General features: G+C 42.6%; 4 protein-coding genes across 9 annotated transcripts in view; 2 read left to right on the top strand and 2 right to left on the bottom strand.

Annotated features, from left to right (window-relative positions):
* LOC123992684 (Down syndrome cell adhesion molecule homolog) overlaps positions 1–6,979 on the bottom strand; it is a 141,961-nt gene extending 134,982 nt beyond the window's left edge. Inside the window, exon 1 of the mRNA XM_046294087.1 lies at positions 6,191–6,979. Coding sequence (XP_046150043.1) covers positions 6,191–6,233 — 43 coding nt within the window. The 5' untranslated portion in view covers positions 6,234–6,979. The remainder of the gene's footprint in view (positions 1–6,190) is intronic.
* Positions 6,980–28,673: 21,694 nt separating this feature from the next.
* LOC123992685 (beta-secretase 2-like) lies at positions 28,674–38,643 on the top strand. Of its 2 annotated transcripts, XM_046294091.1 has the most exons (10): positions 28,674–28,996; positions 29,177–29,310; positions 33,870–33,958; positions 34,215–34,428; positions 35,030–35,161; positions 35,703–35,837; positions 36,215–36,316; positions 36,594–36,743; positions 36,883–37,051; positions 37,169–38,643. In XM_046294091.1, the coding sequence occupies exons 1-10, from the start codon at positions 28,936–28,938 to the stop codon at positions 37,411–37,413; spliced, it is 1,431 nt and encodes a 476-aa protein (XP_046150047.1). In that variant the 5' UTR covers positions 28,674–28,935; the 3' UTR covers positions 37,414–38,643. The 2 variants fall into 2 exon arrangements, with proteins under 2 accessions (XP_046150047.1, XP_046150046.1); XM_046294090.1 differs by having other exon boundaries at positions 28,676–29,310.
* Positions 38,644–39,649: 1,006 nt separating this feature from the next.
* On the bottom strand, positions 39,650–52,176 carry LOC123992687 (serine-protein kinase ATM-like). Of its 4 annotated transcripts, XR_006831294.1 has the most exons (11): positions 51,094–52,176; positions 47,634–47,754; positions 47,266–47,479; positions 46,573–47,046; positions 46,059–46,251; positions 45,794–45,895; positions 44,356–44,473; positions 43,727–44,265; positions 40,650–40,756; positions 40,410–40,539; positions 39,650–40,232 (listed from the first exon to the last, which is right to left on the bottom strand). XR_006831294.1 is itself a non-coding variant. In XM_046294095.1 (3 exons), exons 1-3 carry the CDS (start codon positions 40,700–40,702, stop codon positions 40,146–40,148), a joined length of 270 nt encoding a protein of 89 aa, XP_046150051.1. In that variant the 5' UTR covers positions 40,703–41,174; the 3' UTR covers positions 39,650–40,145. The 4 variants fall into 4 exon arrangements, 2 of the variants coding, with proteins under 2 accessions (XP_046150051.1, XP_046150050.1); XR_006831293.1 differs by lacking the exon at positions 51,094–52,176 and having other exon boundaries at positions 47,634–47,900; XM_046294095.1 differs by lacking the exons at positions 43,727–44,265; positions 44,356–44,473; positions 45,794–45,895; ... (3 more) ...; positions 47,634–47,754; positions 51,094–52,176 and having other exon boundaries at positions 40,650–41,174.
* LOC123992686 (protein NPAT-like) lies at positions 47,974–60,172 on the top strand. 2 transcript variants are annotated; one of them, XM_046294092.1, is made up of 17 exons: positions 47,974–48,172; positions 48,393–48,511; positions 48,640–48,700; positions 48,806–48,884; positions 48,994–49,034; positions 50,173–50,379; positions 50,552–50,627; positions 53,421–53,541; positions 53,634–53,725; positions 53,857–53,938; positions 54,061–54,157; positions 54,310–54,429; positions 54,516–55,826; positions 57,557–57,669; positions 57,808–57,898; positions 57,992–59,286; positions 59,477–60,172. In XM_046294092.1, exons 1-17 carry the CDS (start codon positions 48,136–48,138, stop codon positions 59,555–59,557), a joined length of 4,023 nt encoding a protein of 1,340 aa, XP_046150048.1. In that variant the 5' UTR covers positions 47,974–48,135; the 3' UTR covers positions 59,558–60,172. The 2 variants fall into 2 exon arrangements, with proteins under 2 accessions (XP_046150048.1, XP_046150049.1); XM_046294093.1 differs by having other exon boundaries at positions 53,433–53,541.
* Positions 60,173–71,524: the final 11,352 nt, after the last annotated feature.

Genomic DNA, 71,524 nt, shown 5'->3' on the forward strand with positions numbered 1-71,524 from the left:
ACATTACATCATACTTGGGCTCTAAACACAAACACACACACACAGTAGTCCTAATCCAACATACAGTATGTGCAGTAGACATAGGTAGAAAGTTAGTGCATGTATTTATGATGTGGGTAATCTCTAAAAACTGCATTAGCCATTTTTCTCAGTGCTCAGCCTTTTAAAATAACATGACATAAAATAACACGACATAAAATAGCACGACATAAAATAACATGACCTGTCTATGCCAGACGCACCCCCTCTCTACATGGTTGATCAAACATATAAATCTGTGTGCATTCCCCCCCCCCCCCGTCGATGCTAAACGGTATAGTTAACATTTTAATGTGAAAGCCATTTACATGGTGATAATGCAATTATATTGTTCTGATTCAGCAGAATCCTTAAGGATAAACAGTCTGATTTGTAATTAGATTTTACATTCAGTGAAACATACCACCACCACTGTGAGTCTCCCATGCCCCATTACTAATTAGACTACAACACGGCTGCTGAACATCTTTAGTAGGCATCTTCATTATGGAGTCAGTATGTGTGAACTGGGAGATCCATTATTACACATCAGGGTCTCCATTATCAGACATTACCATTAGCAACCGTTCCTCAGGAATGACAACAACAATGCTACCACACATACTTTTCCACAAGCAAACACCCTCGAAAAGGGGAACTACTGTAGGGAATAATTGACCTTAAACAAGTGATGAAATCATGTTTGAACTGAACTCACATTTACTTCTCAGATAGGTACTGTATCTATCAATACATACATTGAGGGCCTCCCAAGTTGTGCAGCGGCCTAAGGCACTGCAACGCCGTCATTCAGGATTCACTACAGACCCGGGTTCATTCCCAGGCTGTGTCACAACCGGCCGTGATCGGGAGTACCATGGCGCAGCGCACAACTGACCCAGCCTCGTTTCGGGTTAGGGGAGAGTTTGGCTTTACTTGGCTTTACTTGGCGCAACGCGCTCTTACGACTCCTTGTGGTGGGCCAGGCACCTACAGACTGACTTCGGCCGTCAGTTGAATGGTGTTTCCTCCGACACATTGGTGCGGCTGACTTTCGGGTTCAGCGGGCAGGTGTTAAGAAGCGCGTTTTGGCGGATCATGTTTCGGAGGACACATGACTCGACCTTCGACCTCTCCGAGCCCGTTGGGGAGTTGGAGCGATGAGACAAGATCGTAATTGGATATCATGAAATTGGGGTGGAAAGAGGGGGTAAAAAGCAACAAAAAATTATAATAATAATAACACACAGTGAGACTATATATTTTATTGCCTTACTATACACGTTTTCATAGCTAGGTCACATGTGCTGCTCTGATACCTAGTTGACGAAGGTCAGAAAGTAACTTTGTGGACCTGAATGACAAAACATTTAGGGTTTAGATGTGCTCAAAGGTAAACATTTTTGCATTTATTTTTTGCAAATATTGTAAACTCAGATTTTAAAAATGTTCACACATTTTGAAGCTTAGACTCTATTTTACATCATCTGAACTGTTTGTGTTGTACCCACCATCAGTTGAGACGTAGCATACTCTTGACGGTGAGTGTCATGTTTTGGCTGATAACATTTATTTCAAGAAATGTTTTAATAGTTTGATAACACTGTTTGTAATCTTTTAAATGATATAAAACCCAATCGTTTATTTTTTCCAGTGACGAAGACATGGATGTCTCATGGTAGGGTGGGGTATGAAAAACAGGTCAACTTTGAACACATCTATCTACTAAATGTTCTCTCATTCAGGTCTAGTCCACTAAGTCCTCCTCAATTGCCTGCATGAGGCCACTGCTACCAAAAGACAGTAAGTCTTAAAGATCTTTAAATAGATATGGAGGATTCAAAGGCATACGTCTTACAAGAGGAGCACCTCACTATACAGGAACAGATGGATCTGTAATCAGTGCGCTGCCTTAATTGCCCCCAGTAGATTAACTCCACTGAAACACAGGTTCCTCCTCTCTGCCAAGTTTAGTCAAATCAAGCTGCCCCCAGTCTCCATTGTATTTCCCTTCTCAGGTTCCTAATGTGTTGTCATGCTAACTTGGCAGACTAAGTGATGTTGGCAGGGAGGGGGGTTGCTGAGAAGTATTTTTATCTGTAATAAATCCCTTTTGTGGGGATAAACTAATTCTGATTTGCTGGGCCTGGCTCCCCAGTGGATGGGCTTGGGTGCCAAGTGGGTGGGCCTATGCCCTCCCAGGCCCACCCATGACTGCACCCCTGCCCAGTCGTGAAATCCATAGATTAGGGCCCAATTTATTTATTTAAATTGACTGATTTCCTTATATGAACTATAACTCAGTAAAATTGTTGAAACTGTTGAGTTAAACAAATATATATATATATTACCTTTATTTAACTAGGCAAGTCAGTTAAGAAAAAATTCTTATTTTCAATGACGGCCTAGGAACAGTGGGTTAACTGCCTGTTCAGGGGCAGAACAACAGATTTGTACCTTGTCAGCTCGGGGGTTTGACTTTGCAACCTTCCGGTTACTAGTCCAACGCTCTAACCACTAACCACTAGGCTACCCTGTTTGTTTAGTTTATATATAGAGTCATCTCTCGACAACGTGAAAGACGGGCAAGTTGATTGAGATAGAAATGTGTACATGAGAAGTGTGCGTGACCTATTGACCTTAAGGTAAATGTTAATTTATTGAAGACAAAATAGATGTAGGCCATCTCAAATGGCCTTGCTCAGGTCTGTCTCTCAATCACTGTGCTGGAATCTGCAGGTTGCACCTCAGTCACTCTGTCGAGTCATGCCATTGTTATGAACGTTCTCAAGCCGCCCTCTGCCATAGTGGTGCCCAAGAAGTTGTGATAAGCCCAGTCATTGTGAATGGAGGCCAATGACTCTTTTGTCTAAATTACAGTATAGTGGGCTGGTAATACATTGACATTGCACATATTTAGTAGGAAACAACTTTGCCATGATATACAGTATATGTTGTAAAATGTACTTTCGATAGATGGCAATGTTGTCATTAGCTAGCAAAGTTTGTCAAAAATAGCTAGCAATGCTAACGTTAGCTAGCTAAAATCTGGTGGTCTCCCCCAATCCTAGCTAGCTAACATCTAAAGTCAATCTGACAAAGGTTTTTCCTATTAATTATTTGCCTCCTTTTGACATTTCATTGTATTTGCAAGCCACTGTAATGCACTTTTGATGAAATCTTTATCAGCACTTATTGACAATGCATTGAGTAGAACGCTCAGTCCTAAAACGAATGTTCAAAACAATAGTAAGACAAACGTGCACCCCATGAATAAGGGCCCTATGTGAGCTGCCTCGCCTCATCATTTTTACAAACAGAATTGGAGCTTGGATTGGTTTTGCTTTAAGGCATCTTTCAGAGAGCAAAAATAAACATGTTTCCTTAGTCATTTAAAGATAGCTATATCCTACTGTATCTCTTAATTACAATTCAATTTGAATAAAAATGATCAAAGGTCACCCACAGTACACAAAATAAATACATATTTTAAGTTACGTATTATTAATTCATGTTTTATAAATGCTTTAATGGTTCAAAATAAAATCATAATATCTTTGGAAGATATGGATAAATGGAGTTAATAGGCCAGAATTAAAATTATAAGAATGTTTAAAAATATCATACCTGTAGTATTTTGTATTCGGGGGTTAATTACAACAGAGAAAACTAATCTACTGACCCAGTTTTCTCAAAAATTAGATATTTTAGCTGTATCTTGTATTGTGCATTTCATGTATAATATCCTCAATTATCATTATACCAGAATATGCACAATAAGGGCTCAGGAAGTGGCTGGGCCCTTACCAAGCACTTCCAGGTCACCACTCAGTATAGCCTTATTGTGCCAAACTCACACTTTCCTGACACCCATAATGGAGGTTTCCATAGAGAAAGGCCAGTGAGCATGTGATAGACCTATAGAATTAGGAATTAGAATACAAATTGAGTATTTAGAACAGTAATTTAATAGGATCTATAGATAAACCTAACTCTAAAAAGGAAACATTTTCTAGAATCCAATTTCTCTGTGTAACTACAAGGTCTTTCATTCTACCATCGTCAGCTCAGCTCAGTCAATACAGACCTCATCATTATCATGATAATCACCATCTTCAGAAAACCAAACACAGAAAACATAATGAAATACAGTGCAGCGAAATAAAGTATGATCACAGCTCCAACTGCATTCTATGCCCACTGTCAACAAAGGCATAACATGTAGGACAATAGAACAACACAGAAGGATGAAGCCATTCCCAAATAATACAATATACATTTTGCATGTACCGTTTATTCTATTCTTATATTAGGTTGCCAATATGAAGGCTTCTTAGACTATACAGTATATGGATCCAGGCTGGCCAGACAGTTGATATAATGTCACAGCACAATTATAATAATTAACAACGAATGCTTATTGTTCTTTTATGAGTTTCCACAGAAGCCAGTGTGAGTGAGGGAGATAAGATTTTATGTGGAGTAGAGATGGAATAGCCTAACATAGATGGCAATAAGCAGCTGACTGAGAATTGCATTACAAGGAAAAGGGGATGATAGTCAAATATGTATCATTTTAGTTTTGGGATTTGGGGGGGGGGGGGTGGAGTGAAACAAGGAACTAGAAATTAACCATTGATTTTCTTGCCAAGTGGGTTGGGTTCAACTTGTCATATCTGCGTTGGTATAAAATGAACGTCCCTCGATGTGCTACAATGGGTTAATCCCAAACCTCCAATGCCCCCTTTTTGCCTGATGCAGTAAATTCAGCGACCCTCTACGACATAACCACATCCAGAGGTTCTACCCTGTTAACTTACAATATCTGCAACACCCCCATCTTGACAGCTTTTACATTTTGTAAGAAGATATATTTTCTACCCCTTTCCGTACACACCCAGCCTTGTCATAACTCCCTTCCTGGGGAAGAGATTATATCCAATAAATAATGGTTTATTTGATCCTGTGTAAGTAATAAATTGTATCAATTTACACTTCTCCCCGATCAGCTTCACATTGCAAATTCACAGATTTATGAAAGCACACACACACTACACAAATATACACACACACACCTTTTAACTGAATGCATTAAGAAATTGTCTTTCTGTCATCTCTTGGTCTTTTTCAATCTTTGGAGATTGCAAATCAATATGAATTGATCACATGAAAGGAGACAGAATAATTATGTGTGTAATATTCTATAATATCATTGTTATTTATTTCTGTTACATTATATATGGCCTGCAAGCTCTTTCAAATCTATTTACCAGCATTATCTCAATAAGAAATAAAACACGTGTTTGCAGTGTCTACAGGGGTCCCTTTTCTGGTAAGCCATTTTTCAACATTATCAGGTCCTGGTGGCTTACATTTTTTCTCTCTCATTGATACACCATTATTGTTAATTTACATGTCTTCACCCCTGTGCAACGGCTAGAAATGTATTGCATTGTTTAATGAAAACTTGCATGCATGTATTCAAAATCAATGTAGTATTTTAATCTAATATCATAAATCTCTAAGGATAGACTTAAATGAATCAATTTAATTCACATAAAATGATAGGCTATATTATCAGCTTTTACATGTCCATAATATCCTTTCGAATCTGAATACCCGACATTGAATTTTAAAATGTACAACTCTAAATAAATACATTGGATGGGGGAGGGGAAGGGGGTTAAACCAAATGTCCAGTATATAAAATACGTCACTCATTATTGAGGCCCATGCTACTTCGGACTGAAATCATAGCCTACCGGTATATACATCCAGACATGAAAATATGGGTTACATTCGATGTAGTAAATGTAACTTACAACAATTAAGGTTTAAACCTTAAGGTCACGTCTACTTTATCAAACCTCTCTTGAACAAACATCAATTTATTTCCTCAGCAAGCAATTAAATAATGAAAGCATCATAAGAAATCCCCTAACTGCCTAAAAACATAATATATGTGATTCTATCAAATACTAACCAATGATGTGCTTTATAGGTAAAACAGATTAAAGCACATTTCACTCTGGTTCCCTCTCTCCCTAGCACTGTTGGCAACCATACAATGTTATTATGTGTAACACAGGTGACCTCTAACCCCCTAATCTACTTTGCTTTACTCACTGAATTACTGACATAACTAACATTCAAATGTGAAAATTAAACTTACCATTTAAGATGCTCTGGAAAAAGATAACTGCAAATATCCACATGCCCCGCTCCGTTCAAATCCCCCAAAGCTATGTTTTCTCGTCTTCCTCCGCACTCTTTGCCCGCTGCTTTCCTATAATTATGTTCTGTGGCAGGTGTAATGTTAAACATTTGCTACTAGCTTCTAGTAACCAGTCCAAATCTCTGCTGATCTGAATGTTTTCACCGTCTCCTCCTTGTTTCTCTATAACTCCCTCCCTGGTACTCTCGTAGCCTACTCTTCCTCTCCCCTTTCCGACCCCTCTTTACGCTTGGAGGATATAGTATGTGTATCTCTGATTGTCTTGGTTAAAGCTGTGATCCGACTCTGCGCAGCTCTACTCTGGTCCTCGGTGCCTTGCTACTTCCCCTGCTCTTCAAAGGGATGCTCGAGGGGGATACAGTGCTCGCCTGCAGTCCAGGTGTGATGCTGAGTCAGGGTAGTGGCACGCGGGCAACGATATGTCCTCAAAAAATTGTCTGGGTGTTAAAACCGGGACACCTAAACAATAACAATGTGGAATCCAAAAAACGCATCTTAAATCGAAAACTGAAAAATAGAAGCAGGTTGGGAAACAAAACGTGACAAATAAAATAACTTAACATAAAGAGTAAATGGTCAGTTCAATAAGAATGAAAACCCAATCCGGATGAGCTGAAGTCAGACCATCTTCACCACTGCTCTCCGTCCAGCAAGAGGCAAGCACGCGCATCTTCCCACTGCCCTTTTAATCGCGTTGGTCCATGCGGTAACCCTCGCTGCCTCATAACCCTCTCCCCTGCCTCTGCAGCCACTTTAATTCCTCATTGCCTTAAAGGAGCAGAGGCGCCAGCCAGTCCTCCTAGGCGCTAGGTGAGAGCATGTACAGCAGGGAGGGAACATTTGCAGTTAAAGAAGGCGCACCTGAAGAGCCGGTTAACAAGGAGAACATTTTACGCACGGTGTTATACAGGCACACAAAGTGCGTGCGTAAGTAAATAAGTGGTACTTTTATTAAAGGCACAATAGGAACATGACGATACACGTATTTTTTTATACAGGAGAGGGACAGTGGACTATGCCTTCAAAATGTTATTGATGCAAAGAGCCGTTGAGTTTTTTTAATAATATATTTTGTCGGAAATCATTTTATAAATTGATTTGAAATTAATCATACACTCAAATCTACCATTAGGTCGGTGAAATGCATGTAAAATATGTAATGATATCTTATTGAAACACATTTTTAAAAGTAATTTGTTCTTTATTTTTTACTATATTTCGGGTTGGCATTACATTTTGGCATTGTGTTGAAATAGAATTGAATACTAAATGATGTTCTAACATCAGCAAGTATAATGCTATTGTTTTGATTGTGAATTCTAGCTGGATTTGGTGCATTTAACATTGATCTGCCTCTGGTCCTTTCCCTGCCCAGCCTCTGCCCAGGAGCAGATCCTGTCTGATAAGCTTCTAAAATCATCAGACCTGCACAAGAGGCCATTCACTGCAAACAGAGGACCTGTCTGTCAGCATCCTCTGTCTGCAGTCACACATCCAGGACTGGCCCCTATCCCTCTCCAGGCATATAGACTGCTAAATTAAATGCATGTACCACTGTCCTTGAGCTGTTTTGTGCATCATAGTTCGGTATTATGTTCTGTTTCATGTGGACCCCAGGAAGAGTAGATGCTGCTTTTGCAACAGCTAATGGGGATCCTAATAAAATTCTAACTACTGAAAAATAACCATGAGGAGGATACGTTATGGTGAGGAGGCTATGTTATTAGTTGCTGAATAATTTACTTGAAATCAGCTATTTTAAAAGGATGAGTGTTTGTCAGATTTTCTGTTGGTTGTTTTTATCTCTGTCTCTCAACTTGGTGAGGAGGACGTTGCTGTAGGAGGACGTGTCCTCTTCCTGGTTCTCAGCACGTTCTCTCTCGCCGTCTCTCTCTCTCAACACACTGTTCCAGCATCTCTCGTCAACAACATTCCTTTTGTTCGGTAAAAGCTACTTACACTGGACAGTTCTCCAGACGCAAGAAGAGATTTATTCAAATTGAAATGGTCTAGCGTTCATTTAATTTGGTATACTATTTATACTACATATACAAAAGTATATGGACACCCGTTCAAATTAGTGGATTCAGCTATTTCGCCAACACCCGTTGCTGACGGGTGTATAAAATCGAGCACACAGCCATGCAGTCTCCATAGTGAAACAATGGCAGTAGAATGGCCTTACTGAAGAGCTCAGAGACTTTGGACGTGGCAACGTCATAGGATGCAGTTTGGCGAATTCAAGGAGAACGCTACCTGCTCCAACACATAGTGCCAACTGTAAAGTTTGGTGAAGGAGGGATAATGGTCTGGGGTGGTTTTTCATGGTTCGGGCTACAGTAGGCCCTTTGGTTCCAGTGAAGGGAAATCTTAACGCTACAGCATACAATGACATTCTAGACCAGGGCTGCCAAAACCTCCTCCTGAAGATCTACCGTCCTGTGGGTTTTCAGTCCAACCCTGATTTAACACACCTGATTCTACTAATTAGCTGCTCAACAAGGCCTTAACTAGCTGAATCAGATAAGCTAAATTAGGGTTGGACTGAAAACCTACAGGACAGTAAATCTCCAGGCAGAGGGTTGGGCAGCCCTGTTTTAGACGATTCTGTGCTACTAACTTTTTGGCAACAGTTTAGGGAAGGCCCTTTCCTGTTTCAACATGACATTGGCCCTGTTCACAAAGAAAAGTCCATACAGAAATGGTTTGTCAAGATCGGTGTGGAAGAACTTGCCTGGCCTGCACAAAGCCCTGGCCTCAACCCCATCGAACACCTTTGGGATAAATTGGAATACCGACTGTGAGCCAGACCTAATCGGCCAACATCAGTGCCCGACCTCACTAATGCTCTTGTGGCTGAATGGAAGCAAGTCCCCGCAACAATGTTCCAATGTTCTATCTAGTGGAAGGCCTTCTCAGAAGAGTTGAGGTTGTTATAGCAGCAAAGGGGGGACCAACTCCAAATGAATGCCCATGATTTTTGAATGAGATGTTCGACAAGCAGGTGGCCACATACTTTTGGTCATGTAGTGTATTTTTATCATGAGCACTCCACTAAAGTGAGGTGGAATTATGGTGCGTTATAAATAAAGCATCCAGCGGCCAACAACTAAAAACAGACTTTATTTTGAACCTGTTAATGATATTGGTTATTAAGCTAGCAATAGTTGTTTTTTTCTGCTACATAGTTCAGACTGGGGAGGGACAGAGCAGAGGAGGGGTCTGATCGCATGGAAATATTATGGTGCGTTGGACATAACAGTACCTTCAGAAAGTATTCATACCCCTTGACGTATTCCACATTTTGTTGTATTACAGCCTGAATTCAAAATAGATTTTTGTTATCACACAATAACCGATAATAATTTATTGAAAATGAAATACAGAAATCTCTCATTTACATAAGTATTCACACTCCTTTGCTATGACACTCCAAATGGAGCTCATGTACATCCAATTTCCTTTGATCATCATTGAGATGTCACTACAATGATGATCCACTCTGGCTCCCGAGTGGCGCAGTGGTCTAAAACACTGCATCTCAGTGCAAGAGGCGTCACTACAGTACCTCGCATCCAGGCTGCATCACATCCGGCCATGATTGGGAGTCCCATAAGACGGTGCACAATTGGCCCAGTGTTGTCCGGGTTTGGCCGGGTTAGGTCGTCATTGTAAATAAGACTTTGTACTTAACTGACTTGCCTAGTTAAATAAATGTTAATTAACTAAAAGAAAACTTGATTTGAGTACCCTTGTAGCCAATTCAAATGTTTGGACATGGTTTAGAAAGAAACACACTGGTCTATACAAGGTCCCACAGAGCAGAAACTATACCCTGAAGTCCAAGGCACTGTCCTTAGATATCTGAGATAGAATTGTGATGAGGCATAAATCTGGAGAAGAGTTTAAAAAAATGTCTAGTGTTGAAAGTTTCCATTGTGAAATTGAACAAATATGGAGCTTCCCACTCAGTATGTTGTCTGATGAGGCCAAACAATGAAATGGAGCCAAATACTGGAAAATCCTTGATGAGAACCTGCTTCAGAGTGCAAAGATTTACGTTCCAACAGGACAATGACCCCAAGCATACAGTTAAAGCAACGATGGAATGGCTTCAGAACAAGAATGTGAGTCCTTAAGTGGCCCAGCCAAAGTCCAGACTTGAATCCCATTGAAAATCTCCCATTGCCTCCCGGGTGGCGCAGTGATCTAAGGCACTGCATCGCAGTGCTAGCTGCAAGTATAAACACCATTGCCTTTAAACAATTTAAAGGCAATGCTACCAAACAGTAATTGAGTGTATGTAAATGTCTGACCCACTGGGATTGTGATGAAAGAACATGACATTTCACATTCTTAAAATAAAGTGGTGATCCTAACTGACCAAAGACAGGGAATTTTTACTAGGATTAAATGTAAGGAATTGTGAAAAACTGAGTTCAAATGTATTTGGCTAAGGTGTATGTAACCTTCTGACTTCAACTGTAAATGAGATATTTCTGTATTACATTTTTTTAAATGTTTCCACTTAGTTGTTAGGGATTATTGTGTGTAGATGGGTGAGAGAAAAAATATATATTTAATCCATTTAGAATTCAGATTTACACAAAATGTGCAATAAATTAAGGGGTATGAATACACAGTAAGCCATTCAGCTCCATGCTAACTAAAAGACTAAACAAGAAACAAAACGTTTTGTTTTTAATTTGAGCATGTTAATGATATCTGTAATCAAGCCAATTATAGAGGTCCTTATAAGAAAACTGGGGATGCTTTATCGTTTGGACATGAAATACTGCAGTTGAATGTGCCCCTTTGATAGTGTAGGGATTATTTAGTTAAAGTTACATCTCAAACATAATGTGTCCCCACAAGTGAGATATTTGTGTAATACTTATGTTATCACATAAATAATAAGGGTGTAATAACAATGCATCATTGTTCTCCTGTCACCGACAGGATTCATTTCCTGTAACGGTTTTCAAGGTGTAAATGTAACGAAAACCGAAACAGCCTAAACTGGTAGAAATAACTAACACAGAGACAGGAACAAGGACACTAAGGACAATCACCCACAAAACAACCAAAGAATATGGCTGCCTAAATATGGTTCCCAATCAGAGACAACGATAAACACCTGACTCTGATTGAGAACCATTCCAGACAGCCATAGACTCTGCTAGATCACCTCACTAGCTACAATCCCACTATATACCAAAACCCCAAGACAAAACACACCACAATACAAAAACCCCATGCCACACCCTGGCCTGACCCAATACATAAAGATAAACACAAAATACATCGACCAGGGCGTGACATTTCCAGGTCAACCTCTATGAAGGCACCAATCTTCCATCTGTCAGAAGTATGTCTCCTTTCAACCACCTTCTCTTGGCAGGAACAGGAAGGGAAGTGGCCAGAAATATCATGTAAGCCCTTTCTACAGAACAACATTTCCTTGTGAATCTCACAAATTACACATTCTCTAATCTTTGTGGTCTAAGGTAACTTCGAGTGAGTTTCTCATAGTTCTTTATAGCCACCATTTAGCAAAGTAGCCACCAAATAGCGAAGTCCAGTGATGACATCTGCACTCCTTGTTTTTGATATTCACGTTGTGTAAAAGGTAAACACGGGAGAATAAATAGCTATGAATAAAATCATGTAAAATAGTTATCCAAGGTTAAGGATCTCTTTCCGAGGAAGTACAGTAGGTGACCTTCCACAATATTTTCATATCATCATTATGTTCCTCCTTCACGCTTGGTTTCTGTGTGTTTGGTGGCAAATATAAATATACCAGATAGCATCAATGGAGATCTAATAGCCTTCAGTGATCTGCCTATAACGCTGGTAGGCCTAAATAATAAAGGTACTTCCACATTTTTGTATCCAGGAGGTTTATGTTGATGGACATCTAAAATAAAATATAAATGATACAATACCAGTGCCATGAAATAGATTTTCAGCCATGACTGATGTATACAGATGTAGGATCTTAATTTACGATGCAGTAAATGTAAAACTTACAGTGTATTTGAGATTTAAAAAGGCTTCTGACTTGATTTTCTCCTACAACAATTCATTATAATCCACTGAAAATGTCACATTTCCCGTTGCTGCAGGATTATTTTCCAGCTGTAGTAAACTGTCTCAAATTCAAATTCAACACCTGTAGGCAGCAAGAGGAAAAGTGCCCTTTTACATTATGGACTTCAAGAATAATTACAAACAGTGCATTCGGAAAGTATTCAGACCCCTTGACTCTTTCCACATTTTGTGACATTACGTCCTTATTCTAAAATTGATCAAATCGTTTTTTTTTACCCTTATCAATATACATACAATACACCATAATGACAAAGCAAAAACAGGTTTTTATACATTTTTGCTAATTTTCTTAAAAATAAAAACTGAAATATCACATTCACAGAAATATTCAGACCCTTTACTCAGTACTTTGTTGAAGAACCTTTGGCAGCAATTACAGACTCGAGTCGTCTTGGGTATGATTCTACAAGCTTTTCACACCTGTATTGGGGAGTTTCTCCCATTCTTTTCTGCAGATCCTCTCAAGCTCTGTCAGATTGAATGGGGAGCATCACTGCACAGCTATTTTCAGATCTCTCCAGAGACGCTCGATTGGGTTCAAGTCCAGGCTCTTGCTGGGCCACTTAAGTCTACCCTGCCGCCCCAGGGTAGCCTAGGGTAGCCTTTGCCTCAATCCTGACTAGTCTACCAGTCCCTGCCGCTGAAAAACATCCCCACAGCATGACGCTGCCACCACCATGCTTCACCGTAGGGATGGTGCCAGGTTTCCTCCAGACGTGACGCATGGCATTCAGGCCAAATAGTTCAATCTTGGTTTCATCAGACAAGAGAATCTCCAGTTCTCTAGTTTTTGTTTTCTAAGCCTGCCTGCCGCTCTGTCCCTAATTGACTCTGCCTTGGAATTACGAACCTCTGCCTGCCCTCGACCTGACCTTTGTGTCACGCCTTGGTCATAGTATTTTGTGTTTTCGTTATATATTTGGTCAGGCCAGGGTGTGACATGGGTTTAAAATGTTGTGTTTCGTATTGGGGTTTTGTAGGCATTGGGATTGCGGCTGAGTAGGGGTGTAGCATAGGTTTGGCTGCCTGAGGCGGTTCTCAATCAGAGTCAGGTGATTCTCGTTGTCTTTGATTGGGAACCATATTTAGGTAGCCGGGGTTTCACTGTGTATTTCGTGGGTGATGGTTCCTGTCTCTGTGTAGTTCTTCACCAGACAGGCTGTATAGATTTTCACGTTCCGTTTGTTGTTTTGTAAAATGTATAAGTTATTTCATGTATCGCTTTTCTTCATTAAAGAACATGAGTAACCACCACGCTGCATTTTGGTCCGACTCTCCTTCCACAGACGAACGCCGTTACAGAATCACCCAACTCACCCGGACCGAGTGGCGTGGTAACAGGCAGCGACAGCAGGAGCAGCGAAGGGAGGACGTTATGGACAGCAGAAGTATGGAGTATACGACGTGGGAGGAAATAGACAGGTGGGCGGTCGACCCAGAGAGAGTGCCGGAGCCCGCCTGGGATTCGCTGGAGCTGTGCGAAGAGGGTTATAGGAGAATGGAGTTGGAGAGACAATCACGACGGCACAGAAGAAAGCCCGTGAGTCAGCCCCAAAAATGTATTGGGGGGGGGGGGGCTCAGGGAGAGAGTGGCAGAGTCAGGAGATAGACCTGAGCCAACTCTCCTTGTTAATCGTGAGGAGCCAAGGAGGAGACCAGAACCATAGCCAGTGTTAGAGGTGAGCGAAGCAGAGACTGTGAAGGAGTTAATGGGGAAAGTGGAGTGGAGAGTAATGAGGGAGTTCCTAGCTTGGTGCTTTAGGTACAAGATTCGTCCGACGGAGCGTGTCAGGGATTTGATGCCACCTGGGTCAGCGCTCCATACTCGTCCTGAGGTGCGTGTTAGTCGGCTGGTGAAAAATGTGCCAGCCTCACGCACTAGGCCTCCTGTGTACCTACCTAGCTTTGCACGTCCTGTGCCAGTCCTGCTTTCAGGCTCTCCAGTACACCTTCACGGTCCAGTCCATCCTGTGCCACCTTCACATACCAGTCCTCCGGTGGCAGCTCCCCGCATCAGGCTTCCTGTGCGTGTCCTCGATCCAGTACCACCAGTTCCAGCACCACGCAGGCCTTCAGTGCGCCTCGCCTGTTCAGCGCAGCCAGTGCTTTCCCCCTCTCCTGCGCTGCCGGAGTCTCCCGCCTGTTCAGCGCAGTCAGCGTTTTCCTCCTCTCCTTTTTTTGGTCGGAGTCTCCCGCCTGTTCAGCGCTTCCAGAGCCTTCTTCCTCTACAGCGCTGCCGGAGCCTCCTGCCTGTTCAGCGTAGCCAGAGCTGCCAGTCTACATGGAGCAGCCAGAGCTGCCAGTCTACATGGAGCAGCCAGAGCAGCTAGATCCGCCAGTCAGCCATGATCTTCCAGATCTGCCAGTCAACCAGACTCTTCCAGATCCGCCAGCCAGCCAGGATCTGCCGGAGCCAACTACCTGCCTGAGCTTCATCTCAGTACTGTGCTTCCCCTCAGTCCCGGGCTTCCCCTCAGTCCCGGGCTTCCCCTCAGTCCCGGGCTGCCCCTCAGTCCCGAGCTGCCCCTCAGTCCCGAGCTTCCCCTCAGTCCCGAGCTGCCCCTCAGTCACGAGCTGCCCCTCAGTTCAGTGGGGTTCTGGGTGAGGACTATTAGGCCATGGTCGGCGGCGAGGGTGGATAATCCCAGGACGCGAAGGGGAGGAACTATGACATTAATGGAGTGGGGTCCACGTCCCGAGCAGAAGCCGCCACCATGGACAGACGGCCACCCGGACCCTCCCTATGGTTGTGAGGTGCGTCCGGGAGTCCGCACCTTAGGGGGGGGGGGGGTTCTGTCACGCCTTGGTCATAGTATTTTGTGTTTTCGATATATACTTGGTCAGGCCAGGGTGTGACATGGGTTTAAAATGTTGTGTTTCGTATTGGGGTTTTGTAGGCATTGGGATTGCGGCTGAGTAGGGGTGTAGCATAGGTTTGGCTGCCTGAGGCGGTTCTCAATCAGAGTCAGGTGATTCTCGTTGTCTCTGATTGGGAACCATATTTAGGTAGACAGGGTTTCACTGTGTATTTCGTGGGTGATTGTTCCTGTCTCTGTGTAGTTCTTCACCAGACAGGCTGTATAGGTTTTCACGTTCCGTTTGTTGTTTTGTAATATTTATAAGTTATTTCATGTATCGCTTTTCTTCATTAAAGAACATGAGTAACCACCATGCTGCATTTTGGTCCGACTCTCCTTCCACAGACGAACGCCGTTACACTTTGCCTTTAGGTACTTTTTGGCAAACTTCTACTACTCAGTCTGGCCACTCTACCATAAAATTCTTCCATTTAAGAATGATGGAGCCACTGTGTTCTTGGGGATCTTCAATGCTGCAGATATTTTTTTGTACCCTTCTGCAGATCTGTGCCTCAACACAAACCTGTCTTAGAGCTCTGCGGACAATTCCTTCAACCTCATGGCTTGGTTTTGCTCTGACATGTACTGTCAACTGTGGGACTTTATAGAGACATGTGTCTGCCTTTCCAAATCATGTCCAATAAATTGATTTTACCACAGATGGTCTCCAATCAAGTTGTAGAAACATCGCAAGGATGATCAATGGAAACCGGATGCACCTGAGCTCAATTTCGAGTCTCATAGCAAAGGGTCTGAATACTTATGTAAATAAGATATTACAGTTATTATTTTTCATGAATTTGCTAAAATTTCAAAAAAACTTATTTTAACTTTGTCATTATGGGGTATTGTGTGGTTGTGCGATTTTTTACATTTATTTAATCAATTTTAGGATAAGGCTAACGTAACAAAATGGGGAAAAAGTCAAGGGTTCTGTGTCACACCCAGATCTGTTTCACCTTTCTTGTGCTTGTTTCCACCCACCACCAGTTGTCTACCATTTTCCCCCATTATCCCCTGTGTACTTATACCTGTGTTTTCTGTTTGTCTGTTGCCAGTTTGTCTTGTTTTGTCAGTTTTACCAGGGTGCTTCCCGTTTTTCCAGTTCTCTAGTTCTTGTTTTCTAAGCCTGCCTGCCGTTCTGTCCCTAATTGACTCTTCCTTGGATTACGAACCTCTGCCTGCCCTCGACCTGACCTTTGCCTGCCCCTTTGTTAATAATAAATATTGTCAGAAACAAACTATCCGCCTCCTGTTTCTGCATCTGGTTCATATCCTGAGTCGTGATAGGTCTGAATACTTTCCGAAGGTACTGTACATCTCCATTGTATTTTAAAATATCACACTCAATGGAGGAATTTTGTAAGTAAGTGATATACTGTACGTATATATCAAATGTTACTGAAACCCTAAATTCTTTATGGAGAGCAGGTGCTTTCATTTATCACTTCAATGCTGTGATAGATGTAAAATCTCTGTGGTTTACTTACATTGTGAAACACAATACCATCATTCACACTCCCAGAGCAAGATCCTTGGACCACTGACTGTTCACAATGTACTAGATGTTAATGAAGAAAGGCTAGGCATAGATGGTTAGTTTTCAGCAAAGCAGTAGCCACTCCAATGCAGGTTTATCAGTGTAAATGTATTTCAGATATACTGTATACACACATAATGGAAGGACTTCTGTCACGCCTTGGTCTTAGTATTTTGTGTTTTCTTTAATTATTTGTTCAGGCCAGGGTGTGACATGGGTTTATTTTGTTGTGTTTCGTATTGGGGTTTTGTAGGCATTGGGATTGCGGCTGAGTAGGGGTGTAGCATAGGTTTGGCTGCCTGAGGCGGTTCTCACTCAGTCAGGTGATTCTCGTTGTCTCTGATTGGGAACCATATTTAGGTAGCCAGGGTTTCACTGTGTATTTCGTGGGTGATTGTTCCTGTCTCTGTGTTAGTGTTCACCAGATAGGCTGTAGGTTTTGATGTTCCGTTTGTTGTTTTGTATTTATTTAGTTATTTAATGTATCGTCAAAGTTTCATTAAAGAACATGAGTAACCACCACGCTGCATTTTGGTCCAACTCTCCTTCAACAGACGAACGCCGTTACAACTTCTTACATCACATTTTGAATATGGCATGGGGTTAGGTGGAGGTGGGGTGTAATTTAACCTCCCATCAAGTTGTTCAAATACTGGAAAAGACATCTGATAATGAGGCCAATGGGCTACTGCATGCAGGCTTGACCTTGTCGTGTGGTCGTGGCAGACAACAACAGAACTAAAAAGAAATATCTCTATATTGAAGGACTCTCCATAAACACACACTCACCAGAAATACACACATTGCTTTCACAAAATGGGTTGAATATTTGTGTTGCTGATGTTTCTTCTATGTCATCATATCCAATACAAACTGTGGTCATGCAACAGTACTTTATACTAAAACACTGTTGTAGTATTTTAAGTTACTTCAAAATGTTCCTATTTTTGGTTAAAATACATAATGGTGAAGGCCTATTTCTTTATTTTTATTCCTGTCTGCACTTTTTCCATCCAAAACAATGAGAGAGATCTAATGAACTGTCTGCCCATCCACTTCACCCTCTCTCCCATCATCATTCCCCTGGCCTTTCCATGGCACTTGTGCTGCAGATGGTGGGTTAGGTGTAATTGCCAGGACAGCATTCTTGTTTTGACAACTTCTCTGAAGCCGGGTGTCTCTTATAACAAAATACAGACTTACCTATCATCAGAAAAATGTCAGGCGGCCCTTTTCCAAGTCACCCAAAGGAGGATCAGGTTCCCTCTCACTATGCAACCCATTAGCTCAGAATAGAACTGTCCACAGCACCAGTAAATGATCCCCTTTGTTGACTAAAACAATGATGCTGATAAGTGACAAACTGTGCGTGTGGCTCCAAATATAACAGTGTGTAGAGTTAAGTTGGCTGAGGGAGAATGTTGTGAAAGACAACACATGATGATGTTCTGTTATCAACCATATCACTCTCAGAGGAGATAAACACTTGAATCATTCAATATCAACACAATCTACATGAGGACCGCCAAGTGAGGAGAGAGCTTTTGAGTCTGAGTGCTCAAGATATAAAAATGAGCAGTGATGTTCTTTGGTCAAGAGAAAAATAACATGTCAACCATTGCAAGCAGTATTGCAGGATCAATATAAAAGTATTTTGTGTAAACAAATCAAAAATATAGAACATAGAAATATGATCCCCACTGGTGGCTTAATACTGATTATGTATTATGTTTACAAACACATGCATTCCATTGTCTTTCTCCCTCTATGACTTGTCACCCATTCCCCTTCATCCATAGAGAGCAGTTATCCACCCCCCTACCTCTACTCCCCGAGCAATCCACTACCACTTCACAACACCAACGCCCCACCCTACTACCGCAACTACTGACGGCCTTCCATTGGCTAGCCCCAAGGCACGGAGCAGCATATCTGTAGCCAATCTTGACGTGCTAAACTAGGACGCTGAGGGGGCTAGAGGGGGCTAAAGTGAGAGGAGAGAGGGAGGAAAGGAACGAGGGAGGAAAGGATAGAGAGGACGAAAGGGGGCTGTTTGGTGATTTGGTGCTTATAGCTGCATTCCCCTTGCCTCCCTCTCTCCCATTCCTCACTGGAAAAGTGAAAGATCAATAAATCATCATTATGCATTTCATCTCCTAAATGAACAACCCTTTTCAACCCATCATGATCATCAGATCATTTCACCACAATGTTATTATAGTGTTATAACAATGGTGTAATAGCATTTTGATATTCTCTTATCAATAATGTGTTTGCCTTTAATCACTCAAAGTCTAAACTAGTCTCTCGGTCTTGACACAGACCATGCACGGAGCAGTGAGCTGCATGATTGTTAACAAACGCAGAAGCATGACGGCAATAAGAATGTGTAATTTGACTTCTCAGCTTCACAACTCAATCCAACACAGGGTTGCAGTGTTGCCTAGTAACGATGGCACACAACTGATCTTATCTATGTGGTCATAAAAATGTATGAAGACCCTCTTTCCTCCCCACCTCTATGTTTATTTATCTCCTCCTCTCAGAGCACAATCACCAGCACACAGCCAGGGGGCAAGCACACTCTGCACTCTCTTACCCCGGCTAAGGCAGCAGCCGGGTGGGTGTTTCTGCCTGGAAGCGCCCTTCTTTCATTATAGAAGGATATCTGAACCAGAAAACAGCCACACAACACATACAGCACTGGTGGGCGGGAGATAGTGGAGATGCAGATTGCATGCCATGAAATGAATAGATAGCAGTAGCACAGAGGGACAGAGCGAACAACAACAGACATTTAACGATGAATTAACCAAACTGAACCAATTTGCTGTGGAACATAGACCTACAGATAGTCAACAAATCTGGTAAGTGTATCTGATCTCTCACTCTCTTGGTAATAAAACTCAGTATCATGCCTCTGATTGTCTACTGCACGTGATCTTGGAGATATGAACTCATCCTGGGAGCTCTTTGGAGTTACTCTTTCTTCCCCAGGGGCTCCATACTGTACTTTAAGCACCATGCCATGAAAACTACTCTGCTCTGCCACCAACCACCAGTCTCCCTTCCTGCTGCTACCATAGGAACATCTGTGTTGTAATGCTGTGAGCATCTGGCGGGCACCATGCTAACACAGATGGTGTGTGTGTGTGTGTGTGTGTGTGTGTGTGTGTGTGTGTGTGTGTGTGTGTGTGTGTGTGTGTGTGTGTGTGTGTGTGTGTGTGTGTGTGTGTGTGTGTGTGTGTGTGTGTGTGTGTGTGTGTGTGTGTGTGTGTGTGTGTGTGTGTGTGTGTGTGTGTGTGTGTGTGTGTGTGTGTGTGTGTGTGTGTGTGTGTGTGATAATGCAAACGGTGGGTAAGGGTAGTGTCTGCCGTGGGGGCTAAGAGCAGGAGGTGGCATGGATCCTGACTCCTACAGGGACTGCTTTGCTGCTATATCCTACTATGTGTCATATGTATCCACAGTAATCCCCATTTTAAGGGTCAATGAGTGACTTTGAGTATAAATCTTTCTGTAGGGCAATGATGGTCAAATCTCTTTGCAGGTATGAGGCAGTGTGGTGCCAGGACAAGAACCTCTCCCTCAATGTGAGCAAGACTAAGGAGCTGATCGTGGACTAGGTGGAAAAGGTGAGCCAAACAGGCCCCCATTGACATCGACGGGGCTGTAGTGGAGCGGGTTGAGAGTTTCAGTTCCTTGGTGTCCACATCACCAACAAACTATCATGGTCCAAACACACCAAGACAGTCATGAAGTGGGCACGACAAAACATTTTCCCCCTCAGGAGACTGAAAATAATTTGGCTTTTTTTTAAACCTTTATTTAACTAGGCAAGTCAGTTAAGAACAAATACTTACTTTCAATGGCGGCCTAGTGGGTTAACTGCCTTGTTCAGGTGCAGAACGACTGATTTTTACCTCGTCACAGCCTGGTATGGCAACTGCTTGGCAACTGACCGTAAGGCGCTACAGAGGGTAGTGTGTATGGCCCAGTACATCACTGGCGCCAAGCTTCCTGCCATCCGTGACCTATATAATAGACGGTGTCAGAGGAAAGCCCATAAAATCGTCTGTTTTCTCTGCTCCCGCACGGCAAGCGGTACCGGAGTGCCAAGTCTAGGACCAAAAGGCTCCTTAACGGCTTCTACCCCCAAGCCACAAGACTGCTAAACAATTAATTAAATGGCCACTACCCCCTCCATTTGTTTTCTACACTGCTGCTACTCTCTGTTTATTATCTATGCATAGTCACTTCACCCCTATCTACATGTATAAATTACCTCAACTAACCTTTATCCCCACACACTGACTCGGTACCCCTTGTATATAGCCCTTGTATATAGCCTTGTTATTGTTATTTTATTGTGTTACTTTTTATTATTTTTTAACTTTAGTTTATATGCTAAATATTTTAACTCTTCTTGAACTGCACTGTTGGTTAAGGGCTTGTAAGTAAGCATTTCACGGTAAGGTCTACACTTGTTGTATTCGGCGCATGTGACAAATAAAGTTTGATTTGATTTGACCACAGACTTTCTGATCTCCACAAAACTCTGAAGCAGAGTAGCCAGGCTAAGAATCTCTATACAAACAATGCTATTGCCTGCCCAATGAAAAGACCCAGGCAAGCAGGGTGATGGTAGAAAATGAGATTTTCAGCAGAAACATGTGGCCAGGTCATTACGCTCCATCCCCTTTAATCCCAGCTTGTCCAGCTCTTTCCTGGCTGTAATTACACAGTATCCAATGTCACATGGAAATGCCAACAGATGCACAGCGTCTAAGACGAGCATTATGTACTTAGAGATGTCCCAGTCATTATGCCTGTTGTACAAGGCATGCTGATTACACCATTGTTGTGCTCTGGCTAAGGCAATAGGGCAAGGTGGATGGACGGAAGGACAGGAATGCATAACAGGTGGACAATTATGTGAAGACATTTCAGAGGATGCGCTGCCTCCATAATGTCAACTGTGGTCATAATGAGAGTGAAAAACGCCAACAATGTCTAGTTACTTCACAGATCTCCTCATTGCAGTCTGAGCATGCAATGCTCACAACTGCTACAGCTAATACTGTATTATACAATCACGATGTGTGCAATCAAAATATATAGTCTGAGCCAAAAAAGTTCTCATCATATGTTTACATTGTACCAGAATTGTAATGTGTTAGGCTGTGAAATCTCATCTCATCTAGACGTATATGTATATATAAACTCTAGAAGTTGACATGTATGAAGGGGGTAACTTGAAGGAAGAGTTGTTTTTCTTTCTCCGTGTGGTCATCTCTCTGGTCTCTCATCAGATGTAGTGATCAGAGCTCTGTGAGGATTAGGAACCAATGTTCATCTGAAGAAGCTTTGCACAGCACTGTGAGGCTGTTTACTAATCTGACTAATTTGCTCACCAGTATGTCACAGTGCCTCCAGCTCACATGGGAGAAAGGTAATAGCCAGGAGTGCCCTCTTCTGGTCATTGGTGGAGCAGCATTAAGGGATTTGATTAACACCCTGGGCAAACCGGGTTTTGACTAGGTGAGATACAGCTTTTGTCAGATTTTACTTTTCGTAGCAGGTTAGGAAAACCTAAGCAGGAGATTACGAGAATTACAAAGCAGGTTAGGTTAATTATGTTACGGTTGCAGTAATAAGTAGGATTCTGTGTTTTCACATGCAAAAGTGATTGGTTTTGATAAAAACGCTTTCTGTCTTCCCAATGAAAACTAGTTTGAGAATTTGAACATATATTTTAAGGAAAAGAGATGCACCATACTGCATTGATGACAATATGACAGAGCGATGCAGATTCCGTAAATCATTCCGTTTTAGCAGAGCTCACCTCACTCACCGGCTTCTGGGGCAGCTTAATCGAATCCCCTCAATGTGTGCAAGGAAGAGTTTAAAGATATCTTTGTTCTGATTGGCCCATTGAGGCCCTGCACAAAGACACGCACAGTCAAAATGATGAATGACCATAAAGCTGCTATGAGTTTATGATAATAATGTCTTTACATGAAGTTAAGAAGGATAGAATGCACACCAAGGAAACATAATACCAATATTCCAGCTGAGCCAGAGAAAATTCAATTCAGTTCAATTCTTTCCCCCCAAAAAACAGTAAATCCACAATAACTGGAATTATAATAAAATAGGAAATATTGTATCAATCTAATACAGTACAGTACACTCACCACTCCTTTGTGATGATAGGAAGTCCTTGAGAGACATGTGAGAGAAGTCCAGTAATTCCCTATTTCTTGGCAAATTATTAAACCATTTTTTACAGCACAATTACTGAACTATTTTGTTTCGAAACAAACATTGTATTCATTGTTCTCATACCACAGCCATTTTGCTTTGTTATCCCTACTCACATGACGCCATAAAGTGGCAGGTATAATTTTGGTCAATCAACAGAAGTTCAAACTAAATCATGGCATGGAGCATGGTATACACATGTATACATTTCATTTTTTTAAACCTAGGAACACATGCCTAACCTTTCTTTCTGTTTAATTTCATTCCACATTTAATGTGGAGATGTTAAAACTCTGATGAATTGTTGACTTGCAGACTGCCTGGAATACATTTCTTGACTTAAAAGGCAGAGGCCAAAGGAAAGCATTGATGCTAACATTACGTACAGTTTAAATACAGGAACATCAGGTGTTATATAAATGGTGATATCCATAGTAGGTACCATTTCATTGTGTCATGTGAGGCCATACAGTGCATGCAGCTGTGTTGCTTTGGAGCAGCTTGGTAAATGCTTTTCCCTGGCGATTAAAACTCTATCAGCTCCGCTGTAGGCTGTGGAACTTCACTGAGGACATGTGACACTGGAACTGCCTTAGCCCAAGTGGAACTCATTGGGGTTGTGGAGAGAGACAGTGCCTGTCTCTGTGCTGATTTTAGAGAATAAAGTGTGGTGATGTGGTGTGTCATATTGATCCTTCTGACCCATAGGGTCTCTCTCACTCCACTTGTGGTGACAGAGACGGACTGGACAGTTTGCAGGTCATCCACACCATATTGGTCAAGTGAGTGAAACAGGGCCTAAAGGGAATCCACCTTAATGGCACTTGATGACACTGGAGCAGGTAGTTGGGTCATTTTTATGCAATCATATGGATCAGCAGTTGTTGCCTGAGGTAGGACGAGGAGGGCAAGGGTCAAATCAGAACACGATGCAAATAGGACAATAACACCTCTCTGTGCACATGGGTCATTGTGTGGGTCATTCTGTTTCACCATTGAAGAATACAAAATAATTTCCATGTTATTCTTCCATTTACAATATAAGCTCATGTATGCCTATTTATTTTGTATCTTAAAAAAAGTCCTAAATTAAAAAATATTTCCTCTAGCTAAAGACTAGCCATACAGCACACAAATCACTTTTAAAGGTCCAATGCTGCCAATTTATCTCAATATAAATAATTTCCTGGTAACAATTAAGTACCTCACTGTGATTGTTTTTAATTAAAATGGTACTGTAAAACATTTAAAAATGTTAACCCTCACAAGGCTGCTGGCCCAGACAGCATCCCTAGCTGAGTCCTCAGAGCATGAGCAGACCAGCTGGCTGGTGTGTTTACTGCCATGTTTAATCGCTCCCTATCCCAGTCTGTTGTCCCCATATGCTTCAAGATGGCTACCGTTTCTCCTGTACCCAAGAAGCACTCATTTCTGTCATCATGAAGTGCTTTGAGAGGCTAGTCAAGGATCATATCACCGCCACCTTACCGGCCACCCTAGACCCACTTCGGTTTGCATAACGCCGCAACAGGTCCACAGATGAAGCAATCGCCATCACATTGCACGCTGCCCTATCCCATCTGGACAAAAATAATACCTACAGTGCCTTGCAAATGTATTCATCCCCCTTGGCGTTTTTCCTATTTTGTTGCATTACAACCTGTAATATAAATTGATTTTTATTTGGATTTCATGTAATGGACATACACAAAATAGTACAAATTGGTGAAGTGAAACGAAAAAAAAATGTACTCGGAAAAGTGGTGCGTGCATGTATATTCACCCCCTTTGCTATGAAGCCCCTTAAATAAGATCTGGTGCAACTAATTACCTTCAGAAGTCACACGATTCGTTAAATAAAGTCCACCTGTGTGCAATCTAAGTGTCCCATGATCGGTCACATGATGTCAGTATATATACACCTGTTCTGAAAGGCCCCAGAGTCTGCAACACCACTAAGCAAAGGGGTACCACAAAGCAAGTGGCACCATGAAGACCAAGGAGCTCTCCAAACAGGTCAGGGAGACAGTTGTGGAGATGTACAGATCAGGGTTGGGTTATAAAAAAATATTCAAAACTTTGAACATCCCACGGAGCACCATTAAATCCACTATTAAAAACAACAAACCTGCCAAGAGAGGGCCTCCCACCAAAACCGGCAAGGAGTGAATTAATCAGAGACGCAACAAAGAGACCAATTATAACCCCAAAGGAGCTGCAAGGCTCCACAGTGGAGATTGGACTTTCTGTCCATAAGACCACTTTAAGCCGTGCACTCCACAGAGCTGGGCTTTACAGAAGAGTGGCCAGGAAAAAGAAAAAAATAAGCAAACACGTTTGGTGTTCACCAAAAGGCATGTGGGAGACTCCTCAAATATTTGGAAGAAGGTACTCTGGTTAGATGAGACTAAAATTGAGCTTTTTGGCCATCAAGGTAAATGCTATGTCTGGTGCAAACCCAACACCTCTCATCACCCCGAGAATAACATCCCCACAGTGAAGCATTGTGGTGGCAACATCATGCTGTGGGGATGTTTTTCATCGGCAGCGACTGAGAAACTGGTCAGAATTGAAGTAATGATGGATGGCGCTAAATACAGGGAAATACTTGAGGGAAACGTGTTTCAGTCTTCCAGAGATTCACCTTCGAGCAGGACAATGGGGCGGCAGACAGCCTAGTGGTTAGAGCATTGGGCCAGTAACCGAAAGGTTGCTAGAGTGAATCCCCGAGCTGACAAGGTAAAGATCTGTTGTTCTGCCCCTGAACAAGGCAGTGAACCCACTGTTCCTAGGCTGTCATTGTAAATAAGAATTTGTTCTTAACTGACTTGCCTAGTTATATAATAAATTATTTAAAAAATGACCCTAAGCATACTACTAAAGCAACACTCGAGTGGTTTTAGGAGAAACATTTAAATGTCTTGGAATGGCCTCGTCAAAGCCCAGACCTCAATCCAATCGAGAATCTGTGGTACGATTTAAAGATTGATGTACACCAGTGGAACCCATCCAACTTGAACGAGCTGGAGCAGTTTTGCCTTGAAGAATGGGCAAAAAATCCCAGTGGCTAGATGTGCCAAACTTAAAGAGACATACCCCAAGAGACTTGCAGCTGTAATTGCTGCAAAAGGTGATTCTGTAATGAAAAAGTATTGACTTTGGGGGGTGAATAGTTATGCATGCTCAAGTTTTTTAAATCTTATTTATTGTTCATTCCACAATTTAAAAAATATATTTTGCATCTTCAAAGTGGTAGGCATGTTGTGTAAATCAAAATGATACTACAACCCCCCCAAAATTCCAAATTGTAAGGTAACAAAATAGGAAAAATGCCAAGGGGGTGAATACTTTCGCAAGCCACTGTATGTAAGAATGCTGTTCATTGACTACAGCTCAGCATTCAACACCATAATACTCTCCAAGCTCATCATCAAGCTGGAGGCCCTGGGTCTCAACTCCTCCCTGTGCAACTGGGTCCTGGACTTTCTGACGGGCCACCCCCAGGTGGTGAAGGTAGGAAATAACATCTCCACTTCGCTGGCCCTCAACACTGGGGTCCCACAACGGTGTGGGCTCAGCCCTCTCCTGTACTCCCTGTTCACCCACGACTGCGCCATGCACGCCTCCAACTCAATCATCAAGTTTGCAGACGACACAACAGTAGTGGGCTTGATCACCAACAAAGACGAGACAGCCTACAGGGAGGAGGTGAGGGCACTGGTGTGGTGTCAGGAAAACAACCTCTCACTCAACGTCAACAAAACAAAGGAGATGATCGTGGACTTCTGGAAACAGCAGAGGGAGCACACCCTTATCCACATCGAAGGGATAGCAGTGGAGAAGGTGTAAAGTTGCAAGTTCCTGGACGTACACATCACAGACAAACTGAAATGTGTGGACAGTCTGGTGAAGAAGGTGCAACAGCGCCTCTTTAACCTCACGAGGCTGAAGAAATGTTGGCTTGTCACCCAAACCCTGACAAACTTTTACAGATGCACAATCGAGAGCATCCTGTCGGGCTGTATCACAGCCTGGTACGGCAACTGCTCCGCCCACAACCGTAAGGCTCTCCAGAGGGTAGTGAGGTCTGCACAATGCATCACCGGGGACAAACTACCTGCCCTCCATGACACCTACAGCACCCGATGTCACAGGAAGGCCAAAAAGATCATCAAGGACAACAACCACCCGAGCCACTGCCTGTTCACACGGCTGTCATCCAGAAGCGAGGTCAGTACAGATGCATCAAAGCTGGGAACGAGAGATTAAGAAACAGCTTCTATCTCAAGGCCATCAGACTGCTAAACAGCAATCATTACCTCAGAGAGGCTGCTGCCTACATTGAGACCCAATCACTGGACAATTTAGTAAATGGATCACTAGTCACTTTAAACAATGCCACTCTAAATAATGCCACCTTAATAATGTCTACATATCTTACATTACTCATATCACATGTACATACTGTATTGAGACGCACTCACTGGGCACTTTAATAAATGGATCACTAGTCACTTTAAACAATGCCACTCTAAATAAGGCCACTTTAATAATATCTACATATCTTACATTACTCATATCACATGAATACTGTATTTTATACCATCTACTGAACCTTGCCTATGCCGCTTGGCCATCGTTCATCCATATACTTACAGGTACATATTCTCATTCACCCCTTTAGACTTGTGTGTATTAGGAAGTTGTTGGGGAATTATTAGATTACTTGTTAGATGTGTGTATTCGGTAGTGGTTGGGAATTGTTAGATTACTTATTAGATATTACTGCACTGTTGGAACTAGAAGAACAAGCATTTCGCTACACTTGCATTAACATCTGCTAACCATGTGTATGACCAATACAATTTGATTTGATTTGTTAAAAAATAACAAACAAAAAATAGTTTCTTAGCAAATTGCAATTTCTCAAGGAAGAATTTTGCGACAACTATCTGGGAGTTTCCCAGCAGCCGGATGTTCCAGTTTTCAGGGGTTAATGGAAAGAGAGCCTGTAATCTGACTTCCACTTTTGGACATTAATAACAAGGTGACACTATCTTAACTTCTCCTCCACATTGACTAGATTGGTTGAACAGTGCAGAAGAGACCCTCCCCTGGACAGTTTTTCTTCTTCTCCTCAAGACCAGTATGTAGGGGATCTAGTTTTAGGCAATTATTTTATGCCTACTATGTTAAGTTAGTGTGGGAGTGATCTGAGTAGGGAGGGGGAAACTGAATAATAGCTGTTATTGGCAGAGTTTGTGAATTGTCTTTGTTTATTGGTCTATTAACTAATTTACTGTGTGGTGATATCACTCCATCCCACCAAAACAGGCAGAAATTTCAGCCGGTCTTTTCAAACAGCTCTTACACTAAAACAGCATTATCATCATGTTCACAATTTTACAGTATTATTCCAAATTCATAGTGTGGAAGTATATACAAAACACAGGGAAATCACGTTGACAATGATAGAGGCCTCTAGTGTCCAAAAGTACATTTTATCATGGGCGGCGCCATTGAGGGCTTCCACCATGTTAAAGTAGTCCGAGTAGTCAACTGGGTGGGTATTGCTATGGGTTGTAGCCGCATTGACGCTGCCCATTCTGTCACATACGCTAAAAACGACACAGATATAAGTCCTCTAACTATCTCTATGGTGCGCCCATAGGCGCCCTCCAAGCAAATCTTACATGACCAAAAAAATAAAAGTGGTGGCACTTCGTCACATCCGTGATATGGAATTCAGGAAGTCATCCATCCAAAATAATAAATAAGGCAAATAACTTTTGGAGAGAGTAGTAAACTTCTGAAAGCGTCTGAATGTGAAAGCCGAGGTCGGTTCTTATGTTTCTTCAGCGTCGTCGTCTGAACATCACGTTCAACATGATTACCTCACTAGAGGTCTAATGATGGCCAAGCTGAAAACTAAGGAGCAAACTTTGAACAAGGAGCTGGACATTTTCCGAGGTTTGACTTGAATAATATTTGCCATGGCTTACCATAACGGTTCGATCCCCATTAGAGCATTATTTATCATGCTCTGTTTTGGAATGGCAAAATCTCTCTATACCATTCCACTTAAAATATTTACAGGTAAGTTTAACTCTTCTTTGGATTTGGATTTAACTCCTCTGAAACTAATACAAGCCTCAGGAAATGGACTGTCCCTGGCATCTGATCCAGCTGGAATAGTGAACTTTTTGGACATGGTCAATAACTTACAAGGCGATTCTGGCAGAGGTTACTACATGGAGATGACACTGGGTACCCCTGGTCAAAAGGTAAAACAAATATGACCTATTGTTTTAAAGTTTTCAATGTGGAATACATTTCTTGACCTCTTTAGTCCAAATGTAATCGAATGAAGTAGACATTTATTTATATATATATATATATATGTGTATATATGTATATGTGTATATATGTATGTGTGTGTGTGTGTGTGTATGCAAAACAGCTGCTTTTTTCATAACAGATTGAACAGGTGAAAGCTATGATGCCTTATTGATGTCACTTTTTAAAAATCCACTTCCATCAGTGTAGATGAAGAGGAGATAGGTTAAAGAATCATTTTTAAGCCTTGAGACAATTCAAGCATGGATTGTGTATGTGTGCCATTCAGAGGATGAATGGGCAAGACAAAAGATTTAAGTGCTTTTGAACGGGGAATGGTAGTAGGTGCCATGCGCACTTTTTGTGTCAAGAACTGCAACGCTGCTGGGTTTTTCATGCTCAACAGTTTGCCGTGTGTATCAAGAATGGTCCACCACCCAAAGGATATCCAGCCAACATGATACAACTGTAGGAAGCATTGGAGTCAACATAGGCCAGCATCCCTGTGGAATGCTTTTAACACCTTGTGGAGGTGTTGTGGAGGCTGTTCAGAGGGCAAAAGGGGGGATGCAACTCAATATTAGGAAGGTGCTTGACTTGGACTGAACTAGGTTCCACTACTCATTTTGGGTGCTGGTATTGTTTATATTTAGGTGCAGGACCTCCACAATACTTTTGAGCTAATATTCTATAAGAGGAATAGGAGCTCAAGCAGTAGAAAATTTGAGGTGCCAGTACTCTGCCTCTCTGAGCTCCAGTCAAGCACTGGAAGGTGTTCCTAATGTTTGGTATTCTCAGTGTACATATATATATATATATATATATATTAGTGTGTGTGTTGTTAATACACTGTAATAGAGCCTACAAATTCAACTACATAATGCAATACATGTTCACATTTAGGCCATGATATTTAGTAGGCTAACTTATGACCAAGCCTGTCTGTCTGCAAATAGTTTTTCTAGCCAGCATGTGATCTGGAGAGAGGGTGTAGGGAGGCTGTTAGCCCCTGGGGCACGGGCGGACGGGCAGGAGGGGGTGACTGCGAGAGTGAGACTGCAGCCAGCTCTGAGCCTAGGGCCTAGTTCTGCCATGTAAGCCCCCACGCACATGAGCTCACATGATGCTGCTAGACCCGAGCCTCTGCTTGGGCTCCACTGGCCAGGCAGCTGACCAGGATTATGAGGCACAAAGGCTCAGGGAGAAAGCTGAAATCTGCTCAAACTCTACCAATGGATCTGGAGGAATGTGGCCCACAGTTTCTGTTCTTTTGTTCTAGGTTTTATATAAATATCTCCCTCTCCATCACCATCTATTTCCCCCTGTCCTCATTTATGCCTGGTTTTGCCATTTGGCCCTAATTGCATGCAGTTTTAGGTACCCACACTTCTCAGTCTTTGGAATGTTTACAATATGTTAGTATGTTATTGATAAAGCCAGTGTGTTCTTAGCTGGAACACTTTTTATTGTTGGACCAAGAGTTGGGTGTTAGCAAGATACCATGGCTATGGCACAGCCAGACTCTGGTTCCCACAATCTTATCAAGCATATTTCTGCCTTGACATTTCCTTGTGCTTATTAGTGGAATAATCACACTGAAGGAATCTGACCTCACTAAAATGAACCTGGCTAAGTAACACTTCTGACTATAATCAGATGAGAGGTTGGGAGGGGAGAGAAGAGGTAGGGAGAGGAGAGGGGGGGGGGAGAGAACAAGGGGAGGGGGGCACAATAACACCAATCCTCAAACAGTTATATCTATGATATAATTAAAGGCCTGGTGTTAAACAAGGCGTTATTCAGATGAACCACTAATTGCCACATCTGTTAGCCCCGTCGCAGCTAAGCCGAGGTGTCGGCTGGAGTGCCTCACATCTGCTAATTGGTACAAACAGGTAACAGATGCACATCCCCGCCACAGAGCCTCTGCTAATTAGCCAGGCAAGGCTCAACCACAGGCGACCAAGCCGCCATGCTGGCACAGGGATGGGGAAGAGCAAGGATTTGCCTGGTGGTTCCGCCCAACCAAGCTAGGGGAGTACGGAAGAGGATTGAGAGGGTAGGAGGTACAAGGAAATGCCCCTAGTTTTCCCCAACAGGCTGCGTCAGGATGGTCTTTCTGGTTTGGGCCCAGCGTGAGTGGCGTGCTGCCATCTGTGTGGTGGCAGTAGGGTTTCAGATGGCAAAGCCATAGTGGTGGGACTTCGGCCAGTCCAACTAATAGGGACGCAACAGAGCTTTGAGGAAGTACAGTGCCTTCAGAAAGTATTCATATCCCTTGACTTTTTACACATTTTGTTGTAACAACCTGAATATAAAATTGATTGAATTGAGATTTTGTATCACTGGCCTACACACAATACCCCATAATGTCAAAGTGGAATTATGTTTTTAGAAATGTTTACTAATTCATTTAAAATGAAAAGCTTAAATGTCTTGAGTCAATAAGCATTCAACCCCTTTTGTTATGGCAAGCCTAAATAAGTTCAGGAGTAAAAATGTGCTTAAGTTGCATGGACTCTGTGTGCAATAATAGTGTTTAACATGATTTTTGAATTACTACCTCATCTCTGTACCCCACACGTACAGATAATTTTAAGGTCCCTCAGTCGAGCAGTGAATTTCAGACACAAAGATCAGGGAGGTTTTCCAAAGCCTCGCAAAGAAGAGCACATATTGGTAGATTGTTTTTTAAAACCTGACATTATATATCCCTTTGAGCATGGTGAAGTTATTAATTACACTTTTGATGGTGTATCAATACAGCCAGTCACTACAAAGATACAGGCATCCTTCCTAAATCAGTTGCCGGAGAGGAAGGAAACCGCTCAGGGATTTCACAGTGAGGCCAATGGTGACCTTTAAAACTGTTAGAGTTTGTAATGGCTGTGATAGGAGAGAACTGAAGATGGATCAACAACATTGGATTTACTCCACAATACTAACCTAAATGACAGAGTGGAAAGGAAGCCTGTACAGAATATGCATCCTGTTTACAATAAGGCACTAACGTAAAACTGCCAAAAATGTGGCAAAGAAATTAACTTTATATCCTGAAATCAGAGTGTTTGGTGCAAATTCAACACATCACTGAGTACCACTCTTCATATTTCTAAGCATGGTGGTTGCTGCATCATGTTATGGGTAGGCTTTTCCTCGCAAGGACTAGGGAGTTTATTATTATTTTTATACATAAAAAGAAATGGAATGGAGCTAAGCACAGGCAGAATCCTAGAGGAGAACCTGGTTCAGTCTGCTTTCCTGAGAGACAAATTCACCTTTCAGCAGGACAATAACATAAAATATAAGTCATGCCATTGCCAAATATACAATGGAGTTAAGTCACCTAGTTACAGTTTTGACAGAGCTTGAAGAATTTAAAAAACAATGTGCAAATATTGTACAATCCAGGTGTCCAAAGCTCTTAGAGACTTACCCAGAAATGCTCGCAGCTGTAATCGCTACCAAATGGTGGCAATATATTGACTCAGGGGTGTGAATACTTATGTAAATTAATCATTTGTATTTAATTTTCAATACATTTGCAAAAAAGTCTAAATATGTTTTCACTTTGTCATTATTGGGTGTTGTGTGTAGATCCTGCTAGGGTTTTTGTATAGCCTATATTGTGAGGGATAGCTAAGCCTATTTACTCAGTTTTGTCGGTCATCAATGGTTCCTGCTCAACTGGGTTTGTTTTCTTCTCAGAACCGGGTCGACAACAAGAATGCAGAATACTCGAGCAGCCTATTTATTGAGAGCAGAATGCTACATTTGTTTTGTCTGGGTGTCAAGTAAGGTCTTCACTGTAAAATTTCTGAATGAGTTACTTCTTATTCTTAGCTTTGACGAAGCCCATGCTTTAGTTGGATGGAAACAAATATCCCGAAAATCACATTTTCCTCAGGCTGCTTTAGGGAAGACGCAGGAAGTGTAATGTCACACCAGCAGACCGCTTTCCTGTGTGTTCCCTTTATGTTGCCTCTCCTCCATCAATCCAAAGTGCTTTAAAGGCTAGTTAAGCAGCCTAGCACATTTAAATGGTAAATAAACTCCTTTGTTGCGAGCGGAGCACAGCCTCTTTAATGATGAGGAATGTTCAGTAATGACCCTTCTGCGCGTCACCGATGTGACAGAAGTTGGTTCTCATTAGTTCCCCTAGTTTAATTTATGCCTGAGACGACAAGATCTCAACTGCTGCTTTGCTAGCTCATGTTCCGCTCCTGCTCGCACACCGCTGACAAATACCAGGATGGAGAGAGTTTTAGACTATGGAGCAATGGGCGGGAGTAACGTGGGCATGTTTTTTCAAAAGATACCAGACCAGAGAGCTTTTTTTTCCAAATCATCAGACGTCAGAAGCATAGTAAATAACCTGCCCTGTTCAAATCACGATCGCTGACTGAGTCAGTTTGTGTGTTTATGGTGTCTTAAAGAGGGGTGCGAAGGAGTAACGCAGATGGTTGAATGACTGATAAAGTACTCACTACTCTTTTTGTTTTTCCAGCTGAATATCCTGGTTGATACGGGAAGCAGTAACTTTGCAGTGGCTGCAGCAGCACATCCCTTTATCACACACTTCTTCAACACAGCACTGTGAGTCAGGCTCGCATATTTGCTCCGTGGAAACTCTTTCTATTGGGTCAATGAGAAGGCTATGCATTACATTTGGTGGCCTCATAATATTAGAAAATGCCTTAATTAAATAATCAGTGTTTCACATCAATCTCATAAAACATGATCAGATTGTAGTATAAATTATGTTTGTTTATAATTGTCTCAGGCATTCATTTGATAAGATTTCCTTTGTCTAAGAGTGCTGCTTAATCTCCCCGACTGTCCCTGTGTTCAGCTCCAGTACGTACAAGTCCACTGGCAGGGGCGTGGCCGTCAAGTACACCCAGGGCAACTGGGAGGGCGAGCTGGGCACCGACCGCGTCCTCATACCCAGCATCGCTGGCACCCTCACCATCAACATCGCCACCATCTTTTCCTCCGACGGATTCTTCCTCCCAGGAGTCAACTGGCAGGGCATCCTGGGTCTGGCCTACCCCCTGCTGGCTCGGGTAAATGGGGAGGGGGGGGTGGGGTCCTCATGCTCTCTGAGACTCTGGATATGAAGGATATCGCCATGTCTGTTTGATTTGGCACAGTGGTGTCCGTAAGTGTGGTGGGGCGTGAAAAGCTGCTGAATGTTATCAAAGATCAAATTAACTCAACCGGAGAAGGTTCACACACATGATACTGTTCAGAATGGAACTGTGATCTCATCATCACACAGAACCATGGGGCGTAATGTTGGTTAGGCTATTCTGAGCTTACACAATGTATGCCTTATGCAGATTTTGAGGTCAACTATTTAAAATCATTGACATACAGTGACCAGTCTGTACTGTGGATCTCAGCTTTGTTCAGGTTTAGATGATTTTCAAAATGTTTGTCATGCATCACATGCATATATCTGGCCCTTGACTTCAAATGGTGTATATATCAAGGTATAGAGGGGGGGGGATCCTGTTTAGTCAGGGTGATAACTGATAAGACTTTCTCCTGTCATTCTCTGTGCTTACAGCTTCACTATTGACCAATAGGACAGCCAATACGTTACACTATTTTACACTAAGTTAATGACCAGAGCGTTTTGTGTTTATGTCTCCTGTTTCCCAGCCTGACTCCTCGGTGGAGCCTTTCTTTAACTCCGTGGTACGACAGACAGACATCCCAGATGTGTTCTCCCTACAGATGTGCGGAGCTGGGTTGTCAGCCAGCACCACTGCCGACCCCACGGGGGGAAGTCTTGTGAGTAGTCAGGAGGAGAAAGCTAAAGGTTATGAATGGGAGGAGTGAATGGTGGGGTGGGGTGGGGTGGGGGGGGGACTTCCTTACAAAGGCTGGTTGTTGTACTGTCAAAGAAGATGATTATTGAGGCTGTTCATCTCACACACGCTAGGCAATTGCTTGGCATAATATTTCTCCCGATGAACATTTCAAGGGTGGATTAGACTGAGCGGCATGGTGCTTCTTAGAAGCATGATAGCTAGCAAGTCTCTGCGCCTCTCAATGCGTTGCCCCATTGGACACCCAATCTAGTTAGCGAGTGGCTAATTAAGCTAAGATAGCCCCTTGCCGAGTGCAGGTCTGTTGGTGTTTTAAGAGCAGTCGCGGTTGAGCCGACCACGTGAGTGAGCGCAGCAGATGGGAGAGATAGTGGGGTGTAATCAGTGTCTGCAATGCCATGCCAAACATTGCTAAGGCATGCCATTGTAGTTTTATTACAGTATTCAGGCTATCATTGTATTCATTAATTTGTCAAGTGAATGAAAACCCTGTTTTGTTTCAGGTCATGGGAGGTGTTGAACCAACATTGTATTTGGGGTCCATGTGGTACACCCCAATAAAGGAAGAGTGGTACTATCAGGTGGAAGTATTGAAGCTGGAGGTTGGGGATCAGAATCTAAACCTGGACTGCAAAGAGGTATGAGACAAACTGTCCACTGTTGTTTTCTGAATTGCCCTTTCCTGGTCTAAATGGTTTGCAAAGTATTTCAAATCTGCACAACGCATCAGGTTTGAGGAACAAAGCCTAACCGTGGCCATAAGACTAAGGTTGTTTCTAGTGAGCATTCTTTCTGGATGAGCCTGTAGTGCAGGTCTGGAAACAGGATATAAAGCAACAGTTAATAAAGCATGCCTGAGCTGAGACACAAGAATGTGGTAAACCTGTTTCTGAATCCTTCCAGGAACCAATGTGGACATTTCAGCTTTTTGTTTGATCAAGGTCTTCTGAAATGAAATATGCAACTTTCTTTGTACATCTTCCTCTCTCTCTTTCATTCTCTCTTCTTCTCTCAGTACAACAAGGATAAAGCCATAGTGGACAGTGGAACCACTCTTCTGCGGCTGCCTGTGAATGTGTTCAGTGCTGTGGTTGAGGCCATCTCAAGAACATCTCTGGTATGTCAGCCGCTGTGCCCATGATCAAATGACAAAGAACTTCTAGGATAACCTGGTTGTCTGAGGACACTTCAGTAACTGTGTAGACTGAGGACACTGCAACTTATTTCCTTTCTATACCATGGCTTATATTTGTCCACCCCTATATGGCAACTTTGTTCTGGTCTACGGATCTGAGAGAAAATGAGTGGTTATCTATGTAAAGTACACCTTTTTTTTACAACTCAAGAGTAAATTTATTGGAGTCTTAATCCATCGCTGTCTTTCTATGGTCCAGATCCAGGACTTCACCTCAGGGTTCTGGGGTGGCACTAAACTGGCCTGCTGGTTGAAGGGGGAGACACCGTGGAGGTTCTTCCCCAAACTGTCCATCTACCTGAGAGGCACCAACACTAGCCAGTCCTTCAAAATCTCCATCCTCCCTCAGGTGACACAACAAACGTCCCCCATGTTGCCTCTGTGTTTGTTGTTTGCTTACTCTAACCAACATCAGCCATCTTGTTATGAGCTTTAGATCTGTTTGCCGACAGCTCTTTTATTGACATTAGTGTGGCTGCTCCCTACAGCTGTATATCCAGCCAATCACAGATGTGGACGGTACGCTGGACTGCTTCCGCTTCGGCATCTCGTCGTCAGCCAACGGCCTGGTGATAGGAGCAACCGTCATGGAGGGCTTCTACGTCGTTTTCGACCGGGCAGAGAAGAGAGTGGGCTTCGCTGTCAGCAGATGTGCAGGTGAGTGCTGGAGACATTATTATTGGGTCTCTAGATGCACCTGGTCAAGTGCTCTTTGTATACCCTTCTTACATTCCACAGTACCTTAGCTATTATAACCCTGGTTCCTCTCTCCAGTGAACGGTGGGATAGCCGTGTCAGAGATCTCTGGGCCCTTCTCATCTGCAGACGTGGCATCTGACTGTGCTGCTGGAGGGCTGCTGAAGGAGCCCCTTCTCTGGGTCATCTCCTACGCCCTGGTGGCCGTCTGTGTCGTGGTGCTCCTCGTCCTGCTCCTCCTCCTCGTCCTGCCCTGTCGTCACCGAGACCGGTCCGGCGAGATCACTGATGAGTCCTCGCTGGTCCGCCACCGCATCAAATGACTGAGGCGGGCCTCTGGTAGGATGACGATGGCCACCGGGAGTTCCAATTCTACTGAGGCAGGGAGAGGGGAGGGGTTGGGGCTGCAGTGACCAATAGGACTGTTCTCTGGACACAACATGGAGACTGCAGTTTGACCAGAGAATGCTTTTCTTAGTTTAGATGTTACCAGTTTTTTGCACTCCAGTTTCACAGCAACCTCTGATTTAATTTAGACACATTATTAGACTGGTTGGGTAGCAGAAAGAAATGCTATCTATGCCAGCCCAGTCTCTTCTTGCACATATTTCCTGCTGATTCCCCACTGCCTACAACATGGTAGTGAAGTGCACTGCTCTCACCTGAGACAACGTCCTAAGAACTCTTAAACAGCAATGTTTCTTTTTACTTCTTAGAAGCCTCAACTCAAAATAGCATATTGTAAATTACTCAAGTTTGTTGAATGTTCCCCATAGGTATCATTACCATTCTTTCATTACAATTTTCTTCTTTGCTGTGTGATGAAAGTTTTGTAGGAAATGTCCTTTGTCAAGCTGTTTTATTAAGAGTTGGAGTTGACTAAATGTTTTTATTCAAAGTACAACCAGGAGGTCAGACAATAGAAGATGATACACATCTCTTGTCGTTTACAATGCTATCAAGTCACAGCCATCTCATATGGGAACTAGCATGGGTTTGCGACATTCTGTTTAACTGTAAAGTTATCAAACGTGTCAAATTATGAATATCACTCCATCTGTATGAGTGAGAATGAAGCAATCCGTGTTAATAGGATTTTGTAATGACATTGTGTAGTTGATATTTAAGTCAAAATGAATGATTGTATAATATTTCAAAACCTCACCATTAGTAGACATACAGAAACCTGATTTGTAAGGCCACATTTATATTGGAGTATTTCTATGTTAAATAATATTTTCTACAGTTTGTTACATGATTTCAATAGGGGAGATGCATTGGCCAAAAAAAAGTATTGTACTGTATTTTCAAAAAGTTAAATATTTTTTTGCAAAGGTGTTTGATACAAAATCAGGTGCATTTTTAATTTAAACTCACAATTGTTTAAATGTATCAGTGCCAAAATTGTGATTGTATATAATTAAATTGATCAGATTAAAGTAAAGGCTCTCATTACAGCGTGATAAAACGCCCGGCCTGTATTCCAACCTGGATAAAAACAATTCACCATTCACTTGAATATTATGAATAAAGAGTTACACTAGTAGAGAGCACCATGGTGCAGGTTCTGTTTCTCTGTAATCTTGCATTCAAGAGCAACTACCAAGACCACTCTTCAAGCATAGGGGAGACAGTACAGTATGCAGAAGACAGTGAGGAACTTACTGGATTAGTTGTAATTTTGTCTTAAGGAAACCTTATTATAGACAATTATATGACATACCTTTTACAATTCTTCGAAGTCAATGAAACAAAACAATTCATTCATTCTTAATATCCACGGTGTAGGAAATAAGACACAGAAAACATTAAAAACTGCATAGGCACATTCTATAGGTAAGAAAATATAAATAAAAACACTTACTTGCAAGTCCTCCTGTTGAGGTGAGTCCATTCATTCAACACTACACTGAACAAACAGGTGTCAGGTCTGTATGACTGGTGGTCCTACTGGCCACTCGTGTGGAACCGTCCATATTTAAATACCACAGATTGACTCAAGGGAGTAGGCTCTCAATTTGTCTCTCGTACAACAGCCAATTATCTTTAACATCAGCTATTTATTATCCTATGATACAATGAACCTATACTAGAATCAAATAGATTATATATCAGACATTTGATAAATTCTGAGTAACACAAAACTACTCATATAAACATTGCATTAGAAACCTAATAATTGATTACAGTCCAGTTGAGAGAATGCTAAGACCGTGCAAAGCTATAAAGGCAAAGGGTGGCTACTTTGAAGAATCTCAAATATATTTTGATTTAACACTTTTGGTTGCTATATTATTCCATATGTGTTATTTCATAGTTTTGATGTCTTCACTATTATTCTACAATGTAGAAAATAGTAAAAATAAAGAGAACCCTTGAATGAGTAGGCGTGTCCAAACATTTGACTGGTACTGTACATCAGAGGAAAAGCGAAATGTCTAAGAAAATATTTGTTGTAGGTATAATGATTGTGTTGTGGAGAGCAGAGTAGGGGTGGCAAGTATACCATGTGACATGGTGTATACATTACACTGCAAATTCTATGCAAAATGGCTGCAAAACATCCTATTGCATAACAAAAATCCAATTATGTCAAGTGATTGATTAGTGAGGGAACCACAGATGATCAAACCCATTCTCTACCTTGATCTCCATCATAGGAATGACGACATCATATAGGTTCTTTATCGGCATGATGGGCAGGTCAAAGGGGAGGGCTTATACAGAGGAACACAAGGGACGGTAACTTCATACACCAGTAAAAGCCCAAAAGTCATTTGGAAAGTGGTTGTGTTTTATTTGATTTAACTCTTATTTTACCAGATAAGTTGACTGAGAACACATCATTTACAGCAACGACCTGGGGAATAGTTAAATAGGAAAGGAGTGGGGATGAATGAGCCAATTGGAAGCAGGGGATGATTAGGTGGCCATGAGGGTATGAGAACCAGATTGGGAATTTAGCCAGGTCACCAGGGTTAACACCCATACTCTTACATTCCATGGGATCTTTTAGTGACCACAGAGAGTCAGGAAAACCAGCACACTACACAGGCTAATGTCTCCAATCACTGCCCTCGTAGGCATTGATCGTCTCAGCTGCCTTCTGACACACCGCCAGCAGGATCCTCTGGATGGAGATCTAGAATCACAACACAAGCTGATCACAGAATCTGGATTCCTTTCCAGATTAAATGGTTTTTTAAAAACTGGGCCCAGGAAACCACTCAATTTTGTAAAGCCAAATTCTGTTCCATTGTGTTATAATAACATTCTACAGCAATTGCAACACAATTATGAGACAAGGACAGCATTTTACCAGTGTCCTGGATAAAATGGCCACCAGGGACGACTGGTGACTGGCACTGTGACATTTGCTGAAGTAGTCCAGTGTGGCGTTGATAACATTGGAGCTGAAAGAGGGTGGGATTGGGGCTGGGTCCAGTTCCCTAGAGAGAACATGGAACATATCATCACAGACAATGAAAGGTTGTGAATGCAAGTAAGTGTGGTTGTGGAGTGGGAAGGAGTGATGTGTAATGAACATTATCCTATGCACCTCCTCAGGTCCCCTCTGCCCTTCTCAGTAGCAGCCCCATCATACAGGGTCATCAACAGCTCCACCACAATGTCCGCCAGGTTACTGTGAATCAGGCAGTAGATTTGCTGTGGAAAGTCCAACAGTGATACAGAAAGTTAGGTCTGTCCGAGAGACAGACATGAAGACTGCTTTTACAGCTTCTACTGCAGGTTCACTTGGCTGCTGCTGCTGGTTGTAGTTAGCGCACCCTGAAAGGGTTGGTAGACATGGCACCACGGTTGGGCCAATTCCATTTCCATTCAGCCAATTCAGGGGATGAAGTGAAAAGGACTGGATCCCAATCCTAGTTTATACAGTGCATTCGGAAACTATTCAGACCCCATTACTTTTTCCACATTTAGTTACGTTATGGCCTTATCTTAAAACGTATTAGTGTTTTCATCTCATCAATCTACACACAATACCCCGTAATGACAAAGCAACATTTTTGCAAATGTATAAAAAATCTAAAACTAAAATGTGACATTTACATAAGCATTCAGAACCTTTACTCAGTACTTTGTTGAAGCACCTTTGGCAGCAATTACAGCCTCGAGTCTTCTTGGGTATGACGCTAAAATCTTGGCACACCTGTATTTGGGCGACAGGTAGCCTAGTGGTTCGAGCGTTGGTGACCGAAAGGTTGCAAGATTGAATCCCCACCCTTCTTTTTCAAGACCTCTGCAATCCGCCCTGGCATGCTTTCAATTAACTTCTGGGCCACATCCTGACTGATGGCAGCCCATTCTTGCATAATCAATGCTTGGAGTGTCAGAATGTGTGGGTTTTTTGTTTGTCCACCCGCCTTTTGTGGATTGACCACAAATTCTCAGTGGGATTAAGGTCTGGGGAGTTTCCTGGCCATGGACCCAAAATATCGATGTTTTGTTCCCCGAGCCACTTAGTTATCACTTTTGCCTTATGGCAAGGTGCTCCATCCTGCTGGAAAAGGCATTGTTCGTCACCAAACTGTTCCTGGATGGTTGGGAGAAGTTGCTCTCGGAGAATGTGTTGGTACCATTCTTTATTCATGGCTGTGTTCTTAGGCAGAATTGTGAGTAAGCCCACTCTCTTGGCTGAGAAGCAACTCCACACATGAATGGTCTCTGGGTGCTTTACTGTTGGCATGACACAGGACTGATGGTAACGCTCACCTTGTCTTCTCCAGACAAGCTTTTGTCCAGATGCCTAAAACAATTGGAAAGGGGATTCATCAGAGAAAATGACCTTACCCCCGTCCTCAGCAGCCCAATCCCTGTACCCTTTGCAGAATATCAGTCTGTCCCTGATGTTTTTCCTTTAGAGAAGTGGCTTCTTTGCTGCCCTTCTTGACACCAGGCCATCCTCCAAAAGTCTTCGCCTCACTGTGCGTGCAGATGCACTCACACCTACCTGCTACCATTCCTGAGCAAGTGCTGTACTGGTGGTGCCACCGATCCCTCAGCTGAATCAACTTTAGGAGACGGTCCTGGCGCATGCTGGACTTTCTTGGGCGCCCTGAAGCCTTTTTCACAACAATTGAAACACTCTCCTTGAAGTTCTTGATGATCCGATAAATGGTTGATTTAGGTGCAATCTTACTGGCAGCAATATCCTTGCCTGTGAAGCCCTTTTTGTGCAAAGCAATGATGACGGCACGTGTTTCCTTGTAGGTAACTATGGTTGACAGAGGATGAACAATGATTCCAAGCATCACCCTCTTTTTGAAGCTTCCAATCTGTTATTTGAACTCAATCAGCATGACAGAGTGATCTCCAGCCTTGTCCTCGTCAACACTCACAGCTTTGTCCTCGTCAACACTCGTCAACACACCTGTGTTAACAAGAAAATCATTGACAGGATGTCAGCTGGTGCTTTTGTGGCAGGGCTGAAATGCAGTGGAAATGTTTTTTGGGGATTCAGTTCATTTGCATTGCAAAGAGGGACTTTGCAATTAATTGCAATTCATATGATCACTCTTCATAACATTCTGGAGTATATACAAATTGCCATCATACAAACTGAGGCAGCAGACTTTGTGAAACTTTATATTTGCGTCATTCTCAAAACTTTTGGCCACAACTGTACGCTGCTCAGATAGCTGATGTTTAAAGTTAGTGAGGGAAATATAAGTCTCCAGCTTCAGCGATTTTTGCAATTCGTTCCAGTCATTGGCAGCAGAGAACTGGAAGGAAAGGCCGGCCAAATGAAGTGTTGGCTTTGGGGATGACCAGTGAGATATACCTGCTGGAGTGCATGCTACGGGTGGGTGTTGTTATTGTGACCAGTGAGCTGAGATAAGGCAGAGCTTTACCTAGCATAGACTTGTAGATGACCTGGAGCCAGTGGGTCTGGCGACAAATATGTAGCGAGGGCCAGCTGACTAGAGCATACAGGTTGCAGTGGTGGGTGGTATAAGGGGCTTTGGTGACAAAACGAATGGCACTGTGATAGACTGCATCCAGTTTGCTGAGTAGAGTATTGGAAGCTATTTTGTAAATGACATCGCCAAAGTCGAGGATCGGTAGGATAGTCAGTTTTACAAGGGTATGTTTGGCGGTGTGAGGGAAGGAGGCTTTGTTGCGAAATAGGAAGCCGATTCTAGATTTAATTTTGGATTGGAGATATGAGTCTGGAAGGATAGTTTACAGTCTAGCCAGACACCTAGGTATTTGTAGTTGTCCACATATTCTAAATCAGAACCGTGATGCTAGTCAGGCGAGCGGGTGCGGGCAGCGAATGTTTAAAAAGCATGCATTTGGTTTTACTAGCGTTTAAGAGCAGTTGGAGGCCACGGAAGGAGAGTTGGGATGGTGCCAGGTTTCCTCCAGACGTGACAGTTGCCATTCAGCCAGAGTTCAATCTTGGTTTCATCAGACCATAGAATTTTGTTTCTCATGGTCTGAGAGTCCTTTAGGTATCTTTTCGCAAACTCCAAGTGGGCTGTCATGTGCCTTGTACTGAGGTGTGGCTTCCGTCACTCCAATTCTGTCAGATCAGTAAATTCACTAAAAGTAATTTTATGGTCATACAACTTATGGGCTAAAGTATAATGTAAACTAAGCATGTGCAACTACCTGTAGAAGAGAGTGGGGTGATTGAGCAGAGTGTAGGAGAAGGACTCCAGGGTATAGCCAGGCTAGCCCAGCCCCTCTGCCACCAGGTAATCCAGGTGAGAGCTAACAAACCCCTCCACACTTCTGTAGCCCAGAACTCTGGACTCACTGCCCAGGATCTACATGGGGTGAGGGACAAACCAGGTTAACATTCAGTCTGTCAATATCATAGCATACTGATAGTAGTCAGACAGCGATACTGTATGTAGTGACGGTGGAAAGGCTGAGTTATCCACCTACACTATGAAGTGCTTTCAGTTTAAGAAACATTAATACAATACATAATTTATGAGACTGTAAATACGTGTAGCCAAATGATTTGCCCTTAGCTATTTGATGAGTGGCTCCTCTATGTTGTTCTCCTTGTAGGACTGGAAGAGGGCGAAGAGGGACTGTTTCTCACAGACGGGGCTGCAGCACAGCACCACCGACACATTCTTCAGCAGCGTGGCCTTGCGGTTAAATGTCTCGTCATTCAGGTATTCAGGAGAGCTGCTCTTCTGTGACACACACCAGGGAGAGCAGAGGAATAGTGAGATGGACTGGCCATAAAAATGTCTGTCAGAGTAACATGTGAAAGACAGGTTTACCTGGAGCCTCATCCCTTCTTAGGCTTTCAGGTAGACGTTCTCAAAGGCTGTCTGCTGGCATTTCAGAGGAAGCATCTTTCTCTTCTCCAAGCTGTCCGGTGTCATCTCCAAGAACAGCCTATGGATGGAAGAGAGCATGCATGGTAGACATGTTAAACATGTAAATATTAACTTTTTAACTTCATAGACATTAGCCTCTGTGATGGCATTAAGGCTGGTGAGAGTGTTCCATTGGTGTAATAGCTGAGGACACCATCACTCCCTTCACTTTCACCATGGAGTCAAAGGGCATCTCGTTGAAACTGAACTGCAGATACATGCTCTCAATCTCATTCAGGCTATCTTCCGCTTTCACTTGAGTTTGGTCTTGAGTCACAGCACTTTAAGCAGAGGGAAAGATTGGAGGCAGCATGAAATCTATGGAGTGGCCCAGTGGGCTAAGACACTGCTGCTCAGTGAAAAATGCTTCACAGCAGTACCTGGTTTGAATCCTGGCAGCGTCACATCCGGCCGTGATTGGGAGTCCCAAAGGGCGGCGCAAAATTGGCCCAACGTCATCCGGGTTTGGCCGGGGTAGGCCATCATTGTAAATAAGAATTTGTTCTTAACTGACTTGCCAAGTAAAATACTGACTTGCCCAAAAAAAATTTTGACACTAGCCAGGTTTTCATCAAAACTTTTTATGCGAGTAAAGTACATAACAGAAAGTGTAAAGACTGGCCTGATAGAAATAGCAAATTTGTCAGTAAAAACTTTCCAAATGTTGACAAAAACTAAAAAAATATTCTGAACAAGGTGGGATGTTTTTGTGTCAGTAAAATTAATTATGCGAGAAATGGCAGTGGAAACACCTTTATGCGCCAGTATTGATATAATAACCATCATATCGTAGTAAACTTGGAGTCATGTGAGTAAATGTTGTGTGGTCCTCCCACTACAACTCAGGAAAGCATGCATTATTAGGCCACATATTAAATAAATGAATGGTGAGTTTATTTCTCCTTTCGAATAAATATCAAGGGTCATATTCTGGTGACATGATGATCGACGCTTGGCTGCCGTTTGACAAATAAAAAGAATCTTGCTCTTATCCATAATAATGTCATCATGTAAGTAGCCTAGCAACACTGTATCTGCGAGTAGTTCGCTGGGCACATTCGCAAAACCATCAGTAGTTGAAAATTGAACTTGTATTTTTTATTCAGTATGTGGGAATTTAACCGCAAAAGTTATTTTTATATGCAATTCGTCATCACGCACAGCCTTTTATCCGCAACAAGTCAATTTGATGGAAACATCTCTGGTGGGAAAATGTGAATATTGTTTTTATGCAGATTTGAGAATATTCACATTAAAATATGTCACCAAATTAATGGAAACCTAGCTACTGATAACAATATGGTTAAATTGATCTGTTTTAGGATCCCATTTCCCTCACCTCTCAAGTTCCTTTGCTCCGAGGAGAAACATAATGCCAGCTCGGGTGTCTTTGAGGGTCAAAGGCACAAGGATTCTGCGAATTAGGTTGTGAGGAAAATCCCTGGGCAAAGAGGAATAAGACACAAACTTGTATTAGGGATGTGTTAAAACAATTACAGACATAAAACATTGTACCAAGGCAAAATAATCCCAATTAGACAACACTAGCAGAGCGGTTAAGCGTGAATAAAAATGAGATATGAGCCCAGTGATAAACTGCCCACTGCAGATGATGGGGTGTGATCTTGATCTCTCCTCTGCCTCTTCACTCTGTTCGTTCATCAGCAGCCAGCTCATGATGTTCTCCTTGATGCTGGGGGGCCCGACCCCCTCCACGGCCCTGCATGGTCCCACCCAGTGCCCAAGCTTAGGAACAGGACCTTGAGAAGGATCTGGGCCAAACACAGATCAGCAGCACTGCACACAGACAGACAGACATTGAAATGGTCATTCAGAGTTAAAAACACAACGCACTGTAGTTTGCAAAGAGTAAATTAGTAAATCAAATGTTGAGGAAGTGACTTTATATGACAGCAGAGGAACCAGCTCCTAGCCAGGCACGATGGAGGGGTACTTAGAGGTCAACACTAATGTCATCTGTAGCTTATATAGAAGCATTGTATTGTTGAGTAGGGGAACACAGAGGATATGGAGATATGAAGAGTTTGACTGCACTAAATATAAGTATATTTGGCAAGTTTATGAGCACTGAACCTTGGTGTGATAGTCTTTTCTCACCATGGTATGATGGTGTGGCTGCAGGTGGTCTCGGAAAACCTCCCAGGCCAGCTCGATGTGTCTGCACTTGCTGGGCGTGCCCTGGGGACTCTGGGTGGCTCTGAGGTGGGCCTGAGTCACATCCAGAATCTGAAGGTTACAATCTTCGCTATAGAGCTAAGAAACAGTCAAACACCCAAAACATGAAGATGAGACCAACAATACCAAAACCATCTTAAAGACAGGTGAACTATGTCAGCACAGCTCAGGTTTTAGCCTGGAAATGGTAAATGAAGTCAAGATGTGAAAATTAAGGATCTTAGATTTATCATCTGATGTCTCCAGTTAGCTCAATAAGGTTCTCCTTCACAGCAATGTGGCGCAACCCTGTGGCATATTTCTCCTGGCTCCCAAACTGGCTGATCTCAGTCACCAGGGCATCATAGAGGTTATAGAGTAGACTCTGCCATTTGGCCCAGTCCTCAGCATAGGCTCCTGGAACAGTGAGGGGTGGCATGGGCAAGAAAATATGTCAGATGGGCTGTATCAATCATGATCTAAAATGGCAAACTACTTCATCAAGGGTTTCAGTGATGAAAACACTTCACACCTGTCTGTTGTTCTACACTGTTTTTATTGTTTAACATCTAAACAGATTCGTAAGACAATGGTGTTTTTTCAGTCTTCAGACTATTCACAACATTCCAGCCATACCTGTGTCTTGTGTATTTGACCCTTGAGATGATGTACACAGAGCTGCAGGTTGAATAACTCTACTATCTCCTCTTTGAGAGTGCTGCTGGGCCTCATCTGTCTCCATACATAGAGCATAGAGGGCAGGAGCTCCTCACCCAGCCGACACACCCTCATACGGCAGTTCATGGCAGCAGACCAAGTGCTCCACAACCGACAAATGTGTCTCTCCTGCCTGGAGAGAGAACAGATCACACACAGTGTAATGGATTAAGTCTCTTGATGGCAGGTCTCACTGTTGACCAGAGGAGGCTGGTGGGAGGAGCGATAGGATGATGGGCTCATTGTAATGGCTGGAATGGAATAAACTGTGTAGGAAGACATACTACCTGAGGCCTGCATCCCAGGTGAGCTGCTTGGAGCCTTTAGATGCTCTGGTTCCAGAATGTGATGCAGCTCCTCCACTGTGTCAGGAGACCGGAGGAGTTGTCTGAAGCTATAAACCTCTTTCTGTATACAAGAACATAATGTTTTGTGCACAGATGCAAAAGCCACCACCAGTAATAACAATCATCAAAACAAACTTCAATGACAAAACGGGTATCAGCTTCTATATGTAACATCGTGGAAGTAACTTGAAATGAGCTAAAAACTGAAAGTGGACACTCCCCATTGAAACACAATTTCCCATAATGCACATCTTCCAAATATGATGGAAATTCCGGGTTACGTGTGCTCGAGTTCCCCGCCTTTTCACGAATCGTAGGATGTTGCACCCTGGATGTTTTGACCAAATGTAGCGTTACTTGCTTTATTCGTGATTAATGTATTTTTACTTGATTTTACATATAATGTAACTTGTAATTGTTGCAATAATTTGACATTGCAGCCATGTTGCTTCCGTCTGACATAGCGCGGCTCGTTTTAGGTAAGTCTGAACTGGGTCCTGTTTGTATTGCTTGCTAACCTAAAGCTACCTAGCTATGTGGAAGTGGCAGTAAGCTAGCTAACGTTAGAATACTATCTGCAATATCCTGCTGGTGATATTGCGTCCAGGGTTGCACTGTAGCAAGCCAACTCGCTGTCCTCTTACTGTGGAAAGCTACGCCTCCAATTCTGCTACTCTTGTACACTGTTTTCTTTTACAGGATACATGCAACAAGAGGGACTGTGTTCTACAAGCCAGGCATTCATTCGTGAAAGCCCCAATTTGAAGGAGTACGCAGAACACAGCTCAGATGATGCAACTATTCCTGCTTGTGTGTTTGTAAGTTTCTTTCATACTGTATATAGCTGTGCTCAACTCTTCACTGTAATGACTATATAGTTAGTGAGTTCGTTAGTGGATTAACGTTACTTAGCTAGGTAGCTAATTCATGTGTACTCCCATTGCAGTCCCTCTTTGGGAAAAACCTGACAACTATTTTGAATGAGTATGTTGCTGTCAAAGCTAAAGGTAAGCATAACCTCTGACCACTACCACTTTCAGTAAATGAGTACAAGGACTTTCACGTTTGTATTTTATTCTTGGTTGTCACACTTCCCTGCTATTTCTCCTTAGAGACGATTGAAGAGACTCAGATACCTGTCATGATGACATCATTGTGGAAAAAGCTTGATTTCACACTCAATCAAATAAAGTAAGGACCTATTTTTATCTATAAAACGGCAAAGAAAAACTTGCCAACAGATTGCTGTTTGATGGTGTCACTTTCTGACATTTTCAATTCTACGTATTTCTTTCATTAGGTCTATGCAAAACTCCCCAGCTATTATCCAGAATCAAAGACGTAAGTGCTTTATTAAATATTCTTGCACATTAAATGGTTATGGTTTTAGTACTACCTGTGAACTTGGATTTCATTGCCTCTTTTTTGTAATGTTGTGGCTCAAGCTGTCAGGCAGAGTGTTGAACTCCATGGCAGTATGACAGGGGTCCCTAATTACATTCAGCCATGGGCAGTTTTTTTCCCCCTTGGGCTGGAATATAGTAATAAATCATTTAGTGGCTGTGGTTCTGAATTTTCTGGATTCAGACTTGCTGTTGCAAGAGACATCTGTGCATGCAGGATCTACTAGCCTATCTCCTTTTAGAGACATCTGTGCATGCAGGATCTACTAGCCTATCTCCTTTTAGAGACATCTGTGCATGCAGGATCTACTAGCCTATCTCCTTTTAGAGACATTTAGAGACATCTTTTGACATCTGCATGCAGGATCTACTAGCCTATCTCCTTTTAGAGACATCTGTGCATGCAGGATCTACTAGCCTATCTCCTTTTAGAGACATCTGTGCATGCAGGATCTACTAGCCTATCTCCTTTTAGAGACATCTGTGCATGCAGGATCTACTAGCCTATCTCCTTTAGAGACATTTTAGAGACCTCTGTGCATGCAGGATCTACTAGCCTATCTCCTTTTAGAGACCTCTGTGCATGCAGGATCTACTAGCCTATCTCCTTTTAGAGACATCTGTGCATGCAGGATCTACTAGCCTATCTCCTTTCAGTTGCTGCTCAGTCGCTTGTGACGCTGCCACTTGTTCACAAATCAGCAGTCAATAGTAATTTAATGTAATTCTTTCATCGTCATTGCAAACATTGTCTAAACATTAGGCAGACTGCTGGCTGGCTATATGGCAGCATAACTATAAAGATTACATCAAACAAAACACGTTGTTTTGAACACTGCAAATTGAATGCAAGAATCCCAAACAGAGTATTTGATAAAAACATAATCATTTTAAACCTTCATTACATTGGTATACAATCATATATTCCTCTCTGTTTATGAGTAGGAATACTAATTTCCAGGTAATTTTACAATATTTTATGTCAAAGCGATTTGACATAAAATAAATTCACCCACGGGCTGTCTATTGGGGAAACCTGCTGTATGATGTGATTCATAAACCTATTTCCTCTGCAGTCCGCACACGTAATGGGATCGTGAACATGAGGGGGCGGCAGAGAGCCTTGTCATCAACGCAGTCCCCCAGCTCTGGGTTTCTGTCATCGTCGGCCCAGGGCATCGCCACCCCAGTCTGCTACAGCTCCCAGCAGAACAGACCCTCCCCCATCTGCGGCACACAGCCCCAGATCCAAGATGGAGGACGTCTGCTTATTAATGTGAACCGTAAGTAAACTCATCCATGAGCAGCAGTGCACTGGGGAAGGTTGTTACAGTAGGTGTCTATCACATCTCATTTTAACTGGCAATTGCTGTCATCATTATGAACATTAATACCAACTTATAGGAAAGAATGTCAAAGCTTCATTGAATAATTGACACTTGCTTTTTATTACAGGGGAGTCACCTTTGCAAATAACGGTTCCAGACAACCGGTTAACCACAGGACCATTATCCCCAGGGCGTCGGAAATGGTAAGATAGTCATTCTCATCTATTTGTTTACTTCTTTGTAAGTTCTTCTTACCCATGTGTAGATTGTAGCGATGTACCAATTCAACTGTGTGCATTTTTCCCAATTTTAAAATGTTTAAAGATACACGTGCATCGGACGGTGGACCCCAAACTGACCCAAATGTAGCATGCATTAGTCAGAAAACCAATTAAATTGGCGCTTCACTAATATGTTTTGCTCATATTAAGTTATTTTTCTACCTCATCTTTGGTGATAACTGCTTCAGTATCGAACTGCATGTGCCTTCAGAAAGTAAGTTGACTTATTCCACATTTTGTAGTTACAAATGGAATTCAAATGGAAATTGATTTTTTTTCTCACCCATCTACAGGCAACACACCATAATGACCAAGTGGAGAGAATAAACATTTTTTTTTTTTTTTTTAACTATTTTATGAAAATGAAATACGAAAATATATAATTTACCTGAGTATTCACACTCTTGAGTCAATAGTTTGTAGAAGCACCTTTGGTGGCAATTACAACTTTGAGTCGTCTTGGGCAGGTCTGTATCAGCTTTTCCCATCTGGATTTGGGGATTTTTCTCCCATTCTTCCTTGTAAATTTTCTCAAGCTGGGGAGCGGTGGTGAACAGCAATCTTCAAGTTCAAGTCCACAGGTTTTCAATGCAATTCATGTCTGGGCTTTGGCTGGGCCACTCAAGGACTTAAACATTCTTGTTCTGTAGCCATTCCAGTGTTGCTTTGGCTGTATGCATGATGTCATTGTCCTGTTGGAATGTAAATCTTCGCCCCGTCTGTCGTTTGCACTTTGAAGCTGGTTCTCATCAAGGATTTTCATGTATTTGGCTCCATTCATTGTTCCCTCTATCCTTACCAGTCTTCCAGTCCCTGTTGCTGAAAAGCATCCCCATAGCATACTGGTAGGGACGGTGTTAGACGGGTGATGAGCTGTGCCTGGTTTTCTCCAGACATATCGCTTTGCGTTCAGGCCAAAGAGTTTAAGTTTTGTCTCATCAGACCACAATCTTTTGCCTTATGCTCTGAGTCTTTCATGTGCCTTTTTGCAAACTCTGGGCGTGCTGTCATGTGCCTTTTTCTCAGGAGTGGCTTTGGTCTAGCCACTCCCATAAAGCACAGATTGGTGAAGTGCTGTAGAGAGTGTTTCTGGCAGGTTCTCCCTTCTCATCCAAAGAACCGTCAGAGTTGGGTTCTTGTTCACCTCCCTGACCAAGGTCTTTCTTGCCCGCTTGCTTAATTGGTCAGATGGCCAGCTCTAAACAGTCTGGGGTAGTTCCATTTTCCAATAATGTGCTCTTGGAAACTTGCAACTCTCTATAAATGGTTTCATACCCTTCCCATCAAAATAATATCTCAGATCTACAGACAGTTCCTTGAACTTCATGTTATAGTTGCTGTTTTGACATGCACTGTCAACTGTGGGACCTCATATATACAGGTGTGTTTTTATAAATCATGTCCAAATAATTGAATTGGCCACAAGTGGACTTGGATGCACCTCTAAGCTCAATTTGGAGTGTCATAGCAAAGGGGTATGAATACCTATATTTCTGTATATCATTTTCAATAAATTTGCAAAAATTTCTAAAAACATGTTTTCACTTTGTCTTTATGGGGTATTATGTGTAGATGGGTGAGAGAGAATCTATTTAATCCATTCTGAATTCAGGTTGTAAAATGTGGAATAAGTGGAATAAGTCAAGGTTATGAATACTTGGCCTCCCGGGTGGCGCAGTGGTTAAGGGTGCTGTACTGCAGCGCCAGCTGTGCCATCAGAGTCCCTGGGTCGCGCCCAGGCTCTGTCGTAACCGGCCGCGACCGGGAGGTCCGTGGGGCGACGCACAATTGGCCTAGCGTCGTCCGGGTTAGGGAGGGCTTGGTCGGTAGGGATGTCCTTGTCTCATCGTGCACCAGCGACTCCTGTGGCGGGCCGGGCGCAGTGAGCGCTAACCAAGGTTTCCAGGTGCACGGTGTACCCTCCGACACATTGGTGCGGCTGGCTTCTGGGTTGGATGCACGCTGTGTTAAGAAGCAGTACGGCTGGTTGGGTTTTGTATCGGAGGACGCATGACTTTAAACCTTCGTCTCTCCCGAGCCCGTATGGGAGTTGTAGCGATGAGACAAGATAGTAGCTACTACAACAATTGGATACCACGAAATTGGGGAGAAAAGGGGTAAAATTCACACACACAAAAAAAAAAAATGACGAATACTTTCTGAAGGTACTGTAACTATTGACAGTAAATGATCTACAATTAATTTTTGCATGCCGAACAACACCAGGCAATATCAGTAGCCCAGTCGAACTGCGCGCTGATCAACGCGAGGTAGGCGGCCTGTTCTTGAACTTCCATATCTGTGTGGCACCTTCAGCATTAAAATACTACAATGGCTTGCGTGATATTAGGCTTCATTAGTTGTGGCAACCTATGTCATTTGCTAAGTTATTGTTATCTATGCGCTGTTGAAAATTCTGTTTTAGTAAGCTACTGGTACGCAACTCTTATCTGGCTGTATCTGCTGAATGGGGCTTACAATAGATTTTATTTTGAGATGGGAGTAAAATCTAAAGTTGTGCTATATAATCGTTGGCTGTGTCATAGCTAATTTTGCTATGTCCAAACCGAATCGCACTGACTCGTTTCAAACTAAAACGTATCGTTCTTGTAACATATTGGAGCCCATGTATCTAGATGCGTATCGAATTGTCTTGAAATGGAAAGATGCATATCCTTAGTAGATTGAGTTATGATAAAAGAGTAATCTTCCCAGTGACTCCCCCAGGAGGAGAGGTGGGGGCTCCAGTGGATCCGGTGGGACTGGAAGAGCCAACATGGCCAGTAGCCTGACATCAGAGCCCCAGAGTGAAGAGGCAGTCACAGAGAATTTCCCTGTGAGTACAAAACAAAGTTAATACTCTGCATTTGAAACACTGCTAAACCCAGTTGACTGATGTGAATTTATCATTAAATTGTGTTTTTGCAGCAAATGTTGATACAAAATGCAAGAGAGAGGATTCTAAATGACAAGTCCTTACAAGAGAAGCTTGCTGAAAACATCAACAAAATTCTAGCAAGGTAATAATAAAAGTAGATATTCTTGAGTAACATTTGAACAGTACCGACTTCATTACGTATTACATTTGGCTGTTGGGTAGAGTAGATATTATTTCTTACCTGTGCATGTGTTTCTTACTCTCTACTTGTAGTGATGTCAGTCCTCAGGCTTTAAAGGCATCATGCAGCACCATGGAGCCTGACCAGTCAATAGATGAAATTCTGGGCCTGCAGGTAATGTCATGTTCTGACAGACTTGCTATAACCCCATTTCTCCATTCGAACTCGCAGAACATTGTCCGTCTTTAGTGCATAGTGTGGATTTGTGCTTTCTACTGACGTTTTACTCTGTGCAGGGGGAGATTCATATGTCTAATGATGTTATACAAGACATCTTGGAGCAGACAGAGTCCGACCCAGCCTTCCAGGCTCTTTTTGACCTCTTTGATTACGGTAAACATTTTAATCTTTGCTGATGATTTAATCTAGATCATGTGCAGGATTTTGTTGCTCCTGACAATGCATGAAGTGGGTCTGGTGATTGTTTGACTAAGCTTTTATAAAATGTAATTATTCCACTAAATCTCTTGATTCTTTGCATTAAGGCAAAAGCAAAACCAGTGAGGATACTGAACAAGGAGCTGGGAACGTGAGCAATACCACCACAGAGAATGGTGAGACTGAGACTAGATGTATTGACGGCTCTCCTGAGACTGGAGACCCAGGTATGGACAAAATCCTCATGACCTTTTAAATAATGCCTGTTGGAATCATATACTAAACATTATTGATGCTTCAATGCTTTTTTTAGGCACTGGGCCTGAAAACTTGACATGTGGACAAGAAAATAGAGTAACAAAGTCCAGTCAAGAGCCCAAGAGTAAGAAAACAAGGAAATCTGCACCTCCTGTTTCAAGCACTTCAAAGGCAACTCCTGGACCCAGTAGCAGAGGGTTGAGAAATGGAGCTATCTCAACAACTCCTGGACTCAGTAGCAGAGGGTTGAGAAATGGAGCTAGCTTAACAACTCCTGGATCCAGTAGCAAAGGGGTGAAAAGTGGAGATATTGCAACTCGACCCTCAGCACGTATTGATCAACTTACCGCCGCTGCTTCTTCTGCCGCAAAGGACTCTGATAGGGTTGACTCAGGCTCCATCTTTAATCCGGATGTATCAGGCGTGGATATAGACGAACCTCTCAATACCCCCCTTGACAGTATAGCTCCGCCAGATGTCTTTGAGCCAGTCAGACAGGAGAGTAGAACAATTCCTCCAGCGTCGGCATGCAACACACCTTCATCTGAAACCAGGACGGTCTCTGCTGTGAAAAACATATTAGGCAATGAGAACACAGTGGGGGCTGATGGTAGACAAGTGATGGATAACCAAGCTTCACTTCTTAACTCCTCACCTGCCCTGTCCAATTCCATGCCAATGCTGGATCAGTCAAACAAGGCTCCCATACAGGCCTCTAACCTGCCTCATAGGAATATTACCCCTCCCAGCAGTGTAGGAATTTCACAACCTCTACCACAGACCATACACTCTATGGCTGTCCCCTCAGTTACAACTCCTGCTGCCCCAACCTTCAACCCAAACCCCAACCCTACAGGCAAGGAAGTAGACCCCAGTAAGATTGTTGCCCTGAAAATCATAATCAGCGATGAGCAGGAGGAGCCCTCCAGTGACTCTGCCCTGAACCAGGCTGTGTCCAGCATCACTGGGGATAGGATCCCAACCATCTTCCTCTCCTCTCCCACCAAGTCACCTGCTAAGGCCCCGGCCCTCTGTGGAGCCCCAATGGCTCAGGAGGAGACTGTGCAGGCGGTGAGCAGTTTACAGAGGACAGAAGTCCTCCTGCCAGCAGAGACCAATCCTCTTAGTGGGAAAGCAGGGGATGTGGCAGCATTGGCAGGGACGTCATCTGCGTTGACACAGCCTGGCTACTACATTCAGCTGCCCTTTGATTCAGCCACATCCACCAACAGCTACATCTTAGTGACAGACACAACAGCTACAGACCCCCAGTCCAACAAGGTGATATTACCCAGTGGCGCCCCACAGGTACAGACTGTACCCCCTACCTCATATACTCTGGCCACTCCACCCTGCTATTCCCCTGGTAAGACTGCATATAAATACTTAAAGATGCACTATTCAAAATCACTCACCATTTTCTGGTTGCTAAAATTCTAATAGTTCACCTAATTTCAGTTTGAAATATATTTTCCTTAACCAAAAATATTGTGTATTCAGCTTTTTGAAGCTGGTGTACAAAACCGAAAATAAAAGATGCTAAAATGAAACTTTGTCTCTTTTGAACGTCAGCCATTTGACCTTCGGTTGATCCGCATGGCAGAGTCGACTCTTTTCCGGCTTACAGACTGGTCGTCAGTTGCCGAGTCATCTAAGAACAGGAAGCATAGAAATGGTGCACTTAAACAGATATACTGCTTGTTAGACTTGCTTTCAATAAGTGACAGATCTATAACACACACTTTTATTTGAATTTGGTTGGGCCGCCTAAAAAGTTACATATTGTGTGACAAATTAATGCGAAGAGTCACATTTTGTATTACGACGCATACCTTTTCTGGCCATTTACCATCCTAAAAATTAGAAATAAGCTAAGGCTTTGATTTCTGGTTAAACAGATAGAAAAGGAGTCTTAGAAAACAAACTAGAATAGGTCTTAAGGTATTAGAAATACATCAAAACAAGACTTATTTCAACACTTTTGTATGTCGTTTTGGAGAAATTGTTCTGCCTTCTGTAAGTTTAAGAAACATTGCAATGTGCCTCTTGAGGGAAGATAATGAACATTCAGAAGTAACAAGAAAAGGCAGACCTTCTGTAGCTCAGTTGGTAGAGCATGGCGCTTGTAACGCCAGGGTAGTGGGTTCGATCCCCGGGACCACCCATACGTAGAATGTATGCACACATGACTGTAAGTCGCTTTGGATAAAAGCGTCTGCTAAATGGCATATATTATGAATTAGTTAGGGTGCTTTTACTGTTAAACGTTTTTGTTAAGTGATTAAAATGTGAATTTCTGAAATATCGTCAATGGAATTTCTATTATTCAATTGGCTACAATGAGAAATCATAGTAGCCACAAACCACACTTTGGTTCACAAGATTGAACAGCACAGTTCAGTAGAGAATAGTATATAGTTCAGTAATGTAGAATTCAGTACAATTAGGAAAAGTAGAATACAGTACAGCACACTAGAGTTGAGTACACTAATATGCAGTACTTTGATGTCCAAACTTGTGAAACAGACGTTTATGATTGGTTCAAATTTGGTCCGGTCCTGACCAACCAAATTTGGTCTTGTTTGGGGGCAGAGCTCATTAAAATTATAGCCAGTTTGTAGAATAATACCCAAGTATGCAATGTGTAACTATTTAGGATACACCACCAGGAATAGAATGATATTCATATCCATAATTATGCATTTCTGTGTAGTACAGATCAGGGATCCATTATGAAATTCCGTTACCTCAATTCCGTTACAGTGTGTAAATCCACTTCACTTACTGCAGTTCAATAACCAAAAGAGAGTCAATAACTGACACCTCATTCTTTCTGCAGGCATCATTGAATTCTTAATTCAGAGAATATATTTAAACATTTTGGGGAAAAGTAGATTTAAAAAACGAAGGGATGTTTTACCGAAATTCTGTTACCAAACTTTGCATCTGCACAGTTCTTGCAGTACACTTAATTTATTAACATTTTCTGTGTAAATTGTTAAAAGTAGACTTTGTGCATGCTGTTGTATGCTTTGTTAAACTTTGAAATCGATGTTTTTTTGTTTGGGAAATGTCTAACCAGTTATATCCTCCCAGGATCTAGACTCATCATATCTTCACCAGTTCAGCCCATGCTGCAAAGCATGGTGGTTCCTGTATCTGTTGTTGGGCAGAACAATGCAACACAGTTCTCAGTAGTTCCTAATCAGGTAAGCATTCCGTCTCTTTTTTAAATCTTTTTTTTTTTTTTTACTGTTTTACATATTTGCATTTAATCCTTTTCTTGAACCAATAGGCTAATTTAGCTACAACAACATGTGCATCTAGTGATCATTTGTTTGTTTCAGTTGATAGCCATGCCTAGCCCTGCTTCAGCAAAGCAGCCAGCAGCAGTGAATACCGACCCTAAACTGGCTCCCAAGGACACCGCAGTCTCAGGTAAAGAATGGTGTTCAGTCCTCCATGTCATTGTCTGTTTACTGTTATCCTGTAATTTATGCACAAATGTTGTTGCTTGCTTGTACATTTCAGGAAAAACGGGAGCTTCTGGATCGAATATAGTTACAAAGCAGGTCCACCCGCAATCCTCTGAAAGCACAGGGCAGCAGAAGGGAGCAGTTGGCTCGAGCCCCAGCCATAGGAGGATGCTTTGCTTTGATGGGTCTGCTGGTGAAACTTCCACCTCCAAAGCTACAGCTACTGCTGTATTGCCTGTCCAACAGGTGGAGAAAGAGATGCCTAAATCTGCCTCTGCTATCTTGGGGAGCAGCAGGCCAAAAAGGAGAATAGAGACTGTAAGATGTACAGACAACACTCAGACATCATGGACCGGAACAGAGATGGAGATATCCTCCACTGTCCAAAAGCAGAAAGAAGCTGCGAAAAAGACCCCTTCAAAGAGGGACGCAGATCAAAATGCTAGAGGTCAAAGTGCAAGTACCAGTAGATCTCAGAGTGCTGGTAGCAGTAGGACTGATGCTTCACAGTCAGAGTCCAGGAAGAGATCTCAATCAGCAGACAATAACGATAATGGTGGAGCTGGACCTAAGGATGCCCAGAGCTCCAGGTCCTCTTCTGATCACAGACTGAGATCAGGGAGCAGGAAAGAGAAAGACTCATATAGACAAGAGCCTACTGAGAAATCTCCTGCCAAAGAGCGGGAGGGACGGACAGAGAAAAGGACATCTTCTCAGGATCCCCCTCATGTCACTGCCAATAAGGAGAATGAGCTGGAGGGGGGAAGGCGAGAGCAGCAGCCCACACCAGCACCAAGAGCATTCAGCCCGGCCCCCCAAACCCCTGTCCCCCAGGCTTGCTCCAGCAAATTCCCCTCCAAGACCAGCCCACTGACCAAGCAGGCAGCTGAAATGCTCCACAACATCCAGGGTCTAAACCCTCCCTCCACACCTCCTAAGAAGCCTGGCATGGGCTGTCTGGAGCTGCCTCTTCCTCGGACCCCTGGCCGTCTCCAGGAGTCTCTATACTGCCCCAGGACCCCTGCACGTCAGAAGCTAGACAGAAACGGAGAGGGCACCCCCAGGCACCTGGTCCCTCCCACCACCCCGGACCTTCCCTCCTGCAGCCCAGCCAGCGAAGCAGGGAGTGAAAACAGCATCAACATGGCGGCTCACACACTGATGATCCTATCCCGAGCCGCCATTGCCAGGACAGGCACCCCACTGAAAGACAGCTTGCGCCAGGAGGGGGCTGGAGCAGTGACCCCTGTAGCCTTCAAGAGCAAGAAGCGCAAGCAGCCTGAGCCCCTGGCCAGCCCGCCAGCAAAGAAAGATATCTCAGGTTCATCTGGCAGTAAGAAGAAAGCAAAGGTGAATTTTCTATTCAATCTGTGTATCTTAATCTCTTCTGAGGTTAATAATTGAATGTGATTGCATCAACCCAGTCATAGATATTTGGCATAATCTCCTGCATTAAATGTGAACTCTGTTTCCTTCTTTGCTTGTATAATGAGAAAGCACATTAACACCACTGCATCTCTTTATGATGTGTACCCCTCAGAAACAACAGAAACTAATGGATTCCTTCCCCGATGACTTGGATGTGGATAAGTTCCTGTCTTCACTGCATTATGATGAGTGATGGGTTGAGTTATAGCAGTTGGACAATGAGATGAGAATCTCCCAAACACTACCTACCTACTCTCCAGGAATTGAACAAGCCATAATTTACTGTCACAGTGCCTATGGTTAAATCATAGGTGTTAGGCACCTGTGGCCTAGTGGAGCATGTCCTCAGCTATTATTTTTTCTTCGTTGGTATGCCTGCTTGTAGTGTTTGTCCTACATCCTTTGGCGTAACAACTAATTATACATGTGATGTATATACTGTATAGACCTTATTGCAGAAATGCTAGATTGAGAGCACTTTGGTTCCATTCAAGGACTGTAATGTTAAGAATGGTTTCCCAATCTTGTATTAATAATTTCAAGAATTCAACCCTTTTTCAATATTTCACTGTGTCTAAACTTTAAATGATCCACCCAACAAACTATGGCTGTGGTTAGATAGGCAGCACAATTCTGATCTTTATTTCACTAATTGGTATTTTGACCAGATCAGGTGTGAAAAAGATTGGTCAAAAAGACCAATTAGTGGGAAAAAATATCAGAATTGGGCTGCGTGGTGTGTGTAAAATACATTTGTGCAGATGTTTTCTTTACTATTGATTTTAAATTAAATCTTGTTTTAGAAAAATCTAGTTTCATTTAATATTGTTTCTGTGCAGGTAAAAACTGACCGGTTTTCAGTCCAAAGCAAAATATCACTATCAGAACACAGTCTGATAACCCAATCTGTGAAATTCACTATAACCAAATTAATATTGCACCATTTGATTCACTTGAGTTAATTACTACTATATAATAGGCTTATATCATCACAGTGATAGACTGCTGTGCCAGTAGAGATTCTTCTAAGGTACTGTATCTCAGTGCTAGTGGCATCACTACAGACCCTGGTTTGATTCCAGGCTGTATCACAACCGTCCCTGATTGGGAGTCCCATGGGGCGGTGCACAATTGGCCCAGAGACATTAGGGTTTGGCCGTAGTAGGCCGTCATTGTAAATAATAATTTTTTCTTAACGGACTTGCCTAGTTATATAATATACAATATTTTGTCATTTCATTAGTTCATTGTTTATTTCGTCCCAAAATATTTTGCATGTAAGCAATCAAGTTTAAGACATGTAACTTTCAAAATACAAGTCTTGCCCATATGATGCATTTTGCATCATATGATGCTGTGTCTTGGTAAGCCATTTTGGCCTTGTGTTTTAGGTTATTGTCCTACTGAAAGGTGAATTTGTCTGTCTGTTGGAAAGATTTTCCTCTAGGATTCTGCCTGTGCTTAGCTATGTTCAGTTTCTTTTTATCATAAAAAAAACTTGAGTCCTTACAGATGATAAGCATATCAATAACATGCTCGAAATTTGAAGTGGTACTCAGTGATGTTGGATTTGCCCTAAACAACGCTTTGTGTTAAGTTATTTGCCACATTTCTTTGCAGTTATACTGTAGTGCCTTATTGAAAACAGGATGCATGTTTTGGAATATTTTAATTCTGTACAGGCTTCCTTTTCACTCTGTCATTTAGGTTAGCATTGTGGAGTAACTAAAATGTTTATCCATCCTCAGTTTTCTCCTATCACAGCCATTCAACTCTAACTGTTTCAAAGTCACCATTGGCCTCATGGTGAAATCCCTGAGCGGTTTCCTTCCTCTCCGTCAACTGAGTTAGGAAGGACGCCTGTATCTTTGTAGTGGCTGGGTGTATTAATACACAATCCAAAGTGTAATTAATAACTTCACCATGCTAAAAGGTATATTCAATGTCTGCTTTTTTTTTTACACATCTACCAATATGTGCCCTCTTTGGAAAACACCTCTGGTCTTTGTGGTTTTATCTGTTTTTGAAATTCACTGCTTGACTGAGGGACCTTGCAGATAATTGTATGTGTGGGGTTTTAAACACTATTGCACACATTGAATCCATGCAACTTATGTGACTTGTTAATTAAGCACATTTTTACTCCTGGACTTATTTAGGCTTGCCATAACGAAGGGGTTGAATGCTTATTGACTCAAGACATTTCATTTTTAATTAATTTGAAACATTTTCTAAAAATGTAATTCCACTGACATTATGGGGTATTTTGTATAGGCCAGTGACAATCTCAATTTTAAATTCAGGCTGTAACACAGCAAAAAAAAAAAAAAGTCTAGAGGTGTGAATAATTTCTGAAGGCACTATGTATGGATAAAGTGACTAGGCAACAGACTAGATGATTAAACAGTAGCAGCAATGTATGCAAAGAGTCAAGAGTTAGTGCAAAAAGGGTCCATACAGATAGTTATCCAAATACAATGGGGCAAAAAAGTATTTAGTCAGCCACCAATTGTGCAAGTTCTCCCACTTAAAAAGACGAGAGGCCTGTAATTTTCATCATAGGTACACTTCAACTATAACAGACAACATGGGAGAGAAAAATCCAGAAAATCACATTTGTAGGATTTTTAATGATTTTATTTACAAATTATGGTGGAGAATAAGTATTTGGTCACCCACAAACAAGCAAGACCTGTAACTTCTTCTTTAAGAGGCTCCTCTGTCCTCCACTCGTTACCTGTATTAATGGCACCTGTTTGAACTTGTTATTTTAAAATACCCCTGTCCACAACCTCAAACAGTCACACTCCAAACTCCACTATGGCCAAGACCAAAGAGCTGTCAAAAGACACCAGAAACAAAATTGTAGACCTGCACCAGACTGGGAAGACTGAATCTGCAATAGGTAAGCAGCTTGGTTTGAAGAAATCAACTGTGGGAGCAATTATTAGGAAATGGAAGACATACAAGACCACTGATAATCTCCCTCGATCTGGGGCTCCACGCAAGATCTCACCCCGTGGGGTCAAAATGATCACAAGAACGGTGAGCAAAAATTCCAGAACCACACGGGGGGACCTAGTGAATGACCTGCAGAGAGCTGGGACCAAAGTAACAAAGCCTACCATCAGTAACACACTACGCCGCCAGGGACTCAAATCCTGCAGTGCCAGACGTGTCCCCCTGCCTTCTGTAGCTCAGTTGGTAGAGCATGGCGCTTGTAACGCCAGGGTAGTGGGTTCGATTCCCGGGACCACCCATACATAGAATGTATGCACATATGACTGTAAGTCGCTTTGGATAAAAGCGTCTGCTAAATGGCAAATTATTTATTTATTAAGCCAGTACATGTCCAGGCCCGTCTGAAGTTTGCTAGAGAGCATTTGGATGATCCAGAAGAAGATTGGGAGAATGTCATATGGTCAGATGAAACCAAAATATAACTTTTGGTAAAAACTCAACTTGTTGTGTTTGGAGGACAAAGAATGCTGAGTTGCATCCAAAGAACACCATACCTACTGTGAAGCATGGGGGTGGAAACATCATGCTTTGGGCCTGTTTTTCTGCAAAGGGACCAGGACGACTGATCCGTGTAAAGGAAAGAATGAATGGGGCCATGTATCGTGAGATTTTGAGGGAAAACCTCCTTGCATCAGCATTGAAGATGAAACGTGGCGGTGTCTTTCAGCATGACAATAATTCCAAACACCCCAGGTCAACGAAGGAGTGGCTTCGTAAGAAGCATTTCAAGGACCTGGAGTGGCCTAGCCAGTCTCCAGATCTCAACCCCATAGAAAATCTTTGGAGGGAGTTGAAAGTCCATGTTGCCCAGCAACAGCCCCAAAACATCACTGTCTAGAGGTGGTCTGCATGGAGGAATGGGCCAAAATACCAGCAACAGTATGTGAAAACCTTGTGAAGACTTACAGAAAACATTTGACCTCTGTCATTGCCAGCAAAGCGTATATAACAAAGTATTGAGAAACTTTTGTTCTTGACCAAATACTTATTTTCCACCATAATTTGCAAATACATATATTAAAAATCCTACAATGTGATTTTCTGGATTTTTTTTCTAATTTTGTCCCACTGTACATACACACGAACAGTAGGTATCCTACGCACATACTTTATCACTATCCAGCCGACAAAGATTAGGGAGACCTTGGGAAGCACTCCCTGTCCTCCCTCAAATCTCTGAGCCCCTAGCAAGTCCGGCACTAAATTTGTCTCAGACAGTCTGTGTTTAAGATACTACAAAGACATTTTGTACAGAGATATAATTTTACTGACTAAACCTACAGACCTCATTACTAGTAACTTTATGATTCTAATACATTTCATACAATTATATGGTTTCAGGGTGGAATATTCTAAGCATTACTTTAAACATATAAGTTCCATTATCAAGAGCGAAAACAACAATGTCACTGAGCGAAACACCCATTGCAAAAAAAGTTTGATGCCCCACCCCCAATTAATTACAAAAACAACATGGTTTATCACTACCGAATTTGAATTGCAGAATGGCACCCATGTTCCCCTGCTTTCCATATAGTGCACTAGGTTTGAGCAGGGCCCATAGAGGGAAATAAATAACCTTACTTTTTTATTTAACCAGGTAGGCTAGTTGAGAACAAGTTCTCATTTACAACTGCGACCTGGCCAAGATAAAGCAAAGCAGTGCAATACAAACAACACAGAGTTACACATGGAATAAACCAACACAGTCAATAATACAATAAAAAAGTCTAAATACAGTGTGTACAAATGAGGTAGGATAAGGGAGGTAAGGCAATAAGTTGGCCATGGTGGCAAAGTAATTACAATATAGCAATTAAACACTGGAGTGATAGATGTGCAGAAGATGAGTTTACAAGTAGAGACACTAGGGTGCAAAGGAGCAAAATAGATAACAGTATGGGGATGAGGTTGTTGGATGGGCTAATTACAGGTGCAGTGATCTATGAGTTGCTCTGACAGCTGGTGCTTAAAGCTAGTGAGGGAGATATGAGTCTCCAGCTTCAGTGATTTTTGCAGTTCGTTCCAGTCATTGGCAGCATAGAACTGGAAGGAAAGGTGGCCAAAGGAGGAATTGGCTTTGGGGGTGACTGGTGAAATATACCTGCTGGAGCGCGTGCTATGGGTGGATGCTGCTATGGTGACCAGTGAGCTGAGATAAAACGGGGCTTTACTTAGCAAAGACTTATAGATGACCTGGGGCCAGTGGGTTTGGCGACGAATATGAAGCGAGGGCCAGCCAACGAGAGCATACAGGTTGCAATGGTGGGTAGTATATGGGGCTTTGGTGTCAAAACAGATGGCACTGTGATAGACTGCATCCAATTTGCTCAGTAGAGTGTTGGAAGCTATTTTGTAAATGACATTGCCGAAGTCGAGGATCGGTAGGATAGTCAGTTTTACAAGGGTATGTTTGGCAGCATGAGTAAAGAATGCTTTGTTGTGAAATAGGAAGCTGATTCTAGATTGAATTTTGGATTGGAGATGCTTAATGTGAGTCTGGAAGGAGAGTTTACAGTCTAACCAGACACCTAGGTATTTGTAGTTGTCCACATATTCTAAGTCAGAACCCGTCCAGAGTAGTGATGCTGGGCGGGCGGGCAGGTGTGGGCAGCAATCGGTTGAAGAGCATGCATTTAGTTTTACATGCATTTAAGAGCAGTTGGAGGCCATGGAAAGAGAGTAGTATGGCATTGAAGCTTGTCTGGAGGATAGTTAACACAGTGTCCAAAGAAGGGCCAGAAGTATACAGAATGGTGTCGTCTGTGTAGAGGTGGATCCAGAGAGTCATCAGCAGCAAGAGTGATGTCATTGATGTATACAGAGAAGAGTCGGCCCGAGAATTGAACCCTGTGGCACCCCCATAGGTCCGGACAACAGGCCCTCCGATTTGACACACTGAACTCTGTCTGAGAAGTAGTTGGTGAACAGTCATTTGAGAAACCAAGACTGTTGAGTCTGCCGATAAGAATGTGGTGATTGACAGAGTCGAAAGCCTTGGCCAGGTCAATGAATACAGCTGCACAGTGTTGTCTCTTATCGATGGTGGTTATGATATCGTTTAGGACCTTGAGCGTGGCTGAGGTGCACCCATGACCAGCTTGGAAACCAGATTGCATAGCAGAGAAGGTACGGTGGGATTCTAAATGGTTGTGATCTGCTTGTTAACTTGACTTTTGAAGACCTTAGAAAGGCAGGGTAGGATAGATATAGGTCTGTAGCAGTTTGGATCTAGTGTGTCTACCCCTTTCAAGAGAGGGATGACCGCGGCAGCTTTCCAATCTTTGGGGATCTCAGACAATACGAAAGAGAGGTTGAACAGGCTAGTAAAAAGGGGTTGCATCAATTTCGGTGGTTCATTTTAGAAAGAGGGTCCAGATTGTTTAGCCCGGCTGATTTGTAGGGGTCCAGATTTTGCAGCTCTTTCAGAACATCAGCTATCTGGATTTGGGTGAAGAAGAAATGGGGGAGGCTAGGACAAGTTACTGCGGGGGATGCAGGGCTGTTGACCGGAGTAGGGGTAGTAGTCAGTCTGTTAACGCAATGCAGACAGCGTCTATCGCCTGTTCTAAAAAGGAGAAACCCAAGAAAGCAAATGATTGTCATAAAGAATACCCATTGCATAACAGGTTTAACCCCCAATTAATACCAAAAAACAACACCAATGGTTACCTAATTTGAATAGCAGAACTACACATGTTCCCCTACACATGTTCCCCTGCTTTGCACTGATGTGAGAGAAAGGGATGTCTGCAAAAAAGCAGTTTACCCAAGGACTGAGGATGGTCGGACAATTACATTTTTATTTATCTAGGCAAGTCAGTGAAGAACAAATTCTTACTTACAATGACAGGCTACTGTTGATAATGGGATATGTAGATAGGGCGAGTCGGTCAAGGATCGATTCAGACAAGGTGGTAAATTGTATGACAAGCGACAGTTTATTCAGAGTAAAGATATCTGGTACAACGTATACGGGCTCATTCATTTGGCTCACAAGGAACCAGCAGAAAGAAGCCCCGATAACAGATTGCAAGCATGTTATGTACAGTACAGAAAGTAGGTTGAGTCTGGAAGTCCTGGTCTTCTGGTTGGCCCCAGTTGAGGTGTTGTCTTCATGGATTGGTCCTGTTGAGCCGTCCGTCGTTCCTCCGGGTCCCGTCGGGCCGTTCTCAGTCACACAATGTTCGGCTAGGAAGGAGATTGTGTGTGTGTGCCTGTGTCTGCAAGTCAAGGCTGTGTCTCTTCCTCCCAATGTGTGGGTGTATGTCTTATCTGTGTGTCCTCGGCAGTTAGTGTGTGCTGTGTGTGTGTGGGTGTGGAAGCTATCCTGTATGGGACCTAACATGTTTCACTGTGAAAATACATTGTCTCAGTTATAGCAATGTAATAGCAGTAAGCTGGTCATTTGCATAAGAAATAGCACTTCCTTACACTACCCCAACCAAACCCTAACCTGGACAACGCTGGGAAAATTGCGCGCCGCTCTTTGGGACTCCCAATCACGGCCGGTTGTGATACAGGCTGGAATCGAACCAGGCTCTGTAGTGGTGCATTGCCTTAAACCGCTGCACCACTCGGGAGCCCAATTTACTCCATGGGTCCTGTTCAAAAGTAGTGCATCCAATCTGCCAGCCATTGGCCTAGGGAATATGAATATGAATATGAACAGATTTTTATAAGGTCCTTGAACTAAGGAGTAACGTTAATTTAGTACAATATTGGGCGGATAGGGAATATGGTGTGAGGCAGAGTCAAGTTGTATAGACGTTGGCCAAACATTAACGGATGGTCTACGACTTTTACCAACTCATTGTTGAATGAAACCTCGACAGAGAATTCCATTTATTTACATTAAACTCATCTCGGGCATTTCCAAACAGGACTCGTCGCCATTATTTCCAAGTCCATGGCAGCGTCACATATGTCCAGTTCTTGCTGTTGTGAACAGTTTGGCTATTCCCGTCCTTTCTTTTCTCATACCAAATATTCAACCATTTCAGTTCGCTGACGATCTGTTCTTGAGTCCACTTTATGTCCCTGCTCTGGAATGCGAAATTTCCATGTCTGACCAATGTGTCAATATGAAAATTAAGTTAATTAAAAAAAACTGCATTAAAATGACCTCAACTGTAGAATCTCCAATGAATCAACTGAAAATAAACACCTTTGTTTTTTGAGGCATGAAATGGGCGTGTCCTTCTAGTCCTCTGTCAAATGTTTTTGTTGGATGTGTTAATTTGCTAATGCTGCGTTCATAACCAAGTGGGACAGTGGTAATTACCTGTTGTGAAGTGGTAAATACTCGTTTGATATGTTCAAGTGCGTTAAACCCATTGAGAAACGCAGATGGGTTTTTGGCGATTAGCCTATGACAACCAAACCATAAACTAATAGTACCGCTATTATGCGGTACTTTTAATAAATTGTTTTTTTAGAAATGATTGTTGCACTTAACTGACGATAATCTCTCGCGGACAGATGAATCTGATAATCTGTCAAGAATATGTCGAGGCTCACTTAGAATTATGCTATTTCGAGCAGCAGTAGTTCCTGGTTTGGGGTTTTTGCCATTTATTATTTGGACAAATCAGGATTGGGTAAAGGTGGTGCTGTGATTTTCAAATCTGTGTGCGGATGATAAACGGTTTCCACTAGATTACAGTCAAAATTGTCTATATAGTAAAAATGTATGAAAACATAAATTCACTTTTTGGCCATGATATTGGTGAAATTAGCGGAAGGGAGGGGTTTGGCCAAGAGTTTCGGTTTGCACAAAGGTAATCAAAATTGTTAATGGCATTCCCCATAAAACAGGAAATGACAAACTTGGTGGTCATTTTACTTTTGGATAACCGAGATTAAACTGCAGACAATTCTGTTATCGAGGTAATATCCTTAGAAGGTGACGTCAGAGGTCATCATGTGGGAGCTCAGGATGATAGACGATGGAGTACAGCCAATGATATGTTTTCCTCTACTCAGGCATTGCTGACACATGCCAAATCTTACTTAAAATACCTATCCAGGCGTTGTATCAGCTAACTACATCGTATCGTAATCTGTCAGTCAATGACACAGTTGATGACATGGAATGCAACCATTGGTTGAGGCAAAGTCTGAGCAGGGGAACATGACCATAATCTTCAACCTAACAAGTCCTGCAGTAATTGGCTACCATCAGCAAGCAACTTCCGTTCCCTGCTGCATGAAAGGCTCCAAAATTGGGATGAAACACTTACTCCGCATTCAAAACAACTGGGAACTCTGAAATATTTAACTTCAGTGCGTTCAAGACAACTAGAAACTCAGAAGAATATGAGCTCTAACTGGAAAAATCATTTAATGGTCATTCAATTCGGAATTCCAAGTCGTAAACTCTGGCATCTTTCTAGAACTCCGACTTTCTGACCTGAAAATCCCTGAAGCTGTGATTTGACCTCGTATTCTTTCCAGAGTTCCCAGTTGTCTTGAAAGCGCCAATACAGTTGTGGCCAAAAGTTTTGAGAATGACACAAATATTAATTTTCAAAGTCTGCTGCCTCAGTTTGTATGATGGCAATTTGCATATACTCCAGAATGTTATGAAGAGTGATCAGATGAATTGCAATTAATTGCAAAGACCCTCTTTGCCATGCAAATGAACTGAATCCCCAAAAAACATTTCCACTGCATTTCAGCCCTGCCACAAAAGGACCAGCTGACATCATGTCAGTGATTCTCTCGTTAACACAGGTGTGAGTGTTGACGAGGACAAGGCTGGAGATCACTCTGTCATGCTGATTGAGTTCGAATAACAGACTGGAAGCTTCAAAAGGAGGGTGGTGCTTGGAATCATTGTTCTTCCTCTGTCAACCATGGTTACCTGCAAGGAAATACGTGCCGTCATCATTGCTTTGCACAAAAAGGGCTTCACAGGCAAGGATATTGCTGCCAGTTAGATTGCACCTAAATGGGCCTCCCGGGTGGCACAGTGGTTAGGGGCGCTGTACTGCAGCGCCAGCTGTGCCATCAGAGTCCCTAGGTTCAACGCCCAGGCTCTGTTGTAACCTTCCGCGACCGGGAGGTCCATGGGGCGACGCACAATTGGCCTAGCGTCGTCCGGGTTAGGGAGAACTTGGTCGGTAGGGATGTCCTTGTCTCATCGCGCACCAGCGACTCCTGTGGCGGGCCGGGCGCAGTGAGCGCTAACCAAGGTTTCCAGGTGCACGGTGTACCCTCCGACACATTGGTGCGGTTGGCTTCCGGGTTGGATGTGCGCTGTGTTAAGAAGCAGTACGGCTGGTTGGGTTGTGTATTGGAGGACGCATGACTTTCAACCTTCGTCTCTCCTGAGCCCGTTGTAGCGATGAGACAAGATAGTAGCTACTACAACAATTGGATACCACGAAATTGGGGAGAAAAAGGGCTAACATTTTAATATATATATATATATATTTTTTTTAAAGACCCAACCCAGCACCTAAATAAACCATTTATCAGATCGTCAAGAACTTCAAGGAGAGCGCATCAATTGTTGTGAAGAAGGCTTCAGGATGCCAAAGAAAGTCCAGCAAGCGCCAGGACCGTCTCCTAAAGTTGATTCAGCTGCGGGATCGGGGCACCACCAGTACAGCGCTTGCTCAGGAATGGCAGCAGGCAGGTGTGAGTGCATCTGCACGCACAGTGAGGTGAAGACTTTTGGAGGATGGTCTGGTGTCAAGAAGGGCAGCAAATAAGGTACAGGGATTGGACAGCTGAGGACTGGGGTAAAGTCATTTTCTCTGATGAAATCCCCTTTCCGATTGTTTGGGCATCTGGAAAAAAGCTTGTCCGGAGAAGACAAGGTGAGCGCTACCATCAGTTCTGTGTCATGCCAACAGTAAAGCATCCTGAGACCATTAATGTGTGGGGTTGCTTCTCAGCCAAGGGAGTGGGCTCACTCACAATTTTGCCTAAGAACACAGCCATGAATAAAGAATGGTACCAACACATCCTCCGAGAGCAACTTCTCCCAACCATCCAGGAACAGTTTGGTGATGAACAATGCCTTTTCCAGCAGGATGAAGCACCTTGCCATAAGGCAAAAATGATAACAAAGTGGCCCGGGGAACAAAACATTGATATTTTGGGTCCAGGGCCAGGAAACTCCCCAGACCTTAATCTCATTGAGAACTTGTGGTCCATCCTCAAGAGGCGGGTGGACAAACAAAAACCCAAAAATTCTGACAAACTCCAAGCATTGATTATGCAAGAATGGGCTGACATCAGTCAGGATGTGGCCCAGAATTTTAATTGACAAAATACCAGGGCAGATTGCAGAGGTATTGAAAAAGAAGGGTCAACACTGCAAATATTGACTCTTTGCATCAACTTCATGTAATTGTCAATAAAAGCCTTTGACACTTATGAAATGCTTGTAATTATACTTCAGTATTCCATAGTAACATCTGACAAAAATATCTAAAGACACTGAAGCAGCAAACTTTGTGGAAATTAATATTCGTGTCATTCTCAAAACTTTTGGCCACGACTGTAGGTCTCGTCCCCCTGCTCAGACGTTGAATGCATCAACCAATGGTTGCGTGCCACGTCATCGACTGTCATTGACTGACACATTGCTATAACATATAAGGTTAGCTGATACTTAAAATACCTATCCAATAAGATCTGGCATGCTACGAAGTCATGTCACCCAAACGCATGGCAGACATTGGATGAATATAAAATGTTCATATCTTCGGCTCTGAGTGATGAAAAAAAAAATACTGCCTCAGCGACAATTATTTGAAAAATGAAATGTGATGTTTTGTGCACAAAGATGACGAATAAAGTGTCTTTTTTGGGATTTTCTAATCTGACTTCTTTATGTGGCCATATATGGAAATCGTCAGTTAAACTGCAGTACCGAAGCAAAACTGTAGGAGCAATAGAAACCGTGCTTCTAGACCGGAACCCTGGCCCCTTGGTTGCCATTGAGGCCACCTCCATTTTGAAGTAGTAAACTTAGCAAAAAACAATTACGTCCTCTCACTGTCAACTGCATTTATTTTCAGCAAACTTAACATTATGTGAATATTTGTATGAACATAAGTTTCAACAACTAGACATAAACTGAACAAGTTCCACAGACATGTGACTAACAGAAATGGAATAATGT

Source organism: Oncorhynchus gorbuscha, linkage group LG13, assembly GCF_021184085.1.
Source record: "Oncorhynchus gorbuscha isolate QuinsamMale2020 ecotype Even-year linkage group LG13, OgorEven_v1.0, whole genome shotgun sequence".
Lineage (NCBI taxonomy): Eukaryota > Metazoa > Chordata > Actinopteri > Salmoniformes > Salmonidae > Oncorhynchus > Oncorhynchus gorbuscha.

Coding starts and splice junctions, on each gene's coding strand:
- LOC123992685 (XM_046294090.1), top strand. CDS start 29,020: ATGGCTTACCATAACGGTTCGATCCCCATTAGAGCATTATTTATCATG. Junction 34,429..35,029: donor CCTACCCCCTGCTGGCTCGG/GTAAATGGGGAG, acceptor CCTGTTTCCCAG/CCTGACTCCTCGGTGGAGCC. Junction 36,744..36,882: donor AAATCTCCATCCTCCCTCAG/GTGACACAACAA, acceptor TGCTCCCTACAG/CTGTATATCCAGCCAATCAC.
- LOC123992687 (XM_046294094.1), bottom strand. CDS start 40,637: ATGTTCATTACACATCACTCCTTCCCACTCCACAACCACACTTACTTG. Junction 40,233..40,409: donor CCATTTTATCCAGGACACTG/GTAAAATGCTGT, acceptor TTGTGATTCTAG/ATCTCCATCCAGAGGATCCT.
- LOC123992686 (XM_046294092.1), top strand. CDS start 48,136: ATGTTGCTTCCGTCTGACATAGCGCGGCTCGTTTTAG. Junction 49,035..50,172: donor TATTATCCAGAATCAAAGAC/GTAAGTGCTTTA, acceptor TTTCCTCTGCAG/TCCGCACACGTAATGGGATC. Junction 50,628..53,420: donor TCCCCAGGGCGTCGGAAATG/GTAAGATAGTCA, acceptor TAATCTTCCCAG/TGACTCCCCCAGGAGGAGAG.